Source organism: Megalops cyprinoides, chromosome 18 (assembly GCF_013368585.1).
Source record: "Megalops cyprinoides isolate fMegCyp1 chromosome 18, fMegCyp1.pri, whole genome shotgun sequence".
In the NCBI taxonomy this organism is placed as follows: domain Eukaryota; kingdom Metazoa; phylum Chordata; class Actinopteri; order Elopiformes; family Megalopidae; genus Megalops; species Megalops cyprinoides.
In genome coordinates, this window is record NC_050600.1 from 26,381,722 (window position 1) to 26,453,810 (window position 72,089).

Sequence of the window (72,089 nt, forward strand, 5' to 3'; positions counted from 1 at the left end):
CCAGAACAAATGAATAATGGGGAAAATAAGGGCCCATTGTTAATTGTAAACAATCCATTATTAATATTGATGAACTCCTGTGTGCTGATCTCATTCACCATGCACCACCTAATGGGCGGGCTTTACTGGAGCTATTTGCCACAAGGATCTTTAGGGGACCATTGGAATGAGGGTGGGGGGAAGTAAGAGCAGGTCCAGGAGACAAGGGGAGGCTATAATTGTGTTTGATGTGTCTCGTATAACTGTGTTAGGGCCACAGTGGCTCCTGTAAGTGTGTTGGGGCCAATGTTTCCTAAAGCTGTGTTATGGCCACTCTGCCCTATAGCTGTGTCAGAACTGCTATATCTACTTTCAGTGGGTAACCTGTTGAGAGACATTCCACTTTGTGGAGACTCTGCTGACTATCATAACCCTGTCCCACTGCCCAAAATACAAGTACACATATGCACATACACACACATACAGCAGTAATACCTGGCATGGACTCTAGTATTGGCTCTTCCCTCCCTGGTTTTTTCATTCCTTCTCACAAGCACACTGATCAGGGGTCAGTGTTTGAGGTCAATATTGTGACAGGGCCAGTCAGCAAGGTACTGCCAGAGCGTGAGGGCTCAGAACAGCTGAGGAGGAGGCGGGTGGGGTGCGTGCCCTGGGTCCTGACTTTCAGAGGGGTAAGCTGTGAACCAGTAACACTCACTTCACCCCACCAGAGCTGCAGTGTTCCTTAGGGAGTGTGTGAGGGGGCGGGGGCCTGGGAGTCAGGGTCAGGGGTGGTCTGGGGGTCTTAAACATAGGCTAAAAATGATCTCTCACAATAACAGCTCATTCCATGAGCAAGTTCACAGAGTACATATCAGCTGTAAAACAGAGGGTCTCACAGTGAGGTCGTGGTCGGGGTCAGGAGGAAAGATCCAGTGTAGTGTGCTGTCTTCATTGCCACTTGTCTATAGACAAAACTCTCATACCACGCTCTGCTTTAATGCAATCCCATTAAACAATCATGAAGTTAGCCACAGGGAAATTTTTTGCTGTTTTCCTTTTCGTGTTGTAAGAAGTGAGTGTACCTGGAAAGGGTGTAATTAAAGTCCGCTCGTGCACAGTAGCCGGCATACTCCTCTGCCGTACTCCGAACCCCGGCATAACAGAGGAATTAGTGAGCTGTTGCAGCCGTGATGGCTGAGAAGCTCAAAGGGGAGTCACTCCTGTTACCCCGGCCATTAGCTCTGGACTCCAGTCTGTCAATTACCCTGGCCAATGAGAGTCTGCGCTCACACAGATGTGGGAGAGGTTGGAGGACACTTCCTGCTGACTCACAGCCCCGAGCATTTGGCCAGGGAGTAGAACAATAATAAAAATATTATTATTTTCATTTAGCAGACTCTCTTATCCAGAAAAATATACATACAGTAGGTTACAATTTTATCTATGTATACAGCTGGATATTTACTATGGCAACTGTGGGTTAAGTACAGTGCCCAAGGGTTCAAGAGCAGGGCCTTATAGGGTGGAATTGAACCAGCAACCTTATGCTAATAAACTGTTCCTTACCACCATGCCACACTGCTGTCCACACTGTCCGATGCTGATGGAACTGATGCTGAATAGCTGTTACCAACTCTTATGAAAAAGTACAAATGTGATGTGTGGGTAGCCTACAGATGCTCCGCAACTTACAATGGGGTAACGTCCTGATAAAGCCATTGTAAGTTGAAAATATCATAAGTCGAAAATGCATCTACTAAATCTAACCTACCAAACATCATAGCTTAGCCTAGCCTACCTTAAACGTGCTCAGAACACTTACATTAGCCTACAGTTAGAGTTTGGACCGATCCGATCCAGTATCAGTATCGGGTGCCGATACTGACGTAATTCACTCATCGGATATCGGACTGACGTTACCGATCCAGATTCCATAGTCTGATGTTTTTATGAATTATAAATATGTAGCCTAATAATGCAATTTTAAGCCCACGGCCAAAATGTTGTAGCACAAATTAATTAATTAGTAATTAAACAGTTCTAGAAAGGTATCCAGTAGTCCGCGTATTGTTTTTTGTCTCCCAGAATTCTCTGACTTAGAGGTGGAGCGCTGGACCTTTAGTCTGCAACTGAGTGAGCTAGTAACGTTAACAGTTGGCTATCAACTCAACATGTCCTTAGTTTGGAGATATTTTAGTCCCGAAACACAGAAAAGCAAGACAGCAACTTGTAATGAGTGTAAAGCCAACATTCCGGAGAGGTGGAAGTTGTGCTGCATCGTAAAATAGGCTACTAGGGCTGTACCCGACTCAGAATTTTGTCAGTCCAATCGGATTTGGCTGTTCAATATGAAGATTCAACTATTCCTTCCTTGTTTTCATATAGACTATCTGGCAATCAGAAAATCCATTAGGCTACCATGAGTTTCAGTGATTATTTCGACCACATTAACACAGTCAAATGCAACAGAGTCATGGGAACATATTTTTGAGCATTTAATCCTTTTGCTTGTACGGTCACAACGTAGCCGTTTAGGGTGTAGGCCTATGCTAAAACGAGTGCAATTAGATAACTAGATTGGGAAAAATTCTAGCTAATTTAAGCTTTGAAGAAACAGTGATCTAACATTAAAAAATATAGCAAATGAAAACTATGAGAAGCTCAACAACGCTAATGAAAACATAAGAACCACGTAGCCTATCCTAAAACGCGCGCTAGCTCTACATAACATTAAGTTAGGCCTACGTGCGAAAGGGTTAAACTACAGTTAAAAATAAATTGCTTTTTAAATGTAATGCATTTTTGTAAATTTTTGGCTCTTTTAATAAGAAGTGCTGTGTGGTTTACAACAGCCTCATGTAACCTTACACCAGAGGTGGAGCCGATGGCTCATTGCAGAGGGGGCGAGGACCTGTAGTGGGCCCTTATACAGCCTATTATAAACTGTATGGAGATGCAAGACAGATCCAAGGCGAAACTTACGGAGACGGAAGGGCGGAACGGAGAGAAATGCGGGTTACCTCATTGCGTGAGACCATTTTTAAATACCGCGGCTCCGTCAGCAGTGATGGCGATGGCCTAGTTCCTACTTTGGGACTTGAACAGAGGGCGTCATTTTCTGTTTGTACACTTACACAAGGATACTGGACAGCGAATAAAGGTTTCTGTAACTCGACTGCGGAAAAAAATAAAAAGTCAGTCACTTTAATATTCAAAACAGATTCAATAATTTTTTTTTCTTTTTTTGGAAAAATAAAAAAGGTTTATCTGGGAGACGCGAAATGTACCCCCAATTCTAGAATGTAATATATATATATATATATATATATATATATATATATATATATATATGGTAGAGGTGTACAGAGACGTCATTATCTGTATCTGTTCAACCAACAAAATTATCTGTCTGTACGGATAGTAGACCGGAAGTGGGCGTGGTTTATACCGTAAGTCACGTTAAATCGGGCAAATGTATTTTATTTCTAGCCTAATTCTTTGGCAATGCAATTTTTGTGTCTTCAACGCACCAGATTGATTTAATATGGGCATATAATTAATTATGAAATATATTTCCACATCCTCATATTGTACTTTTCATCTCTCTCCCTCTTTTATTTTTAATTTTAACTAAATTAAGTGTTTAACTAACTGTCTGAAGCCCACCACCACCACCACCACCACCACCACCCCTTTAACTGGGGGACATCGAACAATCAGAAACTGAAAAAAAAAAAGTTTTATAAATCGAACGATTTTAATGTATATGTTGCGGGGGTCAGAAAGAAATCCAGCTGGCATGCACGCCAGGCTTTTGTCTCGCTAGCTCCTCCTCGATGCGAGAGTTTCCCTGAGTGATAGCCGGGAACGGTCAGCTCTCAGTCCGCTGCCTGCTTTGCGCTGCTTTTGTCTCGCTAGCTCCCGCACCTGACTCGGTGGGGGCAACTACAGAATATAGTGATCACTTTTCAGTAACGTGTAGTAACTGAAACCACTAGTTAGTGAAATCAAAGTCCTATGCTGCAAAGAGAATGGGCATTTTTATCTTGTGGCCATCCACAATAATATGAATCGATCTGAAGAAACATAATGGCTAATGCACAGATATGTGAATCGTGGCTTGACATGTCTGTGCGTTAAACAGATATTTCTTCTGCCCGAGCAACTTCGGGTAGAATAAATATCTGTTTCCATCGCATTATTTGTGCTTTCCCGAATAACGTATTCGGATTCGGGTATATCCCTAATATATACAGTCAACTCTAGAATTATTGGCATCCTTCGTGAAAATTAGCTAAATTAATATATAAAAAGAACCACACATGCAACGAGTGATATTTTTTGGAACAAAATAAAGTTTTCCGTTAGTAACACTTTCCTGAAAATGCAGATTCCAAAAATATTGGCACCCCAATTTTCAGTATTTAGTGGAGCCTCCCCTGGCGAGAATGACAGCACTCAGCCTCTTACTGTAGTGTTTAACAAGTTTGGAGAACATTTATGGAGGGATTTTGGACCACTCTTCCATGCAGAACAATTCCAACTCATTGAGATTCTTGAGGTTTTTCTTGAGAACTGCCCTCTTCAACTGAGACCTCAGATTTCAGGTTCAAGTGTGGAGACTGAGAGGGCCATTGCAAAATTGATTTTGTGTTGCTGCAACCATTTCTTTGTTGATTTTGATATGTGCTTCATGTCATTGTCTTGATATGTGCTTCATGTCATTGTCTTGTTGGAAGACCCAACCACGGCCCAGTTTCAGCCTTCTGGCAGAGGCAACCAGATTTTGGGCTAAAATGTCCTGGTATTGAATGGAATTCATTATCCCACTGACCTTAACAAGAGCCCCTGGACCACTGGCAGCAAAACAGCCCCAAAGTATCAAAGAGCCACCACCATATTTCACCGTGGGTATGAGGTGCCGTTCTTTGTATGCAGTCCCCTTTTTTCGCCAAACATGACAATGGTGTGCGTGGCCAAAAAGCTCAATTTTTGTCTCATCTGACCACAACACACGATTCTAGTTGTAACTCCAATGTTGCTTGGCAAAGTTCAGACGCTGGGATTTGCATCTTGTGTGTTCTCAGGAGGGGTTTCTTTCGTGGAACTTGTCCAAAAAGCTTCTGGTCATGGAGGTGGCGTCTCACTGTTGATTTTGAAACGGTGAAACCCCAAGATTCAACTAAACTTTGCAGGTGTGAAACTGTGATCTTTGAGCGCCTCCTTGTCTCTCTTAGCATCCTCCTCATTGTGCGTGGGGGCAATATGCGTGATGCGTCCCCTTCCTGGCAAATTTTCAACAGTTCCATGCTTTTCAAACTTCTTTACTATGGCCCTGATTGTGCTTACTGGTAATTTCAACTGAATACCTATTTTTTTGTAGCCGTTCCTCAATCTCTGCAGCTCAACAGCTTTTTTTTCTCATTTGAGTTGAGAGCTCTTTGGTTTTACCCATGTTGATGGATGACAAAAGGATTTTACATGTGTGTTACCTCATATTTATACTCCAATGAAACAGGAAATGGTCATAGACAACAATAAAGTTACTAGACACTAAAAGCAATATCAAGAGACATTTCTTCCCCGAAGACGCAAATTCCTTTGGTTTTATTTATAGTATTCTTCAAGGGTTCCAATAATTTTGCCATATATGTTTTTCACAGAATAAACTATTCTGAAAATAAAAAAACAACACTTTTGCAGGAATGATTTTTATTAAATGAATAGTTAGCAATTTCTCCAAACATTTGAAGAAAGTTAGAATCATTATGTATTATCTATATTATATTAATGTTTTTGCTCACTTTCTTGAGGGGTGCCAATATTTCTGGAATTGACTGTGTTTATATATATATATATATATATATATATATATATATATATATATATATATATATATAGAAAGAGAGAGAGAGAGAGTATTTGATGTGGATAAAGTGGTAACTTTTTCAAAGTACACAATGTGCTTATTGTCAAAATTCAAAGTGATTATTGTCTGTGCAGCAGACCACCATGCCTCTATAACCATCTCTCCACTCATCAGAGCAAAATGTCCAGAGCAGCATATCCTGATGGAAGGCAGAGGTGGCACAGTAAAGCATTCCAGTGCTATCAGCAGATCTGCAGAGAACTGACAGGAAACATCACCTGCTTCAGTTGAGCTGTTCCAAAAACACAACACTCATCAATGAAAATAATATCGCACAAACACTGTGCTCATGAAAAAAAAAAAAAAAAAACAGAAATTTTTTTTCTTTTTTTTTTTTAATTTCAGGAGGAAAATCATCTAGGTTGTGGTTTTGCTCCACATCAGAATGGATCTATAAATTACATAGTACTGCTCTATTTCTGCTGCAGATGTTCAGCTGTATAAATGGAAAACAAAAAAAAGTAAGCTATGTAAATCACTCTCAGTTAAAGCATCTATAATGCAGATACTACACTGTGACAGGCTGAAGCTTTGGCTACATTCCTCACAAATTAAGGGACTGCTCATTTCTTAGAGGGGGCGGAAATCGTAACCCCACAATGTGTAAACGGTGTTAGTGAATAGGGCCCTGGTATTGTTTATGGCCCCAAAAGCCATAAACAATGGCTCCCCTCCTCTGGTCTCGAGAGTGCGTCCTGAGGATGTTTTTATTCCGCAGTGCTGCTGCTGTTTCACATTGTTTTCCCGTTTCAAAGGGAAAGGGAAGCACCATCCCATGAAGATCGATGGCTTCTTTTTTTCACCAGTCTTTTTTTTCACTCTTTGAAAGATTGCCTCTCGCTACAAAATGGTGCCCTTATGCTGGGAAAACAAGATCGTTTAATAACCATACAGGAGAAGGCAGAGGGAGCAAATAGCCATCTAGATGTCAATTTCTCCAAAAAGAAATGCCCCCCTTGAAAATGAGGTAGCCATTGTGGAGCCTTGAAAATGGCAATTATTTTATTATGCTGGTACAGACAGGAAGTGGTACGTGGAGATAATTCAAAGCAGTAGATGTTAAAAGCAATGAAGGGGTATTAGCGTTTGAATGCTCATCGTGTTATGGTAAGAGCTAACAGGGGACGTATATACTCACCATGGGGATCATTCACAACGGACCCTGATGACATAAATGCAGTGATTCATGGTGGTAGGAAGAGGACATAAAGAAAGCATTATTGCTGTTTACCTCCCCAGCTCAAGGATGTCAGCTTTTGCAGTGGACAGCTAACCTTTCACACTAAAGACAGAGGTTGCTCTCAATCATTCAAAAAGCCCCAACGAGCAGAAAGAGATGAAGGAGGGAGGATGGTCTAAGAGCTCACAGTGTCACTCGGGCAGGGACTGAGACTGCAGTCACTGCCATGTAGTGACTGCAGACATGTACAGATTCACAAACACACTAACACACACATACAGAAATACTGGCACATACACAAATACACACAACACACAGTCACTCATACTCACACACATACAATGCAGACATACAAGTACACACTCTCTCCCTCACTTTTTCTTTCTCTCACACATACAAACAGGCATACACATACCCAGACATGCACTCACACGTATACAACACAAGCTCACACATATACTCACACACATATACAGCCACACATACACAGTAGGCATACATACTCTATAAACAAACACTCGCACACATGTACATACATGTACTACACACTTACACATACACTTATACATGCAGACTCTCACACACGCGCATGCACAAATACCTATGTATATATATTCTTTATTGGGTCAGAGTGCTAACCTCCTGCTGGTAGTCCTGGGGCAATGGCGACAGCAATGACCATAGTTTGAAATAGCACCTGGACTGACGTGGAGTATCCAGTGTTTCTGGTAGGTTTAACCATGGTGGGGTGGACATAGGGGGAACTGGTGCAGACAGATAGAGTTATGCATTACTGTTTTTAGGGTTAGGGTTAGAATTAGTCAGAGGGAAAACATGACGTCGGCACCTGAATGTCCAAAGACCATGAAACTTGGCATGCAAAAGCATCCCGGGAGGCCAAAGCGATCCCCTGAGTTTCAGGCGGCTGGCTGCCACAAGTGGCCCATAGCGCCCCCCTAGAAATGCTGGTTGTGCGCACATTTGGAAGGTCGCTGCACGAGCTAGGAAAGTTTGATCGGGCCGAAACTGTAGATTCTAAGTCACCCCCATGAGAGGTCCAACATAAGTGAGAGCCAGATGCATAGCTCCCTTGTGAAGCAAGTTATAAATTCTGACCACAGGGGGTGCTGTGCTCCAATATGCGGTAGCTCCAGCCGAGCCAAGTCCGGGGACATTTGTTCGGTGTTGGTCAGACACTTGGATCGACTGCAGCGAGCGTTTGAGCAAGTAAGTCTGAAAGTCTGTTTCGTAGTACTTTCCAAGCCCGTTTGGCCTACCGTGGCTGTACCGAGCAACAGAAGCATGCCGTTTTTGAAGAAGATGACTGTGGGGCCCGCCTGACCTAGGAAACGTCAAGGAAAATGCCACTCAGATGACATGGGGGAAGTTTTGACCTTTGCCTTTTCACAGAAAGAAAATGTCATTGTACTCTATGAGAAAATGCCATTGTACTCTATGAGTCTCTAATGTTTTCAGCCTGAAAAAGCCTTAAAGTTGATTGTGTTGAAGTGACATTAAAGGGTGTGGCAGGGCACTCTGAGGAGGATGATGTGGCCAGATTTCAGTCACCAGAGACATTCAGAGGGGAAATGAGGAACTTAAAATGTGCCTTCCTTTCGCTTAACATTGCCTACAATAAATATTTCAAAAATTTGTATAAATTCATGGGAGCAGAGCACAGTCCTGTATGGACCGTGCTCAGCACGGGCTGTACAACTGAATTGTAATCATCATTACCTGTTACATGAAAAAGGCAAAGCTTTCTGCAATAAATGAGAGGTTCAAGGCCTTTGGCCCACAGTGGTCTCCTGGTAAGGGAGAAGTGTCTAAGGTTGAGGATCTGGAGAGGAGGGTTGCTCAGTTTGAAAGGCGCCACCAGTCCCTGACCAGCAAGCAGCCTCCGCCAGGTCCCACCACGGACAAAGCCTCATCACTTCCATTTGCATTTGCATCTTAACCTCCATACTTACCTTGTGTTTTATGTTGCAGGTTTCCCCCCTTTGCTTTGCAGGATGTGCAGGAGCGCTGTACTGATCCTAATTATGAATGCCAAATTCCAATTTTTCATTCTTTCACAGAGGAAGTTCTTGAAGACTATACTCAATATTGCTGTGGGCTCAGCAGAGAGCCTAAAGCTTTGGATAATGCCTGCCAACAGATTGCCAGGGTTATTTTTCAAATACTTGAAACCTTGAAAATACATATTTTCAAATACTTTCATTTCAGGTAAAATACTATCCAGGGAGGACATGAGGACATTTGTGTCTGCTGCTAAAAAAATATCCCCAGGCTGTTGGGTAAGTGATTTGTGTAAGAAACAGATTGACACCATTTGTGGGATGCAACCTGATATGTTTCTTGTTTCAGTCAAGCTCAGAAGACATCCAAAAAACAGGGATGTCTTTGCTGACACGGTTGGGTTCTTGTTGGGGTATATGTACATGGTGACTGGCCATAGAAAAGGGGTGCTAATAAACATGACCACAAAAGACTTCAGTCAGTGCAAGTTGGACCCAACAGGAGTCTACTTGGTGCCCGTTGCTCAGCACAAAACATCAGCAAAATTTGGGCAGGCAAGCTTTTCCGCTCTGGAAAGATGAGTTAGAGTGGTTTTTAAAGTTTTCGGCTATCCGAAGCAGTCTGCCTGGTTACGGCAAAAAACCAAAAACGTTTTTCTTCAACTCCTCTGACCACCCCCTCAGCCATGTCGGGGAGTACATGGTGTAGGTATGGAGCTCGCTGCATCTGCCTGGAACGCCCACAGTGATGTTGATCAGAAGCAGTGTGGCAACATTGGTAAGTGTTTATCATTTTGAACCATACTTTAAAAAAGTGAATGCTAATGACAAACTGAGCTCGTACACTACTTTTGCTTAATATATAAACTGACCACCCTGAGAATGAACGTGAGCAGGTGGCCCGTGCCATGTGCCATGACATGTGGCCACCGCTGAGCGCTTTTATGTAGCTAAGCTGGACGCTCAGAAGAGACATGAGTCAGGAAATATCGTGGAGCAATGCCTGTGTGCAAGTATACCTACGCATGGCGCTCCTGAAGATTCTGATGTAAGTTTGATAAGCTTCTAATTAGGGTTAAGTTTAGGGTTAGGGGTTATGGTTAGAGTTAGGGTTTAGACATTTTATTGAATTATCTTCAAGGTATTGTATCTTTTTCACATTTCAAGGCAATACTGTGGTTAGTTTTGTGAGTAATAGTGCATGTTGGCTGTATTTGTAATGTAGAAGTGTACAAAATGATTTTGTTTACTGATTTAAACATCTTTTGGACTGTTTTTGACTGTACTACCATCAGTTTTTACAGTTTTAGCTGATTACAGGTTTTGAATGCAAACAACAGCTAGCTAGTCTTTCATTCTGGTCTTTTCAGGCAAAAAATAACAGAAACTTTCAGAAGCAGTTCTTTTCCTCTCAGAAATCAATCAGAGGATTACACAAATCATGGTAAGTACCATATTCATTTCTTAGAATAAATAAATTATGTATCTAATAGTATTTAATATTTAATAGTAAATCCCTTTCAGCAATTAAAAATGACTTTTTAAGTTTTAAAGTTTAACAAGAAATGTTGTATATCTTAAATGAACGTGTTTCCTTGGGTAGGGTTGATGTCAAGTTTAATCATATTTAACCCTTTCACGTAACCTTTTCACACCATGCAGGTCAACAAGGAGTTACCACTCTAGTCCATAGACCTTGTTATCTTCATTGTCTGTTTTACAGATACAAAGGACCATTGGACTTCCCTGTTGAGGGGTGTGACTAAAGAAATGTTAAAAAGCTGAAAATGCATTTGATAAACAAACACCATTTGCAGGTTCGTGTTTCACACATGCTACAAGCACATTAAACAAATGCAATGCAAATTCTAATCATGATTACGAGATGTGCAATCTATTATTGTTAGGACACAGAGGATTACATGAAGATAGCAAAGCTTGCTGCCATAAGGGAGAAGCTGAAGCAATTTGGTTCAAAGAAATCGCCTAAGAAAACAGAGACGTCTGACCTGGAGGACCTTGAAAGAAGAGTCACCTACCTTGAAAACTGCCTCCGGTACTTAACTATTGAGCAGGCTCTGCCAGGTCCTGCAATGGAAGAAGTCTCATCATCTCCGTCTGCATTTGGTAAGACAAAATATGAAATTGTGAAATAAACATTACTTACCTCCATCCTTACCTTATGTTTTATGTTGCAGGTTTCCCCCCTTTGTTTTGCAGGATGTGCAGGAGCGCTGGACTGGTTCTAATTATGAATACAAAATTCTAATTTTTCATTCTTTCCCAGACAACTATTTCAAGCCTATGGGCAGTGCTGCTGTGCATAATTAAATACTGGAAGTCGCTATATCTCCCCGGGACCCCAACCATCACCCTGAAAAGGAACAGCGTAGCAATATTTGTAAGTGTTTTTCATTTTTAACGCTTTCAAATAGTGTGAATGCTTATGACAAATTGAGGCCATTCACTACTTTTGCGCCCAGAGACAGAACAGCATCAAATAGCACGTTCTATGTGCCATGATGTAAGTACAGGTTTAACGTGGCTGAGCTGGACATGGACACGGAGCAAAGCCACGCATGCCGGAACATTGTTGAGCAATGCCTTTGTGAGCCTGAGGCACAGAGGGATGCTCCTGAAGATGAAATGTAAAGATGTCTGATGTAAGGTTAGGGTTAGGGTTAGGGTTAGGGTTAGATTTAGGGGTTATGGTTAGGGTTAGAGTTAGTGGTTAGGTTTAGGGGTACCAAAATCAAAATTAGGGTTATGGTTAGGGTTTAGGGTTTAGGGTTAGGGTTAGGATAAAGGATGAAAACCACCATGCTTATGCCAGATCTTAATAACTTTTTTTCTAAAGGTTGTAGAGACTTGGAACCAAGTCCTGGCGGGGGTGGGGGGGGGGGGGGGGGGGTTCAGGGATGCCCTTTCCAACGGTACCACTCCCGAGTCTCTACGACATTGAAAACTGCCTCAACTGCATTGGCGAGTATAACAAAGTGCCGAATGGTGCCGTAAAGGTGCCAGAGGTGTGAAACTTACACATGATCAGTGGAAGCCTCTCTTCAATCCAGAAGTGGTTGCAAGTCGCTAGGTTACTCCGTTCCCGAGATATGGCAGTCGACCTATAGGGTGCGCAGGAGCGTGTTTTGGGTCCACCTGAACCCAGGGAACATGTCTTTTGTTTTTGTATAGTGTGTTTGCTGTTTGTACCTGTGATTACCTACCAAAAACCATCCACCATTCAGTGTGGTATGGCCATAAAAAGCCAAACCAAGAGAGAAAGCAAGAGAGATAAACAGAAACAGAAAAAGTGAAACATAAACAGAGGAACTTGAGAGAGAAACTGTTTTGTTGTCTTTATTTGAGACCCACAATCCTGAGAGAGGTTCTGCAAGTGGCGGCTGCCAATACAAAGAGCCTCCTTTGTGCACGCCAGCCATACCCCACAGTAGAGGATTTTTTGGCTGCAGACATTATCATCACATGCTATTCCACCACTGTAGAGGATGGTCTTGGATTTTGCCAGCCATCTTCTGATCTTGATGGCTTAGTAATTGAGGTGGATGATTTGTTGGCCATCTGGGCCCCCATCTACTTCCTACACTTGCCCAAATTTGAAGGCAAGCATCTGAAGGCCAACTACAAGGTGTTCAAAAAGCACCTGCCTTTAACAGGACTTACCAATCAGCCTCTGGCTAACATGATGGCAGTACAGGGAGTCACAATTGACAACACAGATGGTGGCTACTTTGTCGATTTGACTGCCCTTCCTCGCCATCTGTCAAACCCTGATCCCCACATGTCAACATCATCCTTTGTCAGGGACAGGACCCTGGAGGTTCCCAACGACATGGCAAGTCTCTTCAAAAGGAAGCTCCATGAACTTCCTTATCAAGATCTGGCCCGCGACTCCATTCAGAAGACCGGCCCTGAGAATTTGAGCAACATGAACCTGCTTGTGCAGGATCAGGTATTTGTTCTGGGGCTTCTGAACTCCTGCCTGTTGGAGGTGGGCACGACATCTCACATCCACCTAATCTGCACCACGTGCAAGTTCAGCATGAAGACTCCGTCACGACGACTCCGAACTGAATCCAGTTGTACTGTGTAAGGAGAGTGTTCATGCAGCATGCCGAATAATGCCCAATGACCCAGGGGTTAATGTGTTGAGGTCCAGGGCCGGCCTCTAGGAGCTGTTGGGGTTTTCGGGGAAACATATACTGGCATAAGCATAACCTAAACCTAAACCCTAATCCCTAAACCTAAGCCACCCCCCAACCTTATTAAACAGAGAGTATGTACCTCAGATTTGATGGTATGCTGCCTTCAGTATACCAAACCTCTATGAAACCTTATCAGTCATGAAACACTTTTTCTAAAAATACTAAAATTTAGTATTTTAAGTATTGTCAACCTAACTGGAGAATGGTATACAATTTTTACATCCATTGTCATGTTGCTTGTACACAATCTGTTACTGCAAAGCTGCTTTAAAGAAAGATATAGCATTAAAAGAAACTCTTTGAGTGCTATAAAATATGAAAACAATGTTTGTTATTAAGGAGTAACTGGAAGAAATTGAGCAAATGCAGTAAGACAAAGTTCTAAAAGCAGGATGAAGTAAAAAAAAAATACAGGTACATTTGTAAATAAATAAATAAAGTCAGAAATGACATCAGACTCTGCTTCCCAAAAGTTAGTGGGAGTGCATGCCTCAAGTTGAATAATTAAATAGAACGTACATAATTCATTTGAAGTGTTTGCTCATTAGAGTCCCTCTGGGCACAGGATAGCGGGAAACTCGGCTACAGTCCATTGGAGAGAAGTTCCTCTCATTCTGTCTCTTACACACACCTACACTCACACTCTTTCTCTCTCTCTCTCTCTCACACACACACATACATGAACACACATAACCACACTCTTCTCTCTCACACATGTACACACACACATTCTCTCTGTCTTTCTGTCTCTCTCTCACGCACACACAAACACACACACATACACACAATCTCGCTCTTTCTCTGTATACGACACACACATACATACTCCTCTACTCTTTCTCTCTCTCACACACTTTCTCTCTTTCTCCTACACACAGACTCACTTACTGTACACCTACATATGGTCTTTCTCTCACATGCACACACTTACACATACACTCTCTTTCTGTTACACACACACACACACACACACACACAAGTACCTAACGCAGTGTGGGAAATGGAATGTCCTTCTTTGATTAATTGTTTTCCATTCCGTATTTCCCTTTTCTGTGTTTTTGGAATGGAATGTGTGGAATGTCACATGTGTAGGGGCTTGTATCACAAGTCCTTGAAAAACTCTTCTGCATGATCATTTACCTATGCATCCTCTGCCAAAGGAGACAATTAGGCAAATGTTTTACATCCTTAATAGATGTCTTACAGAATTCGAATAAGGATTATTCCAAAGGGTGATTCCAATGGCGACCAGTTATTGATTTCTGGATGACAGAGGACAGAAGGATGCAATTTAACATTTTCACTGAAACACTAGCATACATACATACACACTCTCTTGCACACAGACACAATAACAAACACACACAAACACGCACTTGCACTGATTAACACACACTTTCTCAAATTTCTTTTCCACTCATTTAATAATAACTCTCATAAGACCTCAGAATCAGGCAGACTCACTCACCTGAAACATCTGTTTCTACCTCACAAGTGGCTCAGATTCATGAATAAGGGTGTTTATGAAAGGAAAAAACATCAGTTCAACGTTCAGGTTCAAAGTTTATTGTCATATGCACAGTAAAGAAACAAGTTCCCTGTACGATGAAATTCTTCCTTTGCCTTCCACTTATGAATGCCGTTAGGAGTAAAACACAAGAAAACACAAGAATTTAAGACAGAAAATATATAAAAAAGGTCCGAGAGTGTAAGAAAAAATAAATAAAGGATATATACATTAAATGTGCAAAAAGGACATCAGTGCAGTATAGGATGTGCAATGTTGATGCAATGTCAGTTCCATTCCATTACACAGTTCGTTGCGGTGTGGGTGTGTATGTGTGAATGTATGCATGGGCTAGGCCGGGGCATCAGGCATCAAAAGTCTTATTTTTTCTGTTCACAGGAATACATTGAAAATGTTCTTTGAATTTTCTGTGAACTCATTCAACAAGAAGTACATTTCAGTGGATGTGACAAACCAGTAGGGCTTTTTCTGTACATGTGATGAAAGGGATGCTTTCACAATACTCTGTACTTACCATTTTGTATACTGCTGCACTGAACCCAAACTTGATAATTAGCTGAATAACATATGATCAACTATTTTCATGATATTTGAGGAGGCTTCTTCGATGTGCAGTCACTGAATTTCATCCACATTAAGAAGCCCACAGAAGATGCTATCAATTATCTCATTAATTAATTACACAGGCAGGTCTAATCAACATGGTAGTTAACCAATCAGGGCTGGACCAAACTAAACCCATCAATTCTGATGGCCCTCTTTAGCCAGAAACAAACAAAAAAGCTAACAAAAAAGAAAAGAAAATGGAATGCAAACCGACTCCTTCGGTTGTGCAAACTTCGTTTTCGCTGTCCGGGTTATCAGACCCCTCTCGCCCCATCTGCCGTCTGGCCGTGAAGAATCTGTTCCACTCAGCGAGCCAACCGGGCCTTTATTGGCCCTAATGGCGCTATCAGCCAAGCCGCCAAACCCAATTACCACTTAAGGAGGGAGGCCTCCCCCAGCTAATCATGGCTGCCTAACGTGATTTTACCGTGATGAAGAGATGGGATAAATAGCAGTTAATGGAAGGAGAATGATCTCACAAATACAAAAAACTCAATTCATTTCTCCTGGAGAGCAATCTGTCTGATTCAGCGCTAATGGAGTGGAGTTTCATTAGCCCTGGGGCCTAGGCACCAAGACATCCCCCTTACCCATCCCAAAGACAAAAACCCAAACTCAGAAACAAGCCCTGCTTTCGAAAATGCCCACAGCCCTTGGACCTCTCCACGCTTTCACAAGGTCAGACAGCTACCCACGTTTTGACTCGTCCTCCCTAAGAAGAGTCCTGAGGAGAAAGCAGTTTATTATCTGTGATTTTTTTTCTTGTGTTCTGCAGTTTGCTGTAAACAAGCACCATTTTCCCTGACAAATCTATTCTTCGCCAGTGGTGTCTGTCCCTATGAAAACGTTTTTTTGTTCTTACAAAATATGTCTAAATATGAACAAGGAGGAATGTAGTTTGAATGTGTTGTATTTTAAAACACCATTTACAGGAGCATACAGGATCAAAGTATCAGTTCTTGCCAATTTCCTGTAGTGGGGAGAACAAGCCATTCAGCTCTGCCAGGATCATCATTTTGCCTGTCATCAAGAGTGTATCTGGCACTGTATCAAGCCTGGTCTCTACTAAAGTATCCTGGTAAAACATCCCATCTCTGCTATCATCAATCTGAAAGTTACCGTAACCCATTTCCATGTAATTTTACTATGGGAATTCTGCATGTTAACATGAATGAGTGTTTTCTGAAATATTTACCACATATTTATTAAATTTGTATTAATTCAACTCTTTGTACATGAAATGGGATAACAAAACAAATATGCAATAAAAATAGTACAAACTATATGATTTTGTGTTTTACACAGTCATTTGGCGAACCCAAATGCATTATTTGTCTAATGAACAGAATATGTATTTTTCCCCACATACTGGTTCAGTGCTTTTATACTTTGACACTTTTTATGCATTGCTCAGTAGAATGCCACTCTGTGCTTATATATAGGTTAACATCAATGACAGTTCTTTTGTGTTGATGTGGAACAGAAACTATGGATGTGGTTGTCTGGATATCAGCCTGACTGCACGTGTGTGTGTGTGCGTGTTTGTATGAGTCGAGAGTGGGACATGTGTATGTGCTTCTGTGTGTTTGTCCATGTGTGCATATGTCTGTGCATGGCTGCTATGGCTCCTTCAGAAGACAACAGCCACAGCAGCTAGGTGGCTACAGTCTCCATGGAGACGTTCAGGCCACCTGGCCACACACACGGGCCCAGCCAGGGGACACTCTCACACTTTGCCTTCCCCCTCTTCTTCAGCTCACTGAACAGTATCTACAGATGACCCTTGTGTTCAGCGTAAGTGGCAAAGAGGGGTTGAGTCACAGTATCTGGGAGAGGGTCAGTGTAGGGGGGGGGCCGTCCTGTGGATATGATCCAGAGGCTGGGCAGTGGACAGGGCTCTGGGACCCAGCCAGAGTTTGCAGACGGACATCAGGCCAGCCCAGAGTTAAAATCCTATTAGTTTGAGTTGAGAATCGGATTATCCTCGTCGAGAATCGCCCGTCTGGCAACTAGGGTCTAATTTGCGCCAATCAACAGCAATTATTGAGGGGAAGGGAGCTCATATTAGGCAGCCTCATCCACTTAGACTAATGAATGGGTCAAATCCAATCTTGCCCATGGGGGGGTTCTGGGTGGAGCTGCATCTTTGTTCCACTGTGCAGCACAAGGGGGGTGGGGCCACATTGTTATTTATCAATCAAAGGGTGGGGGTGCGGGGGTATTTTTGTGTGTGTGTGTGTGTGTGTGTGTGTGTGTGTTGGGCGGGGGGGGGGGGGGGGGGGGGGGGTCAGGCACTGGTTGGGGGCGGCTGGGGAGGGTTGATTTCCTCTCTCCTCTTCTCTCAGGGTCAAAAAATTCCTGCTGTAGCCTTTAGGGTCTGGACCTGACCCATACCGATGTGGGTTGAACCGTTTGCATCATGATTTTCTTGGGCATTGTGTGCATGTGTTTTTTGAAGGGTTGTGTACAAATTTAAAAAAAAAGAGGGAGGGTCCAAGACATTGGCCCTCTGTCCCAGTAACTGACAATGCACTGGTGACTTCAGCTAAGATGATCTGACCAATTCAGCAGCAACCCTAACTCTCACACTAACCCTCACCCAAGGCCAGGGGAAGACAATCCAGTGGTCTGGGCAAAATATGTGCCACCCCCTACGTTCAAATTTTTAAGAGAAAAAAATCACATATTGACCCCTATTTTTGACTTGGTATTTTGATATTTTTGACACAACAATGGACATGATAAAGGAACCTGACAAAATTTCTTGAGCAGGGCATCTGGCCTCTACCGCTGTCATGCTATCGCTTTTGCTGACTGAATGGTCAACCAGTGCCTCCAGTGCCGCATGAACTTCTTCCAGGTGATATCGCAAAACTTTCACACTGTTAATATGAGACTCCCAACGAGTTTCTGAGAGGGGTTTGACAGTCAGACTGGTTACGTGGTCTTTGAGTATGGACCAGTGAAATGTTGAAGAGCTAAAAATGACAAAAATTTTCTGCAGCACTCCAAAAAATGTCACTGATTGCAACCAAGTTTAAGCTATGGCTACTACACGGCATGAAAAGTGCCGTTTTGTTCAAATGAAGCATTCGTTTTTGAACTCCCTGTTTCTTGCCTTTCAGATTACTCCCTTTGTCATAGCTTTGCCCTCTACAATCATTAATGTCTAAGCCCAACATCTCCAGATGGCGTAGGAAAGTATTACACAGTGCTTCACCTGTTGTAGACTCGACTGGGAGAAATCCAGTAAAGTGTTCTGTTATTGAAACATCAGATGTCTCGCAAACTATGCAGTATAACTGACATTTGTTCAACGTGAGAAACATCAAGCGTACAGTCCATGATCATGGAAAAATATTTTGCATCATGAACTTTTTTTGTTATGGCCTGAACAATCATCTGTCCAATCTGTTGAATTAGTTCATTCTGCATGTCCTTGCTTAAGTAGTGGCGTGTTATTTCATGTCTCTGAATTCTTCGCAAATGCTCATTCATCACTGGGTCACACTTAGCAAGCAACTCCACCTCACCCAAGAAATTACCATTGGAGGGGTCAAAGAGTTTATCGGACGTCCTGTGAAAGGCTAAGTTCCGTTCAGCTAAATGGCATATGATGCTGATGATTCTGGTTACTACTGCATGCCAGTGATTTCTCTCGATCTCGATCAGCTCCATGTTACGACAGTTCACAGTTGTCTTACCGGCAATTCCAAACTTGAGAGCATACCATGTCTCCATGTTGCAAATGTGTGCTTTTGACTGTTCATGTGATTTTAGAATATCACCAATATGTTTCCAATCATTACATCCATCCTTTGCTAGATTGACATAATATTTTCCACATAATGTGCAGCAAAAGCAGAAAATCCTATCCTGGGTTTCAGAGTATAATAACCATGACCATTTCACTTTTTCTCCATTTTTAAGGGTGATGTAATAGAAGTCTTTGCGAAATCTTTGTGGAACCGAGTCATTATTTTACAGGTCCATGCTTCCTCAACACAGCAGAGAGCTAGCGTATTTCCTACCTAGCCAGTATTTTAAAAATACTAGATGAACAAGACTAAGTAAGCTGTACACTAGTATCCCCAATTCCTTTGAAATCAATACTTTGTGCTAGTTTGCCAAGCACAAGGAATTACAAGGGGTAAATATTCATAATGAGACAGCAAATCATTAGCCTTAAACACTGTTATCTGCATAGCTGTGCTTATCTATTCATACCTCTGTAGGCAATAGGAGGAATATTTTTTTCTAGCATGCATGAGGGTGCTGCTCCAGACCAAGCTCTTATGAAGTTTTTACCCAAAGTCTACCCATGCTGATGCATCTTTCATGGCCTGTTTGTCATTATGGCAGGAGCATTAGTTTGAACACATGTGTCTTGAAACTATGGTGGAGTTTCCATCAGTCCTTTTTTGGTTCCGGTTATTATTGGGTAACTGTCATGTTTTGTTATATCTGTTTTAAAGCAAGGTGTGTCAATATGGGATACTTACTTATGGTGGGGCAAGTTTAAGAACAGTTCATATACAGTAAAAAGCTGTTTATGAAATGTTCAGAAGGGCTTGTTGTTAACATATTGAAAGATTAACGCCTGCCTCCAAATATAAAATCTCAGTTTTGTTTAATAACCATGAGTATACAAAGGATATTCCCATTCCTAGAATACTCCAGCGTTTGAAATGTGAAAAGTGTACCAATAGCACCATCTGGTGTTGAGTTAGAGAAGCCAGTTGAGCTTGTCTGTTCTTGTCCATAAGTTCAAAACAAGTACAACAACAATGCTTTCCAGTGGGTAGCTGCTCAGAGCAACAGCTTTTGTGAACTTCTTGCATAATAGCCAATCAGTTCAAATGGTTAGGTTACGAAGGACATTTGAAACACAAATAAAATGTACTGTTCAGTCTAAAAGTTTTATGCAGTCTCAATAGTGTCAAATAATCAATTTGTCAACATTACAAATATGTCAAAGACATACAGAATTATGTACAGAACTATCCAGCTGGAGTGACATTTTGTTATTACATCCCGTCAGATTTCAAGAAATATCAAAAGCTGACCAAAACAAGACACGGGCTCACACAAACCAGCTCTGGTTTCATCTGAATACATAATAAAAACTATTTTTTTTTGTAAATTAACATGAAATGCCTTTCAAAACAATACATGGATAGAAAGAGAGAAAACAATGCTGTCAATCTCAACCCCATTGACACAGAGGAAAAGAGAGCAAGAGGAAATGACTGACTGATGGTATCCCTGGGACAATGTGACTTACATTCACAAAAAAATCAAGTGGGGTTGGGTGACAAAGCCCTTACACTGTTTACACCTAACACAAAATTATGTAGCAGACTGGTGTTCTGAATCTGCAAATGTCAGAAGTGTGTAGTGTGATTAGAGGCTGAGTATGGTAAGCTGAGATGCTCTTCCCTGTCCCTCTGGCTCTGTCCATGTATAACTCCCCAACACCTTTAGACTGTTCCCCACCAATATTACTTTGGATCATTACTATTTTGTTAAATGAGTCTTGGTTGTCAATGGATAGCTGATTGATATTAAAAAGTGACATGATTGTTCTTTTTTTCTACAGTGTACTGCCTTAGCTTTCTCATTTAGTATATGTTCTCTGTTGACCTTTCTTGTATATCTGTTGAACATTGGGTATGAAGGTCAGTTTTGAATTTATGGTAGTGGCCAAATATTTGTATGTCCCACTGTTCACCACAGGAATAATTTGATACTGCCACATGCTTTTCCCATTGTTCAATAAATACAAATGCAATGCAAAGTAAACTGTGTCATTTGTAATTTATATAGATAGGACTCAAGTCTAATGGTTAAAATTTTAACTTCATGTTGACATATGCTGTTGGAAAGAATTTTAACTTTATGTTCCCACATGCTGTTCCCATTGTTCAATATGCACAGACTTATTTATACAAAGTAAATTGTGTCATTTGCAATTTACATGGGGAGGGCTCAAGTGTAATGGTAAAAAATAAATTACACATTGCATAACCTAATAATCTCTTCCTTCTTGCATCTTATCAATGTAAATTGATATTATTCCTGTTACCACTCTTTAAATGAGTCAGCCCACAGAATGGACATGGTTTGAATTGAGTACATGAAACTATGTAAGTACTGTTATGAACCGATATGCCATACCACATTCATGTATATGAAAACAAAAGGAACATTCATTTCTTTTCAGGCGGGCTGGCTGGTGGGGGGAGGGGAGCCCCAGAATCAAAATAGCAAAACTCTCCATTGACGCCCATTATAAGGAAAACCCTTCAGCTTAATTTTCCAAAAAGCGATCAACTAACAAAAAAGCAAAACTGAAAGGACAACGGTTAACGTAACGTCGGCCTAACTATCATATTCCTTGGATTTTAGTTTTGCTTTTGATAGGAGATGGTGTTTATGACATGTGAGATGTCAGACAATCATTAGACGCTATTTTGGAATATTAAGCCACGTTAACCCTGTACCTTATAGGCTAATGGGCGTCAGTGGAGTGGAAAACGCTTAATGTATGATAACGTCCATACTCATAGGATTTTGGTTTTGATTTTTTGACAGGTGGAAGTGTTTATGACAAGACATGTCCGAGAGAAATGTGGTGATCATTATTCTTTGTTTTGGAACATTAAGCTACGTTAAAAGCAGTGGAGGCGGGTGAGCTGGAAACAGGGGTAGCGGAAACATTACCTTTAAATCTATCATTGCTTTCAACCTGTTCCCCTTTATCCTCCTTGATTAACAATAAAACAAATAATTCACAGAATAATTGATACCAATTGTAAATAGACTAAATGATTATGTTCGCGAAACAGCGCAGATTGTCTGTGGTTTGTGTGCTTGCGAAAGCTACAACGTGAAATTGTTCAATTAACAAGGATGGCATTTATCGATGTATATTACGTTAAATGCTCATGACACATCACAGCTTTTGTGAGGTCTGTGTTCTAAACGTTATTGTTCATTGCACTCAACCTAACCTGAAAGTTTATTCTCAGTAATTTAAATCGATTGAGGCCTAACTAAATTTAGCTCCGTTTTGTAATTTGATTTTTTTTTAACATAAGAAAGCTATAATTTGAAACATTTAAGAGAAAGCTTTGGGATTACTTGCCACTTAATTATTCAAATTGCCATCCTTGTTATTTTGGGCATTTAAAGTAATTTAATTCGACAAATGCCGTCCTTGTTAATTATACAATCTCACGTTGTCGCTTTTCGCGGCAATCAACCTGAACGCGAGTTCTGCCACTAGAAGTCTTTCTGCAACTCAGTGGGTGTAACCCGCAGTGACCCCGCCTACTGGGACGTCACGTACATAACATACGATACATAGTTTCTGTAAACACATCACTTAATTAAGGATAACTCGCTGTCCTCTGCTGTAGGCTAATTCGTTGTTGTTTTGCACCATGACAGGCATGACATTCGCGGCTTGAAAACTGAAATGAAATCTGAAACTTTAAACTACTTGTGTCTGAACGCTCTCATACTGATACGAAGTTTATGACGAATGCATGAAGGTTTAGCAGCATTGTTAAATCTAAATCTCCCCTGCTTCGTTATGAGCAGTATTTGCATCACTTTAGGGATAAGGGACGACCTGTGCACTGTGCAGTTAACTATGGTATATCATTCTTTTAGGTTTGTTTCAGTAAACGTGTGTATTACCCTGCGCTCACGCCGGCAATATGTATGTCAAGTATATACTAATACATGTTATAAATATATATTATATTTTATATTTATTTATATGTTATATTTACATCATCTTTGCTATATTCATCGTGGAGTTGTATGTTTGTATTTTCTTAAAGGCAAGCCTATTAATATATCGTCCAATACATGCGTGAACCCACATATCAGGTGCATTCCCTGAAAAATATGTTTTGGAGGGAATTTATTTTCCTATAAATAGTGTGATCTTGCTTCGCCGCCGGAGATCCTTATGGGTGCAGAGGAACACATCTGCCCTCTGATTGGCCGTCATTCAACTCTGTCGCTGCTCATTTGCATAAAGTTGAACTTTGCTCAGTACTAATAAAGGTTTAATGGGGGATCCAGGTGGCCAAAGCTCTGAAACATTGGCGAAAATGTGCATCATACTAAAATGAATCAAAGTTACCATAGCTGAGTCAGGTTTTCCACAAGAATGAAAGAAAAGATGTAATGACTCCAGTGCAACTCCTGTCACTTCCAGTTAATTTAGTCATGTACAACAATTTGCACAATACCACACAATGTCTTTCATTACTATTGATTTGCTCCATCTTTGATTGCACAATTTTAAAACTATACTTGAGCTGAAAAAATCTGTTCTTGATATAAAAATTTGAAAATGAAACATACTTAATTCACTGTCCCCATTTAGCAATACCTCTATATGTTGACAAGAGAAGATGACACATGCTTTATAATGCTCAGTTAATGCATTAAGAATACTCTTTCATCATACAGCACACTCAGCACACATGAACTGGGACTGTGTGTATTGTGGCAAGTGATTTTAAGGCCAACAGCCCTGGCAGTATTAGTGGCAGATCTAGAGTGCACAGGGCACTGTAAAACAAGGTGCATACCTGCTGCTAAGGGTCAGTACAAGTATCTGCCATTCGTTACACATTTATGTTCAGCGTCCTCTCTGGGGTGCTCACAGGGTGGTCTTGTAATCCAGCTGGACAGTGACGTCCCTCCCAGACTGCCGCAGCTCCGCCAGCACAGAGATCAGCTCCCCCTTCAGGGCCCAGCTCACCTGGGCACCCAGGAGACTGAGGACACACAGAGCGCACGTTAGGGACATCGCCAGCTGCGTGTCGAGACAGATCCTGCACTGCCGCTTCTGTGCGTCTCCTGAGGCCTCACTCTCAGCACCAGCCCCTTACAGCGTAATCCAACAGCAATGTTACACATGTAGGGGATATGGACACATATCTACAACCAAAATCAAGTTATTTACAATGCTTACTCCTGGCATCTTCAGAACGTATATGGTCTTGGTCATCTGGTAAGCAGAGGATTGGGCTCTGCATGACCCCTCACCCTTATCAGGCCATAAACGAAGCCATTTATTGTTGGGCTTCATGACACTGCTCTTGGTTTAAAATAAACACAAACATCCTGGCACAGCCATGCATGCAATACCTCTGAGACACTTGACAGCTGAAATGTGAGCCCCTATGGGATCACACATAGTTCACTGGAGATTCTCAGGTCTTTGTACGTAGCATCTACATGGGCTCCTCTCATCCAATCAGATCGCGCGGCAATTAGAGGCGCAAGTTTTCTACCAGTGACTGAACTGTGTGCCCATGTCGACTATAGCATTTGAAGTGGCTCTATATAAGTGCGGCAAAAGCAGTGTCCCTTGTCTCCCTTGCTCCCCTTCTTTCCCTTGGCTCCCAGGCTCCCCTGTTGCTGATGGCATCACACCTCATCTAGCTCTGCTAGGGAACCCCTCCTTGCTCTGGGAGGGGTGGGGAAGTCCTTTCCCCCCCGAAACAGATGCACTTAATTTTTCTGAAATCAGCAAGCTCTGAAAGAGGAAGACTCCTCGATCACTGATGCCTCCTAAAATCAAACTGATGCATCCTGAGCTCACTGCCAATGCATCGTGAACTCATCCTCAGCTCTGGATGGCCAAGCTCTTTGCAGTACGACCTGTTATGAATCCACAACCAGCTCTGGAAGCAAGACCCTCGACAATGAACAACGCAACCTTAGAGACCGAAATGCCCTGATGCAAAGTTGGAGGCTGTCAGAAAAGACGGCTATCTCATTGAATGTGAAGACGACCGGATCTCTTCGTCATTCCTGTGTTGACGGCATTTGTATCTGGCAAGGACGCCAGAAGACCTAGCTGCGGGTAATATGTAGCGCTTCTTTTATATGTGTCTGGCAAGGAAAGTCAGAATAAGCGGACCTCCAGTGACGGACCTGGACATCACATTTGTTTCCCAACGATGGTCAGGCAATGTATCTCTCCAGCACGCGTCTTCGGTGACAAACCCAGAAGCCTCTGGTGGAAAACGGACTGCGGCCTTCCAGTAGGCCTGCCACAAATGAGCTTTCATCCCCTCAAATCTGATGGACTGGCCCTCATCAATAGCTCGAAGAGTATTATTATTATTTAATACTGGCATTGTGTATTGCTTAGCTGATTTGATCTTGTATGAGATGTGATTAGACATATCTGTGACTCGTACAATGATAATTTTTCCCCGTTACAATTACCATTACGAGACTGGTTAGATTGACTGAGGCCTACAAATAGTTGAGCTAAACTTGTCAAGTTAGGTAATGTGCATGGTTAGACACACATCTAATGTTTTCTAACGCGTGTCAAACTACAGTTATCACTTCATGAGCTCCTGTAGTTTGACTTAGCTGCTGATAACCACTCCGAAACACACAAATCCTTATCATCACATTTCCCCTTTCCATCTTGTCCAGTCTCACAGTAACCTTCTCCGATTGATTCATTTTTTTCATTTTCTGTTTTGTTTGTTTAGATAGTCTAGTTTATGTTGTTTCGTCAATGTTTGTCTGCGTTGTATTAATAAAGTTGTTTTATTAATTACATCATCGTCTCGTCTGAATTTTGTATTGACAAACTGGGGTCTAATAGGCTTAAAAGACCTCATTTTATTAATTATTACGTTCGTTGGGGAATGTTAACAATCCTCGCCAAATTGCCGGTGCCTCTGTAGGGATAGGCAAGTCCCCTACATAATTGGTACCCCGTGTGAGGAAGACTAACATTCCCCCTACACATGTGTGCATCCTTCCTTCATCCTTGCCTTTACTATAGCATCATGGAAGAGCACCTTTTTGCCAAAAGTAATGCAGTAAATCTTGTTTGTCTAAAATTCCTTTGTGGTTCTAGAACCACTTTAAGGCCATCAAATTCTCATACAAACCCCAAGCTGCATAATGCCACCTCTCTCCCTCTCTGTCTGGATTGACCCACCAGGCCAAAAACCACAGCCCATTAACACACTGTCAGATCAAGAGAGGCGTCTTGCTTGGTTAGGCAGTTTCTGAGGTTTTAGCCCAGTCATTTATCAATGCTAATGTCCTCCACAACTCATAGTGTAAGTTGTTTGTTTCAGAGATAGAGTAGCATGGTTTTATATGGCTTCAGAAAATATTTCCAATATTTTGGGCACGTGAGACAGAAGGGCTTCACTTCCTGGACATCAGCTCTTTGGCTCCTCCCACCTCTCAAGCTTTACTATATTCTGTATGTATCCTTCACATCAACACAACACAATAGCATAGGCTGATCTACTGTGTGTCCAGCACTAGCAGTAGAAACACTGGAAATCTATGACTCAAAGTAAACATGTATCGTATGACCCAACTCACATAATGTTGCAGAGTCGGCTGCCGGGCTTCTTCAGTGCTGAGATCAGCGACTCCACGGCCACATCCGTCATTTCGTTTCCTTGCAGGTTTAGCTCAGATAGCTCCAGGGGGGCCGAATGAATGGCAGAAGCCACACTCTCACAGCTCTTGGAAGTAAGCCCACAGCCCTTCAGTCTGCGTGTACAGCACAGAGTTAGTGCAGTCTGTATAGAGAGCACAGAGTCAGTGCAGTCCGTGTGTACAGCACAGAGTCAGTGCAGTCTGTCTGGAGAGCAGAGACGGTGCATCTGTATAGAGTGCACAGAGTGAATACAGTATGTGCGTACAGCACCACCTGCACGTACTTAATCTCATCAAGCTCTCTGCTTGAGCCAAGCACACGGCATGGTGAAGCTCCTGTTGGGAAACCACACTGGACCTCTTGGTTTGTTTTAATTGTGTGGAAAGAACCGGATTTTAGTAGCGCTGTATCAAATGCCATTTTTGTCATTCGAATTTTAGCCAACCTTTTTCAAACGAAGCTTCGAATGTCTGTGGCGTGATATCATCGTTTTGGGCTGTTGTTTCGGAATTTTGTAAGTGACCAAATGAATGTAACAAACAGTTCTGTCTACAAAAGTTCAACCAGCATTTGCTTTAGGAATTATTCCTGTGCGATTTCATGACACATAATTTATTCCGTAAACTGCTGACTCACGGAATGCATTGGACCAAAGCCCTTTCGTGCACATCATATCTTCAATAATATAGCCTATACTGATATAGCCTATACTGATAGGACATCAGTGTTTCGCAAAACACTGATGTCTACGAAAGTTCAAGAAGCATTTGCTTTCGTGGACGGAATGCCTTCTGTAACTGCGGAGACACAGAATATATTGTGCTAAATCCCTTTCGTGCACATCATATTTGCAGTAATATAGCAAAACAGTTAAGTCGACAAAATGAACATTCGATGGCACGGAATAATGATAGTATAGCGCTTTATGTACTTCGTGACGCAAAGCATAAATGCTGGCCTAGGACATCTATTACGTGGACAGAATTACTTTTGTCTACATTTTTTTGAAAATGAAAAGCACAACGGTCAATTCAGTGCATGACAGGAATCAACCGTTTTGTTTTTTCTGTGCATGAAAGTATGTGCTCTCTTCAGTATTTCGTGGACACAATGCCAACGTGTTTGTGTTTTTCGTGGACAAAACGCATTACGATTTTATACGTTTTCGTAATGAATTTATGCGTTTCGTAGCACAGAAGGCATTCTGTACGACTGCTTTAACATCTAAATTTCTTGTATTACAGTAGCAATAACCTTAAAACTGCACCTGAGCACCCATCCTAATATTCGAATGCTTAATTTCACAATCGAATACCAATTCAATGAACGAAGCTTCGAATTATCAGTACAGCCCCAATTTTTTGTGATGGTTTTTTGGCTTGACCTGAGCCTGGACAAAATCCTGAACTGGAATTCAGTAACCTGAACTGTAATGATAGTAAGATAGAGCAGCGTTTCCCAACCCTGCTCCTGAAGGCACACCGTCCTGCATATCTTCTATCTATCCCTGCTCTACCTACCTGACTGAACTCATCAGTGGCACTTTTGATTAGCTGAGCACACCTGATTTAGTCAAGCAGGAAGGATACATAGAAGATATGCAGGACAGTGTGCCTCCAGGAGCAGGGTTGGGAAACACGGAGTAGAGCCCTTCCACCTGTTTGTTCATCCTGGACAGCTGCCCACAAACCCAGGCTTAGAGAGGGACCTGCTGTGGACAGTTGAAGCTAGTCCCCAAAACTGAAATGGAGATTTGTATTCTTTTGTTTGGTTTTCTTGCTTTGGTGAAGTCACACAGAGTGTGTGTGCATGTGTGCCAGCTGATTGAATGGTGATATGTATGAATGTGGATCCGCCTAAAAGGTAGTGAAGATACGATAGCAATCAAGATGCCATGTTTGATACTCCGGAGCCATTGTAAAGAATTACATTAAGTCCTGCTCTGATTTGTAAACTTTACATTATTATCAAAGCTACCGTACTTCCAATATACACACCTCTGCATAATCTCCAATGTAGTGGATGCAAGACAGAATTCCTCCCAAGAAGATCTATTTGTTATTAAATAATAAATCAATGCCCCACAGTTACTTACATCAGTTTCTGTACTTTGCAATTTGGACTCTTCAGCCCAGCACACAACAGCGCCACTCCAGTGTCCTTCAGTGCATTTACCCCCAGATCCAGGAACCTCAGCCTGGAATGGCAGGCAGAAATAGTCGAGGCCAGAGTCTCACAGCTTTCTGAGGTGAGACTGCAGGCCTCAAGCCTGCAAGGAGCAGATCAGTGTATTCAGAGCATTTGCTTTGGTATGGCTGAGCTGAACCAGCATATTAAAAATAGAAAGCATTGGTTTGAACAATTCTTATTCGTCAACAATATGACTTTATGAAAGGCTATAAAGGTATGCACTTGAAAGCATAACATTTTGTAAGCAGATAAAATGATATTTTTCCTGTTGTTAGTTATTTCTAGTTTCCTATTTTGTCAGAGACATGAATAAATATGTCAAATAAAAGGGTTTGATACTTAAGTTAGTCTAAAATAAATAATTAGTCATGAAATATCTTAATGGGAAAGGATGTGGTGTCAGTTTCCAACACCTACTATCAACCTCTGCTATAAATTAGCCCCCTCGCCCTCTCCACCACTCGCTCGCCTCACCCCAGTTCCTCCAGTTTACAGTGTGGGCTCTGCAGACCAGGCCAGAGGGCGGTCAGCCCCGCATCTCCCAGGTAATTGATGCTCAGAGCGAGCATCTTTAGGCTTGACTGCTCCACAGAGAGAGCCGCAGCCAGGTCCTTGCAGCAAGCCGCAGTCAGTCCACAGCAGTGCAGCCTGCAGGGGGTGCCAAAGAGTACCAGGCAGTGAATGACAATTTCAAGATTACAACCGTGCACGTCTTCATGAACACATATTGGTTGATGCAAGCCAGTGATTGACAATGTAGAAAATGGTTCCACCCATTATGGAGTTCATCAGGCTTGACTCTTTCATCATTACCCAAAAGGAGGGACAGAAACCATTCCCTCAATCAGCTGACAAGTCATTGGCCTCACAAGCTAAACCTCCTGCCCTACTCTCTAGCAACATCATTTTACAAAAAATCTACTTTTGTCAATCTGGTGACTTTTTGCATTGATGGAAATCACTGGACTGGTACAAAACGAGTCAGGCGTCACCATGGCATTGCGGTCTCATCTTGACCGTGACGGCAACATCTCACCACAGTCTCTCCAGGTGACAATGAGGGCTCCTCAGCCCAGCAGAGAGCGACCTCACCCCCTTATCACCCAGCTGTTCATTTCGGCCCAGACAGAGATCCCTGAGGCCTGGCTGGGACTCACGGAGACAGGAGGCCAGGGCGGCACCACAGTCAGCGGTCAGGTGGCAGCTCATCAGCCTGGGAGATCACAAAGAGCGCAGACTCATCGGCCTTCAAGCCAACTAGAGGCCTGCTCATAATTACAGTCCTGTTTTCATTCATTTGTCAAAGGCATTTAGGGTGAACTTTGAGAGACTAAACATGTCACTCAACACAATGCTCATTTGTGGGCAAAACATCTGTGAATCACCTGAAGTAATGATGTGCAGGTTTTGAGGATTGCCCCATTATAATGATCTGATTTGTGTGCCACTTTTACTTTCCCTAAGAATTGTGACATGCTAACAACTGTCATATGGAAGACCAGTTCAAGCACAGAAACTTGCAATATGCAAAGGAAATAGTGACATACAATTCATGAGTGGAATTGTTGATATGCTCTGAAGAATAATGTAAAATTATTTATCAGCATAGATTGTTTTTCTTTTTCATTTTATTAAAATTATGATAACATAGTCTATATTCAAGGACTGAATAATCAGTAATTATTAATTCCCTGCTTCTGAAAACAATATGCAGCTGGTTGCAGTGATCTACACTCACTAAATCAATCATGTTGTTCTTTTGTCACTTTATATGAATATAATGTCATGTCTTCGATTTTTCTGTATAATTGATCCTATGAAAACTAAACATACTGTATGTCATAAGCCTATTTGTGAATATGAGCACACAAAAATAAATAACTATTCAATGGATAACTCAATAACCTAGGCACAGATACATAAATGTTAATGCATCTATTCTTGGTTCATTCATTTTTCAATTTATTGTCATTTACATTTATTTATGTATTTATTTCAAAATTTCTGTCTTGTTGATTTCTGTTGACATTTATTTACTCAACTAGACTGTGTACATATAGTTACAGATATATTCATTTATAAACTTTTAAATTTTGAGACTATTATTAATATTATTTATTAAATTTGATTGTTCCCTCCTTGTTCAACCTTCTCATTTTAGGTGTTGTAACCAAAGTCTGATGGGGGCACACCAATGGGTCTACAAAGGCATCCACTCTAGCAGTATTTTTCAAAAGAATAAGAGGAAGAATCATTACACTGTCAGGGCATGGGCACAGTTACTAGGATCTTTAACATGTTTGTTTAGGGGTCTCCAGTTTTTATTGATCAAACATTGGATGCCACTTAAAATAAAGCCACCTTTGTCATGTGACCTCAGAAAACCCAAGGAACAACCTTAATGTTGACTTTAATTAGTTTTTCATAGTTTTGCTGAAGTTTTGAGTTTGGCTTTGGCCAGTTTAAATTGGACAGGAATAGGGCCTATAGAAGCTAATCCACCTACCAAACAAGACTTATCCCAAAGGAAATGGATCAATGGCTTTTAGCTTTGCATGCAGGTCACCAGTGAGGATTGCCTGCATGATCCCCCCCCCCCCCCCCCCCCCCCCGGCCCTCTGCCCACTCACCACAACTTCTGTAGTTGGCAGCTGGGGTGGGTAAGGCCAACACACAGCAGCTTCAGGCCATGGTCTTGGATGGGGTTCCACGCCAGGTCTAACTCCCTCAGACTTGACGTTGTGGTCAACACCCCAGCCAGAACCTCACAGCTCACCTGTGTCAGACCACAGTGCCTCAGCCTGCTGGGGACAAGAAGAGCTGTGCTTAGTGGGCAGAGAGGCTCTTGGGACTTGAAGTCCAGAGCCTCCTAAGTTACAGGTGGTAGATCAAATTGGAGGTGGCCAGCTCACCCGTCATCTTTTTCATGCCATGTGCAGATTTTTGGTACCAAGGGAGAGCAACATTCAAGTGTGAGTTAATGGAGTGATGTAAGGGCTAGTCACTTCTGAAAATTTCTTATTTTCACCAAAAAAAGTCTATATATAAGGCATCAAACACACAGTGCTGTGTGTTTTTCTAAGGATACAGCAGAAATACAGTAGACTCATTGACATCTCTTTATGGCTTATTCAGTAAAAGTTTTTATTTTTCAGTCTAGCAGGAGTCAACTAATGACAGCCAGTTAGCTCACAATAAATAAAACTGACTAGTTTCCACACTATCTTTGAGGGCAGTGATGCATGTAAGTATGTGAAAACTATTAATTTCATTGAGGATATGGAGATTTTCTCTGTACTCGCCACAATTTCCTCAGCTTGCAAATGGGGTGGGTCAGACCAGAGCACAGGAGTTTGACCCCTGCATCCAGCAGGATGTTCCAGCTGAGGTCCAGCTCTGTGAGTCGGGAATGCTCAGAGATGAGGAGGCGAGAGAGGTCAGCACAACTTCGAGAGGTCAGACAGCACTGGTACAACCTGGAGGAAGAGACCAGCCAACATATATCCAACTGCCGCGTGTCCAACCATGACACGCCCAACCGCTGCACTTGTGCGGGTGGTATGCATGCTCATAATGTCTGGACTACTGCTGTATATTGCCTCTCAACAGCATGCTACATTTTTCATTAAAAGAAAATCCACATTATAAGCTATGCCTTTTTAGTTACTTTCCTGCAAGGTTACTTTCATTTATACACCCCTACTTTCTATCTAAACAGCTGGATAACTTCTACAGCAATTTCTTCTAGATACCCTGATCAACCTGGAACATTAAACCTTTGGATTATAAGATGACACAGTTGGGTTGTGATTGTCTTTGGTGATTCTGTTTAACTGTTACCTGTGAATTTGAATAAAGGACTTCTTTGTCAACTACATTACATTACATCTGAATTCATGAATCAGATGAATTCATGTTATTGGGCCCAAACATTGGGCCCAATAACATTGGGCCCAATAACAGCCCCCTACTCACGAAGTTAAACATTGGCTCACCTCACACTTCTGTAATACTTTGCAATCGGCAGCATTCGCAGGACACCATCCTCTCGTATTCGGAGCAAACGCAAGTTCAGATCGTCCACTTCTCCTTGGGACATCTGGAACATAAAGGCCAAGGCAGAGTATTGGCAGGGTTGGAGGACGTCCTTGGAGAGCCTTCCTGAGTCCAGAGCAGTTTTCAGCTCCTCCACCAGGCTGTGGTCGTTCAGCTCATTCAGACAGTGGAAAAGATTGATGCATCCCTCCGGGTGGATGTCCTTCTGAATCAGGCCCTTGATGTAGTGAGTGATCTGCTGGATCGTGTCCGAATAGTGCTCCGACTCGAGGAAGAGTCCACCTAGCAGATTCTGGTTGTGTTTGGTGCACAAGCCCAGCAGGAACCTGATAAACATGTCTAGGTGGCCATTTCTATTTTTGATGGACCTCTTCAGCCCAGAGGTCAAGACGTCGAGCAAGCTGGGTGGTGAGCCCAGATGCCCAAAGACACCTTTTCGCCTCTTCAGCACATTGCGGCGACTATTTCGCTGACAGGCAAAGACATACAAAGCTGCAAAATACTCCTGAAGTGTGAGATGGATGAAGGAGTACACGCTGCCGTGCAAAGACAGAGTGTCCTGCAGAAATATCTCCTTACACACCCCTGTGTAAAAAGAGGGGGAGTCAAAGCTGATGTGGTATCGCCTGAGGTCCCATTCATAAAAAACAACATCTCCCCTCTCCAGGTGTTCAAAGGCCAGCCTCCCCAAACTGAGAATAGCATCCCTGTTGGACTCCATCAGGCTAAACTGGCTCAGCCCCACCCCGTCCTGGTATTTCTGCCTCTGGGTGGTCAGCAGGATGAGGAGGTACTCGGTGTATATTTCAGTAAGCACCCTTGGAACATGAGTACTGCTGTCCCACTGTAGGGTATGCCCAAACACACTGGCCAGCACCCAGCAGAAGGAGGGCATGTTGCACATGTGATAGAGGCATCTGTGAGACTTGATGTGAGCGATGATCTTATCGGCTACAGCCTCGTCCTGGCACTTCTTCTGAAAGTACTCCTCCTTCCCCTGGTCATCAAAGCCTTGTATCTCAGTGATCCTGTCCATGAAGCCAACAGTGGTTTGGCAGGCTGCTGACCATCTGGAGGTGATCCAAACAGAGGCTCCTGGAAACAGGTCTCCCCTGATAATGTTTGTGAGCAGAACATCCACGGTTGTGGCTTTCCTCTCCTCTTGAAATGGCGGACACTTGAAGAAATCCAAAGTGTGCTTGCTTTCATCCAGTCCATCAAAGATGAAGAGGAAGTGTACTGAGTCTTCAGAAAGGAGGTTCTCACACCTCCTCAGGTGTGGGTAGTACTGCCACAGGAGCTCCTGGAAGCTGACCTCTTTCCTGACCAGGCTGAGTTCCCGTAATGGAAAGACGCAAACAAAGTCAAACTCCTGGCTGCTCACTCCAGATGCCCAGTCAAAAATGAACTTCTGCACAGACATGGTTTTCCCAATCCCAGCTATCCCTGTAGTCAGCACTGTCCTGATCCTCTTTTGTCTTGACCCCGCCTTGAAAATATCACCTCTTTGGACAGTGTGTACCCTCTCCAGGTCTTTTGGCACCTCTGCATTCGATGAATCGAGACTGCTGAAGGGCTCCTCCATCTCATCTTGTGTCATCAGAACCTCAGTGAACAGATCTTTCAGCAAACGTCGTTCACCGTTCCTGGCAACACATTCAGTGACGTGTTCAAACTTCCTTAGCAGCATGGATTTGTGATGGGATTTCACTTCCTTTAAAAGTGTATGGTCTGAAACACATAATTGTGTTTGAAGGTTTAGTTTAGTTTTAGTTTTAGGTTAAAATACATAGACTGATATCACTATATTTTACTTTCCTAAATATACAAGAGACAAGAGTCACTATGCCAGTGTTGGCATTATACTTCATTAATGTAGCACTATGGGAAGTATAGGGTTACATGTCCAGTCCTGGCTGGGACTGTTGTTGTGCCCTAAATGTGTAGGTTGAACTGAATTGCTTGTAATAGGTAAAAACATAACCAGGCCAGTCTAGATATGTGCTTTTAAAAATAATTATGGAAGGTAAAATAAAGAAGTTTTATCTAAAGACTTGAGGCAGAATACAGGTCAGAATTGTAAAAACAAAACCAATGCTAATAAAATGGATTTTACAACAAAATCAGATAGCTTACCTATTTTCAAGGCTCTCTCTTCACCTGAAACAAAAATGAAAGCAGAAAACCCAAATATATTGATTGTTAAATATATACAATGAACTATATCTGATACACTAGAATACAATGTTAATAAAATATATATGTCAAGAATGAGAAAAAGTACAATCTGATTAGAAGCAATAGCTGCTCTCTAAGAGAACCTACCAACATTCTGGTTCAGACTTCCTGAGATGTTGATTGTCAGGTTGGTGAGGGTGTTCCCTTGAATGATGGGTGATATGACACTGCCCCCTCTCTCAGCTTTAGCTGAGGCCTGCATCCCCATAGATGTCCTGAGTTTGTAGTCTGTAAGACAGAGAATTATGCTCTGTTTGTCTCTCATAAAGAAGATGAAGAGATACAAAACCAGCAACTACTGAAGTAACCTTTAAGGGAAATTTCATTACCTCATCATCTAAGCTGAGTGCCACTAAAATGGACTTATCTAGAGAACAGTTGCATAACATAGCAGATAACTGTGAAAATAATGATGATAAAAACAATTGTAAATATTGTTTTCAGCAGTGACTGGAAAATATAATAGCTCCTAGAAATTATGTGATCTTTTATCCATGTCTACAAAACCAGTTTTATTTGCCAGTTCAAAGATGCAATTCTTATTTTTTTATTTCTCTGATAAAATAACCCTTTCCCCAAACTCAATGGTTATTTAGAAATATATTGGACTCACCAGGGTCCATGGTGTAGTCTTCCAGAAAGTCCATTTTTGAAGACTGCAGCACTGTTAATTTCAACCACTGTATCAGTAATTACACAAATTAAGTCTTCTTCCAACTACCATAGCATTCTGCCTGCAAAAGAAATGTTGCCTTAGTTCTTATAGAAGTTGTATCAATCTGAGTGTTCCTTCATATATAATTCCCACCTACAAAAAGAGATACAACTCATTTGTTTCTTGTGCCTTTGTTCAATGAAATCTAGGAAGTGTCTGTTATAATTCAGATACTTCAGCAAATATGTTTCTCAACAAAGGATGACAATCTTTGCAAGCACACTTCCTCTAATAAATGAGGAAGTGCCCTTCCCCTTTCAAGAGGTTTGTTTTTAAGTTCTACTGCATCACTTAACTACCTGATATACACTATATGGACAAAAGTATTCGGACTCCTGACCATTACATTGTAATGACACTGTATTCAAATACATATACTTTAATATGGAGTTGGTCCCCCTTTCGCAGCTATAACAGCTTCCACTTTTCTTGGAAGGCTTTCCACAAGATTTTGGAGTGTTTCTGTGGGAATTTGTGCCCATTCATTCTGTAGAGCATTTATGAGGTCAGGCACTAATGTTGGACGACAAGGCCTGGCTCGCAATCTCCGTTCCAGTTCATCCCAAAGGTGCTCGATGGGGTTAAGGTCAGGGCTCTGTGCGGGCCAGTCAAGTTCTTCCACACCAAATCAAACCATGTCTTTATAGTCCTTGCTTTGTGCACTGGGGCACAGTCTTGTTGGAAGAGAAAAGGGCCTTCCCCAAACTGTTGCCACAAAGTTGGAAGCATAGCATTGTCCAAAATGTCTTGGTATGCTTAAGCATTAAGATTGCCCTTCACTGGAGATAAGGGGCCTAGCCTAAACCCTGAAAAACAGGTGTGGCCAAATACTTTTGCCCATATAGTGTATCTTCATGTAATTCCAACTTTTACATCTGACATTCACTGGTTACACCTTTAGTTACACCTAAAGTGACAAAAGGTGTTAAGATTTTATGCTTAAAATTGCAATCCATTTTACAGCTACCAGCTTTCACTAGAGTTAAAAGGGGGTGGATTCAGAGTTAAGAGAGCCCCGGTGAGTCTGTCCTAGAAAATGAGCAATGATCCCTTTCTTCTGACAGTTGTGAGGACCTCTATCCAGGTAGGGAAGGGAACATGAAGAGCAAGCCCTCCAGGAAGGGACTACTAAGCAGCCAGTGGTAGGAGAGCAAAGTGGTCTGGCAGGAGTGTAGGGTGTGACGACAGATTTTAAGTCTGAGGGTGCAGTTTTTTGCTGATTACTAGGCTAGAACCAGAGTTTTGGATTTTCTCCAAGCCACATTGGCCCCCAGCATAGGCAGATGTGGAGAAGCCTGATGATATTATAGGTCCCGCAGGTCCCGCTGCGATTGGGTGACAAATGAGCAGGAAGATTTAAAAGGAGGAAACCTCAGGATGGAGAGATGGCTTCCCCTCTGATAGAGCGATACCTGGTGATGCACGTTTGTGTGCATGCGCTCTCTGTTTTTGTGTGTATTTGTAAAATAATGTAATTACTTTGTGTTACCATTTTGTGGTTTAGCCAGCGGGTAGTAGGGGGTGGGTGCCATTTTCTGTTGTTGATTTTTTTTCTTTTTCTCCTGTGTTCGGATAGTTAGGGAGTCAGGGAAGAGATTGTATTTTGTTTTCTTATTTTCTTTGGTTAGGTCATTTATTCCCCTTCTCCTCAGCAAGTTGTGTTATGTTTGTTATTTTGGCCTTGCCCACCCCCGAAGTTTTGGTGTTAATAAAAGAACCCTGGCTTTATTTGCGGCGTCTGTGTTCTGGACTGGAGACAAGAAAGCGGGTGTCCACACGTTTTATTTTATGTTGCAGCTCACCCTAGACAGGGTCATAACAATCAGCTGGGGGGGTCTGATGGATATTGTGTAGAGGCCAGCCAGACAAGCATTGCAGTAATCTAGTCTGGAGAGTACCAAGGCTTGAATCAAGAACCGTGCCTCATTGCTTGTAAAAAATGGGTGGGTTTTACATACGACACGCAGCATGAATCTGCAGCATGGTGTCACTGCTGCTATATTGTTTGTGAAGGACGGGTTCGTATCCAGCACCATCCCCAGGTTCTTGGTATTCTGGAATGAAGGCACAGTCACATTGTTGAGGGAGAAGGAGAGGTCATGAAGTAGTGATGACTTTGCTGGCATGTAGAGAAGTTTGGTTTTGAAAACATTGAGTTTGACATATTTTGTGATCATCCAATGAGGTATCTAACTTCATCAGCAATATTCTTGTTTGTGAATAGAAATTACAGAAAGAGTTGAGTATTGTCCACATGGAAGGGGTACGTAAGCTAGCTCTGATGTGTAATGTGTCCTATTGTTAGCTAAGACTAGGTTAGTTAGGCTACCTCAGGCATTTGAGGTAAATTAATAAAACTGCTTATCTTTCACTCCATATGTTTTATTTTTTCATTAAAAAAATGTGAGATTTGTCCTTTACTTATATCATCTTCATGATAAACTCATGTTCTGAGAGGGAAAGGCATAATATTTCATCCATAGTGGATCTACCTGTCAGAACTGAGATAGATGAGTAGAATCTCACTGTTAATTGGATGAGTGTGTGGAGCTGATGTGAAGTTTCCTCTATGCGCTCTAGCATGGTCATCTAGTAACAACCGCCGTTCCTCCCATTCTTCCTTGGTCGACTGGTACAAATAGACACCTTTGGCTTAGTACAGACAAGCTTTGATGAACACAGCTAAAACAACAGACTGTAGCAAATGACGGCTGCTGATGACAGAGGGGGATTGTGGGAAATTGCACTGAACTGTCCCTAACATGTGCAGTGGGTCAATAAAGTGTTCTAATGTCAAAGAGCTTCTGGTGCATTTATTGAACCTTACCCTGTTACAAGGGCTTGCAGATTGCTAGCCAGGTGAAGACAACAAACAAAAACTGATTTCTAACCAAGTCTATACACAACCATGCTGGAAAAAACATGTGATCTCAAACCATGAAGATAACTAAACAGAATTTAAAATGCAAGCACGTTAATATTCGTATGCTATTGCCAAGAGAAACTTTTACTAAAACACCTGAAACACACTGCAGGTTCAAACAAGCACATGGTAGAGAGGAAAATACCCTAGAGCAGTGGTTCTCAACTGGTGTGCCGTGAGGCAAAGTGAACTGTGCCGTGGAATTTTGAGGAACCCGATGCGTTTTTATATAGGTGTGTGTGTATGCACTTATACTCTGTGAAAAGACTGATGTTTTATGTTGTGCTATTAACCCTTTCGTTAACCTATATCGATCCTATCACTATCAAATTTGGTATTTATCTACAGAAGGTTCTGACCAAAAGCTATTAAAGAATTTTGTTACGGCAAACGATATGGCCGCTGTCGTTCAATGAAATTCCATGGTGAAGACACCAAATCAGGAAGTGAGTCATATCTCAGCAGTGCACTTTGTTCACACTTTGTTGGAGTGATTCCAAACTTGGTACACTTTGTTAGTATTAGGAATACTGGGTATGCACCAAGTTTCATGAAATTTGGCCACTTAGAGGCGCTATACCATTAAAAAAAAAAAAAAAAAAATTTAAATGCCCATTACTCTGGCACAAAAGCAGATATTTCAACTAAATTTCTTGTGCTTCATCAAAGTTAATGATTCTATCTGGGAACTTATGAAACCTCTGCATCAGCCATTTTGTGTTTTATCCATCTTTGATTTGTCAAAATCACATTTAACCATCTCCTAGAGTTATGACACAATGACGTTTTGTGTATTACCTCTTTGGATCATTGCCTTTAAGAGTTGTTAAAGGATAGTTGGGAGGTTGAACAATATGGCCGCAGTGTACCCACAAATTCGCCCGTGAAGGAGCCATAAAGGAAGAGTGGCCATATCTCTGCAATGCTTTTGTGCATTGGCATAAACGTTGGTACACATGCTTACCATGAGGCCTGGGTGGCACACACCAGGTTTAGTGAAATCTGGCCACTTTGGGGTGCTATACTGAAAAACTAGTTTAAACACCCATGTGTCCATGTACTTAAATTTTAATGACATTTTGTTCCAATGGACATCACAAGGCAAAGACCACACAAAGAGATATGGTAGATAGCAGATATTGCCAACAATTTTTTGTAGACATTACATCATTATATGTCAGGTCCAGGCCGCTAAGATACAATCAGTTTGTAGCACTTAAAATAGGCACATCTCCTGCACCTTTTAATCTACTGCCACAACTAATACACTAAATAGTGTTGAAGAAACACTTGGACTTTCCATATTGGCCTCAATGTAAGACAGAGTTGTTTTTATCTACTTCAGAAATTACATCTGAGGGGTGAGGTTGTCTTACAAGGGAGGACTAGACTTTTTAATGTCATTATATATTAACAACAGCAGATTATCTGAGATTGTTCAGTGGTATTATAAATCCCAGTAGACTAGTTTATTTTTATTTTTTATTTAAATAACATATTCATTTGAAAATGTGATTACATTTTATTTTCATTTAAATGTGGCAATTTCATCTAAAAGATGTAGAAAATATTTCGCCCTGCCTTGTTTTATTCTGTGTGTTTTATTAAATTGATATCAAATGAAATGATTTCTTTAAAAAAAAAGATTTGATCTTCAAAACGTCTTACCAAAAAAAGGTGTTGCAAAATGGGGGGTCCTTTTCTAATCAGGGACATGTTATTATATTCAGCTAATATATGTTCTCTGCCATTTTTCCCATGATTTTGGATTTTTTCAAATACCAAAAAATTGCACTCCTCCAACAGGGTTGGCACTTCTTATTGCAATGTCCAAAGAAGGCACACTGCATTTTATGGCACTGTTTATGTTTAAGCTTGACATATATGTAGTGGGGGGCAGTACGGTGGTGCAAATGGGTAGCACTACTGCCTAACAATATGGAGGTGTCAAATTTGGGGTGCATCTGCATTCAGTTTGTACCCTATCCCTGTGTTCACGTGGCTTTCCTCTGGGTATTCTGGTTTTTCTACCACAGTCCAAACACATTCAGGTAATGTCAATTGGACATGCTATATTGCCCATAGGTGTGAGTGTAAGAGTGGGTGTCAATGTGTCTGTTCACCCTGTGATGGACTGGTGTCTTGTTCAGGGGTTGTTCTGATTACTTATGTGGTGGCCCTATGGTGCTTGGCCCCTTCATTGCTGCTTGCAGCTATATTCAGTTATATTTTATTTTATTTTAGTATGTTGCTGTTCATAATGTCCCACTATGTCGGACAAGTTCTTGCTCCGATGCACTTTAATGCATTTTTAATAAATTATACGACTGTCTGATTTAACTATCTGTTTGATAATTATTTGACAGTCTGCTGTAGTGCAATATGGGTCAAATCTTGCCAATGACATTATAGCCTATCATAATGTGTGTGACATTCTTCATAATCGATAACCAACTTTAAGTTGGTGTGCCTTGACGTTCTGGTTTGACCTTTGATGTGCCTTAGCCCCAAAAAGGTTGAAAACCTCTGCCCTAGAGAATGCTCAGTGATGTCTGCAAATCTGTAGAGGCAGGTAGGTTCCCTTACAGCTGGTTACAGTGTAAATGTAGCAGACTGCGTTGTGTGGTTGAATAGATGAACTTGGACGAAAGACAGAGATCTGTTGCTTTATTCTTGTAAAGAATGTATAAAACAAATACAGGCATCACATTCACGTCTCCCGCTCCTCACTGGCAACCATAATGCCTTCTCTCCCTTATTAAAACAAAATTATTCAGAATAACAGTTGAATCAATACCAAAATAAAATGTTCAAGATACAATTATTCTATGTGTAACATGTATATTGTATTTGCATTCACATCTCCACTAATGCCACACAGTAACATGACCTCATGTTTTTACTTTTTTTTTTAGAAAGGAAAAGAAAATAACTAATTGGCATACCTTATAAAGAACGTGTAAAACACAAACACAGGTGTCACGTTCACGTCTCCCACTCCTATCATAAACATAAAGCCACATTAAACATTGTACACCATAAAGTCTTCTGAAACATTTGTTAAAAAACTATGCTAAAATGTAAATTTGCACATTACTATCAAATTAAATCGGGAGTGTATCTATGTTCCCAGGGCCCAAAGTTCCCAGGGTCCTATGTTCCCTAGTTCAATATTCTGTTAACACACCAGCTAATGCTAACCTTGCAACAAATGCTAATGTTAATCGTAACCGAAATGCTAATGCTAACACTCACCCACATGCTAATGCTAACACAACCCTAAACCTAACCCTAACCTTAAACCTAACCCTAAACGGTAACCCTAACCCTAACCCGAACCCAAACCCGAAGTCTGACTCTCACCCAAATTTCAAGGCTAAATCTGACATTAATGCTAATGCTAACCGGAAAGCTAAAGCTAACCCTAACCAGAACCTAACCAGGCCCTTGGAAGCATTATCCATGTCATATTGCGTGAATACAGAGCTGGGGAACATCTTTTTCAGGTTTCCATTATGTGCTATATAGAGCTGGGGAACATAGGACCCTGGGAACATAGGAATGACCCCATTAAATCAACTGGTACGCATATTAACAGCATTATTACTATGTGCTTTTACATTCTCAATACTTCAATATGGCTAAACTGCATTTTAGTCATATAAATGAAATACATCAAATCAAAACTTATAAAAAATATATGGAGTTGAGAGTGAATGATACGCATCTTTCCTCATTGGCAACCACAATGCTTTTAACCTTACCAACCTTTTAACCTTTATCTTTAAGCACTACCAATGCATGTGATCCCTTGAGGTGCATCACTAATTACACCCCCACAACAACAACAATAGCAGGAGTGTAAGGCCAAAGTGAATGTAGCTCTGTAGCTTTCAGATGCACATGCTGTCACAATAACTTGCTGAGTAATCACTTTAAATCCATAAATTGAGTTACTGTTAAGGGAGCAGCACAGAATAGAAAAATAAACAGCCAAAACGAAGGAGGCTTTGGCCCTTAGATTTAGTCTAGCCTCAGACTGCCACTGTATTTTATATTTCTTTAACTTTATTTAGCCTATTAGCAATACCTCAGTTCAATCAAATGTTGTAAAGTAGGTTTTTGTATATATTGCTTTGTATGTTATACTATTATTATTAACTATTATTAACCATTCTAGTTAGTTCAGAGTAGCTATGCTGCTTGCACAAAGTCAGGAAAAGACAGTTGGTGGATAGGCCTCTCAGTGGCAACACATCACTCCCAACAAAAGAGAAACTGTGTTTAAGGTAAACTTTTTAAGGTCTTTGATCTTTTGTATACATTACTTACTATTAATGTACAGCAACTTTGTCTTTGTCTTTATCTTTCTGCTCTTTCTTATTGGTTACTTAATTGTTCACTCTCTCTCTACATCATGAGGCAGAGTGCTGGGGCATAACTGGGCCTTGCTTTTCCTCCTCCCCACCAGCTCTTTTTACTACTCCCCTCTTTCTTGAGTGAGTCATGCACACAAACACAGGCACATTACTCAAACTCTAACCCTGCCCATCACCATGGTGATGCCTCTCCAGTTTGGAACAGGTTGCAAACAGGGCTTTTACAGTATATGATGGTTGACATAATAGTGGGAGGAGAGACAGAGAGAATTTTTTTGTTGATTTTATTTATATCCTTAAGCAAATTTCTTGGTTTGGTTAATTGTAGTAGTCAGTTCTTGCGATGTTTGTGCTAATCCTGACATTAATGCATGCCGTAGCTTTTGATGCATACCAACAGACACCTTCAGAGTTCAAGACCCGGAATAACACAGTGCTGAATATGTTCTAGACTATAACCAAGCCAGTCTGCATGACTTGGTCTTAAGGTTAAACATTAGTTGGTTATGAACATTGATTGTGTTTTTTTTTTTACTGACACTAGCCCTGCCCAGTCATGTGATCAGTGCTGTCGCTGCTGCCATCTCCACCACTACCAGATGAACAGCAGCAGGCCGAATGCAGCAGGACTGACTTTGGACTGAATTTAGGTTTTGAAATAGAAAGGAGCGGCACTGGAGGAAAACGACTGGCAACACAAACTTTGGAATGGACTGGAACATGCCTTTGGATCTGATAGCTTGATTACTGAAGCTGGACTTTTCTTGTCTGGTTTTGGTTCCTCTTTCCCCAAATAAACAACAGCACATTGGCCTTGATATCATGGCGGTTTCTGTGTGGATTCATTTCTCTTTGCCTCTCACCCCCTCTAATTCATTACACCAGTTAATTTTGACAGAATTGAGAATTTTCTCTCATATAATTATGAAACCTTTGGCATGCTAAAGCATAATTATTGTTGATACAACAATAAAATGATATTAAAATCTCAGAGTGAATGTATTCCACCATGGATGCTGTGCAAATACTCCATGAACAGTAAATATGTTCTTTGTCACATAGATCAAAATCAGACTAGAAGTGCAGTACTGTAGTTAATACACGTAGGCACTTTTAAAAACACCCAGGCCTAAGGTGAAATTCAGAAAAGATCATGTACTGTGCATTATATATTTGAAAATATAAATATACTACCAGAAATGCAGAAGAAATACAAATATATGAATTGTATATTTTAATAACTGTATAAATTGTCATTGTAATATTTGATGGTGCAAAGTGAAGCAGATGCAGTGTGGATGCCAGCAGGTGTACACTCAAGAGTAAAACAGGACGTTTTACAGTGTCACCATACTGTTTACAATCACCTGATCACCATTACATAATCTACAGTAAAATGCATATTAGTAAACGTAGGAGGAAAGGCACTACAATGGAAACAGTGCCTCTTAGTGGCGGAAGGTGATACATAGGATAACACGGACAGAGGTCACACCTGAAAATTTGTAACAAAATGCTTTGGGAAAGCGTGCTTTTGTATTTGTAAAATACACAAAACAAAAGACGAAAATGCCCTTGTTCGCTCGCTAATCTGCAGGAATGAGGAAAACACGCTAGCAGTGGTGTAGTAAAGGCAAACTGGACAGTTAATTCCCTGTGTCTAGGAACATCTATATTTATGTAAACGCATGCTTGGTAGCCAGTTATAGCGTTAAATATTTATTTGATAAACTATTTCATTTTGCAAATTACGACAGGAGTTATTACCTGGCTAGATACGTCCTGTCGCAAAGCGGCAAAATTGTTATATTACATTGAAACTATATTAACCGAATATTTGCCTACATAACAACCAGAAAAAAATCAAACCCTTCTTTTTAAATTACATAATTAACCGTAAGGTTCCAGTTTGGCCTCTTCATTTGCAATAACCTCCGTGTGAACTGAGAAAAAAAAATTCAGAATTCAGAAAATTAGAATGAAGGTTTGTCGTATTCCTATCTTTTGATAAAACGTGCAGTCGGCTGAAGTCAATCAGATGTATGTATTTATTATGCATTTTATTAGTAGTAGTAGTAGTAGAAGTAGTCGTTGTTGGTATGCGATCGACCCTACTTCCATCCACAATCAATCCTACGGAACCCGGAAACTGACCTCAAGTTATTATTATTATTATTATTTTAACTAATTGTACGCACGATATGATTAATTCGTGCACTAAGAACCATATAGTAGGGGCCTAATTTGTGCTTACTTTACTAGCCTACATTTCGCGTGCTCGGTTGAATTTCCACGAATTAATAAAACCGTACTTACGGTTTATTAAAACGTAAAATATGAGTCCACTATGAGTCAGCTGTTACTTCCTATATATTATGACAGAGCAAGAGCGATTTAGTATGATCTTACATCTTTAAATTATTTTAAGTAACTTCCTTTACTGGAAATAAATGTAATATTGCTTTCCTGAGAATAACAATGCAGTAGGCTATAATTATTTGTCACTGTTTTGTTTGACAACGTTAAGTTACACTGAAAAGAATCTAATGTAAAACAATATTTTTATTCATGATATATTTATTTAAAGAAAGCAAATTTGATTGTGGCTACAGCATCTGGTTTGTCTGAAAAACGCATTACGCTTAAAGGAAACCAGCGCAAAAGCACTGTTGTGCAAGTTCAGACTTCACAAAAGCTAGCTCAAAGTTCAGTCCACACAGATTAAAATGAACAAGTTCACGTTGATAGTGCACAATTTTGAATTTTAACAAGTTCATAATCCCAGTTAATTTCTTCCATTTTATAAATGAGCTGCTCCAGGGACTATTTTATGTGTACGTCTACATGTGCAGTGATTGTTACGCGGGATATGTGAAGTTGGTTGCGAGCTGTCGACATGTCCATGTAATGAGTTGCACTAATAAAAACGTCTCAAGTATGGGATAACGCCGTCCATGTTTATTCATCAAGCAGTAACTTTAACAAGCCCGAATCTCGCACAAACCTGAACGAGCTCAAGCTCACGTTCTTTAGTTGCAAACGGATACGTTCAAGTTCACCGTTCACCAAAAAAAATGAGCACTTTCAATGAACGCGCTCTTTTAACGCGTTCATGCACAACCCTGTGCAAAAGTGTTATGTGTTACTTGTCGTTAGTCCATCTAGGGACTTTTCCACAAATGTGTACGTATTCGGACAAATACATCATCAACTATATTTTGACATCAGAATTGTGTAGTTCATTTTCTTACATTTGTTAGGGGGTAACAGATATTTTGTAACAAAATATATGTTGGTGTATTTTTTCAGACCCCTTTCTAAAAGGATGTGCTATCACGCTTTCATTTGTGATAAATATGTATACTAACGGTGCTTTCACTTCGCATTGTCTATTGACCTTATCTGTGGAAAATGAGGGTTTCGTTCTGTATTTCGCTATCTGAAAGAACTAGGCTGTTAGTCATTTATTAATAGTACATCAAATAACACTTTTTGTCTCCTTTTGTGTCTGTGCAGAGCTCCGCCAGGGATTTTCTTTTTAGTATTAAACATTACGTAGGCCTACATTTTCATCTGTGTCTGTCTTTCCATTTTCTATCACTGTTTTTGGTTTCGTACGCCGTTTGTGTCAACGCAAATTAATTTTTTCAGTGTAGGAACAACTCGTATTTGTTGCAGTAGCTTAAGTGCCCGTAGCTGAAGTAGCTATACGCTTCCCAACTCAAAGGCAAAGGCCTTTCACTACAGCGCAACCTACATTATAGGAGCTGGGAAAATAAATGCACTTGTGGTCCTGCTCGAAGCCAAAGATGTTGTGGACGTGTTTCTCTCTGAATTCACTGAAAACCACTGTCTCGGAAAAATTCAACCTTTTGGGCGGAAACGTTGTTTTTTGCGTAAACAGTGGATTAGTTACTGAAATGAACATTCATTGATCTATTGAAGTAGTTATTGACCATTTCAACACGTTTTTATTTTGTCAGTTAAGCTGTTTGAAATGCAGCGCTCTATGCGCGCTGACCTCCACATATACAGTATATAGTTCTTCAGCGTAGGCAGGGCCGTGGGAAGAGGCTGTAAATTGGGGGTGCTGTAGTGGGAGGTGCATTTGGGCGGGGGGACGTGGTTTAAGATTAGCATTCGCGATGAATAGGCTATAGGCTACTTCATACACATAAATTAATTTTTATTTAACGAGTTTGAGTGAAAGCTTTTTTGGTGAAAATTCCATTCATAACGTCACATTCTAATATAACATACGCTACTATAATATGAATCAAACGTATGCCAGTCTTGCAACTACCAGACCCCGTTGCACGCAGCAGACAAGAACATACAAATAGCCAAGACATAGTTAAGTTGTTGTGGGCTTTTTGTAATATTTCGAAATAACAGTATTAAAATAGTATTAGTAAAAAATAGTAAAAGTTAAAATTTTTGATTTTTTTTTTTTTCTTCCCACATTTGGGGCGCCCCTAGCATTCGCCTATACTGCCTATGCCAAGGGCTGGCTCTGACCCTATGGAAGACTTCCTTTTTTGTGCTGAAATCAACAGAGCCTGTAATACATTGATATGGAAGGGTAAGACCACTGCACAAAATATGTGCAGTATGCAGTATGTGCAGACATTCTAGGATACATTTTATAATTACCATGTTGTTAATTACTCCTGTCTATCAAACTCAAAGGTCTTAAAGTACATTGTACAACTTTAAATATTCTCTGTAATGCTATCTGCCCAGTGCCGGCCAGAAGCAGATGGGCTCCCCCTCTGAGCCAGGTTCTGCTCAAGGTTTCTGTCTGTTATTTAGGGAGTTTTTCCTTGCCACTGTTGCCTTAGGCTTGCTCTCAAAGGGTCTCAGGCCTGGGAACAATGTAAAGCTGCTTTGTGACAACTTGTGTTGTAAAAAGCGCTATACAAATAAAATTGAATTGAATTGAAAAGTATGTAGCTTCAGAGATAATTTCTCTCATTCATATGCATACTTTGCCAGTTTGCAAGCATGCTCACTGGAACACCCACATGGAAGAATACACACAGTACATAAAATGCGTACCACTTCATGTAATTTGCCAAGGCCAGGGATGTTCTGTGTCCAGGATACGACCCATGCACAATGCTTGCTCGGGTGGAACGAGGCTGTTGTAATCTGACACCATGGCCTTCAAAGTGGTCTTCTGTTGCCTTATTCTTTGGTGGATTCTGTGTCGACCTTTTGCTGTCTGAGAAACAAACAAAAACAAAAAACCCACACTACATTTTTTAATACACAATGTCTATGACCCTATTGAAATTACAGCCATCACAACAGAATGACAATACTTTTGGCCAAACAGGTGTATCATAACAGGTTCACTAATAATATGAACGCTCATTTTATTGTGATTGTGGAGAATCCACTTGGGGGAAGTACAACACATGAAACACTACTTTTTAGAACTGTATGGACATTGTAATTGTAAAGTGAATATGGAAATGTTTTGGACTGTGATTTGAATAGGCCTAAAATGTTAACATACCATTTTTTTGGTAGAGGCATTGAAATCTTGTCTTAATACTGGTTGTGCGGGCCTCAACCTTCTGACACAAAACCTGTGGCGTGCCTTGATGGTCAGTTTCTCCTGACAAAAAGTGATTAACACAGCGTCAATTTCATAAAAAAGACAAAAATGTTTCTTCATGTCAGATAATGTTTAGCATTTTCTTACCATCTGCCCATTCTTTCACTTGCACAAATTCCTCCACGGTGTTTTCTTTCAGTTGAAGCTGGGCTTTCAGGGTTTCCAGTTCCCCCCACCCGATTTTCAGAGCTTTAGAAGTCTGAAATGACAAGCAAAATCCTACAATCCATTAGAATGCATATAGTGTCAGCATGTCATTGCGTCCTGCAAGTACACAGAGATGAGTTCTGCAAAAATTCCCTTGTAATTATAGTAATGTCATTCATTCTACATACAAAGATACAGTTATATAGCACCTGCTTTTGACATGTGCTTAGAGATGACTGCTATCCTGGAGAGAAAAGCATTACACTGCTCCACTTCCTCCCCTAGTGTGGAACCAGCACCATCATGATTTGCTCCGCTCCATTTCACCTGGACAGAGGGACACAAACCTGATCATCAAGGGTATTCAGTACAGCAAATACGTCCAGCAAGCCCCAACAGTCCCCTTTAATTCAACTAAAGCCTAATCAAAATTCAAACTGCCACAATATTTAATAGGTTCCTCCCTGGCCCGTACCCCACCCTTCCACCAAGTTCTGTGTAAATTAGTGTGAAACCTTACAAGTAATCCTGCTTACAAACAAATACACACACAGACAGATAAACACAGGTGAAAACACAACCCCCTTGACAGAAGTAGATACAGTATATCAGTTACTCTGGTATATGATAGTTAAAGATCATTTATAGGATTGCACATCATTTGATAACAATGTATTGCACTACACCAACCTCACATTTGAAGTCATGGGCTTTAGCATGTACAACCAACAGGAGGGGCCTCTGAAGGGGCTGGAGCTCTGGACAGTCAGTACAAACTCTTTGTAGGTACGGCCAGTATTTGCAGGTAACATCCATACAAAAGAAGTTGATATCATGCTTGGATGCCAGCTGGTGCTGTAAAAACATGGGGGACGCAAATATTTCGCCCCTAAACATATTAAGGGCAGCCAGCACGACACCATGCCTGCAGACTGCCAGCTCCAGTCCCTCCTAATCCACCTTACTGCTGGATCTGTGGGAAGTCTCTCTGGCTGCCGACCACTCCCCACCACACATGCCGCTTCCAGTGACCTACATTGTAGAAAATCATAATTGACAAATGATCTCGTCAGCAGTCATTACAGGGAACAATTCTAAATGACTTTTTGAGGACAAGGAACAGATTAGCATTAGTAGATTTTTTGAACAATTAAGCATACAGGTAGATATTACAATACATGGCAGTATTGACAGACTATGAATTATAATATTATTTACTTTAGATATTCAGATAGAAGTGCAAGTCTGCAGTTACATGTTTGGTTTTGCTGTGTATGTGATCCATTAATCTGGATCTAATGGCCTGCTCCTCAGATCTAAAAAAACAACAACAACAAAAAAAAGAGTTAACAGTTTAAGATGTCGTACAGTGAAAGGTTACTTGGTGTACAATACATAATTGTCTATTTTGCCATTCATTGATATAAACAGTGTGAAAGGGTACATTCTTGAATAAAGTGTACATTACCTTGAAATGGTAATGCTTACGGTTTCTGTCAACCAAGACCGCAAGCATTGCCAGGGTGCAGGCAGGGCAGCTAAATTGCTCCTCCTTGCAGATGGAATCGACTTCATATTGAACAGCAGCCCATTCAAAAAAGCTTTTTTGAAAGCTGTCTGACGTGATCTTCCCAGTCTATTAAAAAAAAACAGCACAAAACAATTTTTTTAACAAAGAACTTTTCATATCAAAACACCAACAAATTTACGATGCTGCAGAATGAAGAAAGAAATACTGACGTGACCAAAGCGAACAGTCCGCTTCTCAAGCATTCGTAGAAATGCCTGACAGGACATCCCTGGTGATGCCATCTTCATGTCCTCAAAAGTATAAAATAAGTCTGCCTCATAAATTGTTGCAAAGTTGAGGGTGGCAGACCAGTAGCCACTTCGTATAAGGTCATCCACTTCTGCATTCCAAGTAGCCTGGCATCCCTCACAGGTCAGCTCTGGCATGTTGAGATAATACTCTCCTACAAAGTAACATTTACATCCACTGTAATGTTATGACTGCTAAGGTTAGAATGCTATGTAGAATGTGCCATATATATCTCAGTGGTTCAGTAAAGCCCGCTGACTTGGTGAGCACTACCATGAATCAGTCATTTGTAAATGGTATGAATAAATAAGTACCAACTGTCCATTCCCCCCCCAAAAAAGTTTGCATGACAACCCTGATGTGCTCATTTCTTTGAGATATTAAGTTCTTGTGGTAGTTGTTGAATAGGGATACATCTTTTTTGAAACTGGACAAAGGAAATCTTTCACATAATTACCATTGATTGTGACCAAAACAACTGCCTTCCCTTGGATGACCCTCAATGCCTCTGGTGGACAGCCACAGATTTGGACAGGCATCTCGACAGGCAAAAGTTGCACTGAAAGACTTTTCACATGTGAGTTAGGATAATTCATCATTAGCAACACATATACATATACAGTGGTCCCCCCTTATCCGTGGTTTCGTTTTCCGCAGTTTCAGTCACCTGCAGTCAACTGGGGTCGAAAATATTAAATGGAAAATTCCAGAAATAAACAAATCATAAGTTTTAAATTGCGCACCATTCTCAGCAGCGTGATGAAATCTCGCACCGTCCCACCCAGGACGTGAGTAATCCCTTTGTCCAGGTAATCCACGCTGTATACGCTACCCGCCTGTTAGTCACTTATGTATAGGAAAAAACATAGTATATATAGGGTTCGGTACTATCCGTGATTTCAGGCATCCGCTTGGGGTCTTATATCCCCCGCAGATAAGGGGCGTGTACTGTACACACTCACATAAAGCAGTCCATAACTTACTACAGTGTGCAAGAGCCTTCTCCACAACACAACTGGTTGGAGGCAATGGCTGGAAGACACCAGCACACATGGCCTCCCGGTTGTGGAGGACATAGGTTTTGTTGTGCCTGCTGATGTCACATTCAGCACAGAATAATGGACACGGGAGGCAGTCTCGACATCTGACAGCCGCCCAGTTGTTCCCACACTGGCTGCAGATGTTTGTTGCCACGTTCCCCTGTGCCAGCACACTATTAACAAGGCAAGGTCTCACTGCCCTCCATCTCTCAGGAAAGAGAGCATTACGAGTGCTCCAATCCGAAGAAGCCAGACGAGCTCTTTGGTCTGCTGCTGCTTCTTCTAGCTCATCATCAGAGCCACTGAAGGAGTGCTGCAGATATTGCAGAAGACATTCTATTGCAATTGTAAAAGAGTGGCTATAAGAGGCCCAAGAATTTTTTTGCACACTGTTTGATCATTTGCATACAAATTAGCCAAAAACATGGAATTTACAATGTAACACAGTGTTAGATAACATTGTGAATTATGCTTGGCAATTGCTGAACAGCAGCTTCAAAACCTCATATCTCAGAAAAAAAAACAAATGAAGAGACACAAAAAATTAATGATTAATTCAGGGAGAAACATATCCTCATAAAGCTTGTTTTGGAGACTTTTTTTAGTCCAAGAGTTAATTTTGCAGATACTAGGTACAATAAATTATACACAGTACATACATAATGAATTACATACCAGCAGATACTGTCTCTGAAGCAGTCTCTGAAGCAAAGGTCGCCTCCAAATTAGGGTGAGAGGGGGGGATCATTCTTACAACAGTGTTCGGCTGTAATGCAAATTTCAAAATACCTGTATGCAATCTACATTCATAGATGATGTTTTGGGTCAGACTGATGACTGACTGACTGGCTAATATTTGTTGTAAATTAGAAAAACTAATTGTAATTCTATTTGTCTTTTTTTGGATCTTCAACATCAAATGTATGCTTCAGTTTTTGAAGAGGTTCCTACACCAAGACCACTATATCAAAACATTTATCATGCTACTTATGTCAGCCAAATCACTCTAGGACCAAAAAAGCATTTCCTTATTTTTCAGGATTTGAGATCACAAAGATGCTATCAAAGATGAGTACACATTGGTCTGACCTGGTGTAATTAAGCTTAAAATGTTGAAAAATATTGAACACACATTGTGTGATTTATAACACAATGTACCAAAATTATTATAATTTACATATTTATGGGCAAATTACATTACTGTGGTCAGTCTGAACCCAAACCTGTGGGGACTATGCAGACTTTTTAACAGAACAGAATGGTTAATTTGTTTAAAACCCCATAGAACTGTAGTACATTTACAGTGATGTATGTAATCCCTGGCAATGGCCTGCACTAACATTAAGGACTGAAACAATTTAAACATTTAAAATATCTAGAATATAAAACATTAACCATGGCTGGATTGATTCTGTGTGACTCTTGGCCTCTGGCACAGCACGTTGCCATCCCCATCCCTCTTTCTCCATCTCACCTTCAGTGGTCGTACAGGTGCTGCTGCCTCTGTCCAAACCCCCCAAAAAGGTCATCAAATTCTTGGTGGTCAACAACCTCATCCAAGCTTTTGAGGATTTCTTCGTCATGGCCACTTATACTCACGAATAGGGGCGTAACGAGCCAACACCAGGCCCCAATGCAGGATGGTCAAGGCGGGCCCCCAGCCCATCTCACTTAACCAGAACGCGTGGTGACATAATGTCAGTAGCAAAGAGGAGAAGTATTTTGAAGCACGCAGCTTTAAAATGACCAGCAACAGTGAAATGCACTGCACAGTTGATGCCACAATTATATTATTAGGCCACTAGTAATAGGCAACAGACTACCGTACATTATAGGAAAGGAGAGAAAATAGCAAGGCCTGTGCATGGGCCTAATATATATTATCGATGGCAGATGGAATGCATTATCATTTCCCAAGTCAAATCAAGATAGTGATGTGCTACTTGACAAAATCTGGTGTCGGCGCACCACAACAGATGAAAAACATAATTGATGACAGCGCACCACAACAGATGAAAAACATTGTTGATGGCGGCGCACCATGACACAGATATACAGCATTGCTATGGCTGCGCACACATAGGTCTAGGCCTAATAAACACAAAACAAAAGTGTGATGGTTGATTAGTCAAATAAATAAATAGAAAGAAGCTCTACTTACATCATAGGTGCATTTTCTGGGCTTTTCGCTATGCGAAATCATCGATCAAATCCTTAAGGTCCAGCTGGCGCGCACAGGCATTCTCGACAGATAGTATGGCAAGTCCAGAGAGACGACTCTGTCCCACTGAGCTCCTCAGATAACTTTTAATTATCAATATTACCTGTAAATACTTCCAAAGCATAGACGTAGATTTGGGTAGGACGTGTCCCTACCAACTTTCAGGAAAGCTGAAATATCCCTACCAACATTTAGACCTGTAATTGTAATAAAACAGAGACATTTTTTATCCATTCCATTGGGCGCTGTCGCGCGCTTCATACTCAGCCAGAGAGGGTTAATGGTCCGTACAATCTGGCTCAGCGCACTCTGTAGAGTAGGCTTACTGCGCATGAACAGAGTCTCTCAAGACCACCTCGTCAGTCAGTGTGCTAGCTATTGAAGGCGTTAGAAGGTTAGAAAAAAACAACACATAACAGACTACTTTTCCTCGCGTTCTCATCCAGAGTAAGCTATAGGCATGTCTATATGGGCATAAGCTTGCTATCTAGGTGGCTAGTTTATTTAGCAAACTTGGCCATGAGTTTTTTTTTTTTTTTAACTTTAATCCCGATTCGATGGTCTCCCTTAAATGAACCAATTTCATGCTTGTTTGTATCGTTGTATTGTATAATGTTATACACTGACTTAGAGAAACTTTTTGTAAATAGCTGACACTACCTAGCTAAATGGAAAATGTTTTTGTCAGTCATGTTCTGTTCAGGATGTGCAGGGGATAACGTCAAAATAGCTAGCTAACGTTAATTCGCCAGCCTATTTTTGTGAGCAAATATGAAAAAGTAGGCAAAGGTTGTTTGATAAAACAGAGGAATGTAAAGTTAATGTACTTCCCTGAGAATAATTTCTTGTGTCCGTGTGTGTATGTGTGTTTATCAGTCAGGTCTGAACTTTGACTAAATACGAGAAAAATGGACATCACATGTTTTTTCACCAAACGCCAGTCTGTGAGTAGGAGATTCCCAGCTATATAGTAATGTTATTAAAGATGATTAGCTAATAAAAATATACTTTAGATAGCCTAATTAATGAAGGTCCAGTGAAGGTTTTATATAATTTTATCATTAGGCCACAAGCATGGAACACAGTCCACTGAGGGTGGCAGCAACAGGACGGGAGGAAACGTGTTTGGGTCTTTTTCAAAGAGTGGATGAATAGGCTTGTGTGACAGCGAGATTTTACTGCCATTATTTCATGCATGTGATACGGGAGGTGCAGTAAAGTCAACTAGAACCAATTTAGAGCTCATGTAATGTAAAATTCTTCTGTATAATCATACCAGTGGCTATTGGATATTTTCTATTTTGTTTTGGCCAAGTACCGGTAATACCCTATGTCTGTTTATTATCTGCATTTTCTTTATTTCATTAGAAACTTTCTGTCACAGAGTAATGGTATAGTCTGAGTTTGAGTGGGAGAATGGTTTTGATGTTTACATGTGTGGATTCAGTTGCTCATGCAGTTGCACCACACCAACATGTTAACTTCCACGTTTAGACATGTTTTTTTTATCTTAAAGCTATTTAATTTTAATTTATTTAAGTTATTATTATTATTATTATTGTTGTTGTTGTTATTGCATTCCCCCTGCATCACACAGGGGGACACAGGGCGAGGCGCATGCAATCCTGACACACGCACACGCCTACAGCAGCTATTTCTCATACTGCAAGTCCCACACTACAACAGGAGACAAACGTCATCAGATTATATCAAAAAGCTTAATATTTAAGTAGTACTAATAATTTCAGTTATAATCTATTCTGCATCAGCAACAGCTATCCCAGACAATGGATGAAAAAAATGAGATACAAACCTGTTATAATATATCCACATTTTTTTTTTAATTTCTGAACAAAATAAATATAAAAATGTCTGAGCAAAGCTATGTACTGTATTTTTATTACAACATGGAGTCACATAGGTTGTCCCTTTTTGTCACTTTTGTTCTATCATGAATCACCATGCTGGAATGACAAGAAAACGTGTCCCAAATGCACTCCCAAATGATATGCTTTCCCTCTGTCCTCGTGTGACTTTACATGAAGCATGGGCTTGTTCCCTCACAATTCCCTCACTCACTTAGTTTGGGAAGCCGCCTACCGCTGCACCACAATCCACCCCTCTCCTCCCAATGTCCTCCACTGGAAGCCACCTCAACACTACATCCTTCTGACCCCAGAGTGAGCTAGTGAGTCAGCCAAGACTATAAGGAGGAAGAAAGTCAAAAGATTTAAAAAATGTTCACAAATGTACACCTTCCAGACAAGACAAGGCTGACCTACCCACTCCTGTATCTCCAGTGGAAGCAGGCTGATTTGTTTCATCACTGTGGACTCCCTGTCATCACCAGCTGACCGATGACTAAAAGCTCTTTTACTTGTTGAGCCACATTGAATGTTTTAATTAGGATGGAAAGCACTGACCCATGTCCTGCGGTGTGCATTTACACAGACGAGTGTCTGCCACATTTTAGTTTGGAAACATTTAAGATGCTGACCACAGATCAATGGTTTGAGCTGTCTACACCTATACCACGAGTTATCAACTATACTGCAAAGCTGGTGATTGCACAGACTTGCTTGGATGTGGCAGATCTGCTTCTTACATAAGAACATATTATGATGAGAACAGGCCATTTGGCCCAACTAAGCTCGCCATTACAAGTAAAGAGGATCCAAAACTGCATGAAATCTGGACTTGAACACAGCAAGGGTCTCTGCGTCAACTACATGACCTGGCAACTTATTCCATGTATTGATAACTCTTTGCGTAAAATGTATTTCCTGCGGAACTTACTCTTCACTAGTTTCCATTTATGTTCCCTTGTTCTACAGACCGAACTCACCCTAAAAAATCTATTATAGTTAACCTTATTAAGACCTTTTATAAATTTCTGTTACATCACCCCTAAGTCTCCTCTTGCTAAATCTAAATAGGTTAAGTAACTTTTCTCGTAGCTTTTATATTTCATGCCAGGAACTAATTTAGTTGCCCATCTTTGAACTTTTTCAAGAGCCTCAAAATCTTTCTTATAGTGCAGTGCCCAGAACTGCACACAATATTCCAAGTGAGGTCTGACTAAAGCATTGTATAATTTCAATATAACCTCTTTAGATTTATAATCAATACTTTTGGCTATATATCCCAACATCCTGTTGGCCTTTTTTTTACTGCTACAGCACACTGCCTAGATCCTGTTAAGCTTGGGTCAACTATTACTCCCAAGTCTTTTTCAAATTGAGCACATTCTAGTTTTCTCCCCCCATGAAGTAGTCTTGTCTAAGGTTCTTATTTCCCACATGCAACACTTTACATTTATCTAAACTGAATGTCATCTGCCAGGTATCTGCCCACTTTTGGATGCTGTTTAGGTCTTCCTGTATTACCTTAGTGGATTCTATACTGTTGTCTAGACCCCCTAGGTTTTTATCATCTGCAAATTTTACTGCTTTACTACTAACCTCTGTATCCAGATCATTTATGTATATAAGGAATAGCAAAGGCCCCAACACCGATCCCTGCAGGACTTCACTTTGTACAGGACTCTGCTCTGATACAATACATCCCACAGTTATAGTCTACTTTCTATTAGACAACCAACTTTGAACCCACTCAGTGATAGCTTCTGTAATTCTTAGAGATTTCATTTTCACTATGAGCCTCTCATGTGGTGCTTTGTTAAATGCCTTTTGAAAGTCCAAATAGATAATATCAAAAGCTTGGTTTGAGTCTAAACACACTCTAGCTTCCTCAAAAAAAGTCCAGAAGGTTTGTTAAGCATGACCTCGCTCTGCCCTAATGATGGATTCCAGTAATTTACATGCGATACAGGTTAAGCTGACGGGCCTATAATTTCCTGGATCAGTCCAGTAACCTTTCTTGTAGATAAGTACTACACTGCCATGTTTCCAGTCATCTGGTATTTCTCCAGTTTTGAGAGATTGTTTAAAAAAAACTGTCAGAGGCTTGTAAACCACTTCTGCTAGTTCCCTGAGAACCTTTGGATATATTCCATCAGGGCCCGCTGCCTTATTTGTTTTAAGTTTTTGGAGTTTATCTAGTACTTCTGCATCATTTAAATCAATTTCCTCCATAAGACTCTGAGAACTGAATGCACCTGGAGGCATATGTGAAAACACTTCACTAGTGAAACTCTCCACAAAGGAACTATTTAGGGTATCAACAATAGCTTTGTTATCATAAACCATAAACTTATTAACTCCATCCTTATTTTTTATACCTCTTATCTCATCCTTAGCTATCCTTTTATGACTGTAGTATTGAAAAAAGCGTTTAGAGTTGCTCTTTGCATCTAGTGCAATCTGTCTGCAATGATCTAATGCAAACGCCTTTTAGCTTCCCTTATTTTTTTCTTAACTTGAGCTCGCATATTACTGTATTCAATCTTATTACTCTCTGAGCTGTCCAACTTATATTTGTCCCGTAACAATTTATTCATCCACTGTGGATGCTTCTTTGTCAGCTTCCCTTTTCTCACTTACGGAATCAATTTATGCTGTACATCCAGAATAATAGTTTTAAATATGCACCACATTTCTTTTACAGTTTTTCCATCTAGAAAAGATACCCAGTTTATATTCCTTGTATAATCATGCATCTTAATAAAGTCAGCTCGTCTAAAGTTGAAAACTCTAGCATTGGAGAATGCAGACTTAACTTGCCAAAAAACTCCAAATGTAATTGCATTATGGTCACTTGTTACGAGTGGCTCCCCTACCTCAGTACTGCAAATTCTATCATGATTATTACACAGAACCAGGTCGAGAATTGTGTTCTCTCTTGTAGGTTGAAAGATGTGTGGGTGACAAGTGTAAGACAAGCGTGCATGCCCAGAAAAGGGTTTTATAATTGCTCACAGTGATCAAGTCATTCAGATTAACAAATGCAAAACATGATCAGCAACGCTTTATTATATCACTTGACATGACATTGCAAACCCTACTCCATATACATTCTGTTACAGTCTATATTACAGTTACAAAAATGTAAAGTGTAGGCATCACTAGGTGGTCTAATGGGAGAACATTGTTTAATAAATTATATACTCAACCTGCAGGGTATCAGTGCCTTGGGGTCTCTGCACCAAAAAAATCAATGAGTGCATTGTGTAGTCACTTCCAGTAGATTATTTTTCTTTAAAATAACTTGCTCTATGAGTGCATAAATTCCAGGGAAAGCATTTGACTGTACCTGTTGATTCGACATAAATGAGCCTCAGAAGGCTCAGTGGCCTGGTGTGTGATGGTATGGCCAACTAAGTACTTTCCCAAGGATACACTTTCACATACGCTTTTATCTTTAGAAGAAACTGTCAGTTATTTAAAAATTCAACTGCACGCTAAATGATAAATCCACCTATTCATCTTTTTCCCCAAAATAATGGCCCTGGGTGCACTATACAACTGATGACAGCAACAGAACAGTTTGGCATCTCAGGTTTTACAGGAACAGACACACTGGCGTACTGTTCATTCTCATATAGCCTCACAGAGCAAACACTGCAAGCTAGTGCAACTGCAAGGCAGTAGGTGCACTCATAAGGAGGTGTAAAATGTAAAGTGAATGACTGAGGCTCCAGTAGATCTGCCTGCCACTGGTAAATGGAATGACCAAAACGGCATCAGAACAGGAGTTCCATCTGTCACCACTGGGCTATTTTCCCAGAACAGACAGTGTTCATGGGAACTGATGCCAGGTCAGTGTGGCTCTCCTGATTCACTGCAGCACTGTCCGTTTCACCACCCGACCCTCTTTGTCTATGGCAAAGTTGTAGTTCTTGGGATTGTCCAGGGCCTCCTCAATGCGCTGCTCCAAATTCTCCAGGGTGATAAATGTCTTTGCTTCCTCCTGTGGAAGATCGAGAGGCACCCATTAAACCTGTTTTTGCAAACAGTCTGGCTGTGACAATCAGAAGCAAGAAACAACGAGAGGTCTAATTCATGCCTTACAATTTGCATTTGATGTTAATTTCATTGAATATCCTTTCCTTGGTGTTAAATGAAGTTATGAGCAAATCCAGTTTGGTAAGTGTATGTTCTATGTACGCAGTACATTGGCTGCTACATTTTTCTAACAAAAAAGTAAAGGTACTAGACAGCAAATTACACAGAAAAGCCAAAAACTATTCTTTGGAAAATAATTTAATATTTGAATTCTAATGCTAAAGGGAGCATTTGGGATCCTTACCCTTATCCCAAAGTGATATTAATAGAGTTCACATCTCTTCTGAATGGTCTGCTTTGAACAGCCATATTGACTATGTCATGCAAAAGAGGACCTAGTAAATTCCAAAACATTAGAGTCTTCTGGATAAACACCATCAAATCCTTATTCATTTAACCTAATGCCTTTTTGGAGTTCATGGAGAAAATCTGGAGTTTGGTATGATGTTGCACTATTCTCTGAAGAGACTCCTTATAGAAGGAGCTAATTCTCTTGTTGATTCATTTAGGGGATGATAGGTCGTCTCCAATTTCAGATGTAATAGTTACTATACCTGCATGTCAGAATATGACTAGGTCAATAACCATGGAAGTAATGGCTGATTCTAGTTGTATGGCTAGCAATTTCAGCTCTTTCTGTTAAAAACAGGTTTAGTTCTATCTTCAGTTTAGGTAATCTAAAGTAATGGCTACCTGATCTGAAAACTGCAAATCATCTTCAATTGTGACTAATTCAGGCCCTATGCATAAGATATTACTTATACATCAGATGATTCATTTTTGTAAAACCTGTTACAGTATCCCAAAGAATCTGAGCATCATCAACTGAATATTTATTGATCTGCATGGATTCAGCAAATTCCTATTCAGATTACACACAGAATGTAGAATTTTGTAACAGAGATAGGATAAATCGCCATCTAATGGCTCATTTAGGCAACTCATATTTGCAGTTTTGGTTTACAGTGAATGAGCCTGTAGGGAGTAATAGGCTGCCTTTCCAATGCAGTTACTTAGTTAGGGATATGTCGGCAGGTCCCAATGAAACCCATTAGTGGTTGAGCAGCTTAATCTAACCTGCTTCTGGTCATGTTCAGTTATGTAAATAAGTTTGTAATGTTTGTGTAAATGAGAGTGTAAAATGAACAATGTGTATTGGCAGCTGCCCTAGACGCTCACAGATAATGCAACGTAAAGCTCGGTATGTGAGAAGATGAGTGGACTGCAGAGGACATGTGTCTTCTGTCTCCTACCAGTAGCTGCAAAATCTCCTCTTTCTTCTCCTTCACATGGCTCTCCATCTTCTTCTCTCTCAAAATGGCAGCCTCCACTTTCTTCAAATCATGCTCCTCTGCCTCCTTCTGAATGCGGAGTTCACTGCACATTTCATGGAAAACAACAGCAGAAAGGTTTTATTGTTTTCCTCCACTTTACACATAAAAACAAAAGCCACCACCACAGCACAGTGAGAAATTCTGAGCATATTTTTCTTACCATGACAACCTCTGTGGGCATGCAGGAAAATCAACCAACACACACAGCCGAAGGCGATTTTAGAACTACAAATCTGACAATGGGGGAAGCAACAGAGGGATAGGCACTATTCTACTGATATCATCCAAGTAGACACACACACACACACACACACACCACCTTTTATACAGAGTAAAGGGCTTGACACTTGATGTCCACACATGTCTTTAGAATGTATCACTGTCTGGTGTGTGCATTCTGTTTCAGTGGCCTTGCGAGTGGAATATCTGACCTGACCCTTGTAAGTTGTGGGTTTCATTCCCAACCGCATCAAACCCGCTGCCACTGCTCTGCACGCACCATTAGAGATGGATTGTGGGTAAAGGCAGCAGAGATGAAAAGGAGCTTTCCCCTGCTGGTGGAGAGCTCCCAGCCAGCCCGTGGCATCGGGAGGATTCTCACCGCTGCCTTCGCAGCCGCTGGTTCTCCGCGGTGTTCCAGGCCATGAGGGCGTGGTGCTCCTCCGCCTCCTGCTTGGCCCGCTCCTCCGCCAGGGAGCCCACCTCCTGCTCATACCGGCGCCGCAGCAGCTCCTCCTTAAACAGGAACCTGTGCAGAGAAGCAGGGGTCTGACGCATCACACCCTCTTACCCACACCAAGAGAGATATATCTGCAACTACCTCCCACTACATATCCTGTGGTTTATGAAAACAGAAATAATACTGGATAGCCCAAGCTGTTTAATTTACAAATTATCAGACATATTGAAGTAAAATGCTTTTTTACTCCTAATGTTGTATTTTCTGACAAATTGTGTGTCCAAGTTCCAGGTGAAGTTCCGGGTGAACGGTACTTGAGAGACAAAGTCGAAAATCCCACGTAGCTGGACTGCTACCACTGGGCCCCCAAAAACGTAGTAAAAGGGGATCATATGCTTCAGCTAAGCAGCTGAAGTTGACCACCTAAATACAACACATGTCGCTTGCTAATGATCCACGTTTTAGTCTTGCCGCGGCCCGTGTTAAGTTACAGTTTAAGTAAACTGTAATTCCAGCACAACTAATTGAAGCTGAAAACCTTCTCATATTATTATAACTGGTCATTTATAACGTATCTGACTTGACTTTAATCAGTCTCATGGACAGCTATTTTAAAAAGCTAACTTACCGTAAGGAACGCAAGATCATGTTATAATGCGTGAATCTCTCCTTGAGGACGACCATTTCCACCGGATCAACCGGAGGCGGGACCTTCAGTCTCCCCATTTTCGACTTGGCCTTCGGGTCGGTGCGGGATTTCCTTCCCCGAACCACCTCTACCAGCACACTTGGCCGGGGGGAAAGGACACGGACAAGTGGGTTTTGAATCCTTGTAGCCACATGAAACATACTGACGTTAATATGTTTTTAAACAACTAACTTGTCAGAGAATGTCACATGTGGTGTATCTCTACCACCGCTTTAATCCCAGTTCACTTCCGGGGCGGAAGTGACGTTTACGTTGATACGTGTGATGTAAAAGGAGGGATTTTTTAAAATATACATAATATTTATTTTATTTTTATATTTACATATCTAAAATATAGAAATCTCACCCCCTATTTAAACACATATCTATGTATTTAAAACATTTATATAGCTCTATATACAAACGTCCGTTGTAGCCGTGAAAACAGAGTCGGCTGCCACGCTGACAAACCACCGAGGTTGCCAGGCTTTCTAGCCAATTCCCCATATTGAGCTGTTTTGCCTGTATTGTACACCATAGCTCATGCTAATACCTTTTGGGAAACTTGTGTGATCTAGTTTAATTTATCCTTTCCTTAGTCACCCTGTATGTAGTTTGGTTTCTTTGCTGTCACCACTTTCCCAGGGCTTTGCATAACATTACTGTGAAATGGGCAGAGCTGCCAGTGTTAAGGGAAAAGGGATTGTCATGATTTTATTTAAATGTGGTGTATGTAGTTTTAATTGCTGTCAAAGTGTGTGAATTCACTGCATGGAAGCTTGCGGCGAAACCTCTTGACTTGCTATAATTATGTGTTGACTTTGGTTTTCTTAATGGTGTTTCCCTGTCTATTAACTAGTGTGAATCTCCAGTTATTAGTCTACTGTAACGTTTGCCAAGAACATCATTGTGGGTAAAATGACTTTCTTTTTTTTATATTTGCATGGCTTTTTGAATGAAGTTGCCCATGCAAAGAAAGCACTATGTCCATGTACGTTCATGCCGAGAACTGTCAGAGGATAATACAGCATATACGTCTTGCCTAAATACTGTAAATAAAAAACACTCAGTATGAATGAGAGGTATGCTTTGGAGGCCCCCAAAGATTATACTGCAGGTGAAATGAAATAACATCTGCGTAAATAACATCTGAGTAGGTATACTCAGATTTAGCATTCATATGATGAAAAAGTGGTTCCTGCTTACTGGATGACCCTTGAGATCAATAATGCTGCAGCCATGAGGCATTCTAGTTAGCTAGCTGGCTAATGCATTATGAAAAAATACATTTCTAGTTCTCTCCATTTTGTTTGGTGTATTTCTGTTTGGATGCAAGTTTTTTTGCTTCTACATCTGCCAAAGCCAAACAAAAGTTTGATGACCATTGCTTTGTGATAGCTGTCTGTTTTTTACTTCACTCTGTGAGCTAGCTTCCAGTCTTTGGCTTTGGTCAGATCTATTTGATTGTAGAATGCTAATTGGTTGGTACAAATGTCAGTCTTTGGCAAAGGGAATGGTTGTAAAATTTAATTTGTGAATGCCACGCTTCTTTATCAGTAAGGGAATTTAATTAAGGACATATTGGTAATGTAAACTCAGTAAGTCACTCTGGTAAATGAGTCTCATCACTGTGTATCCACACACTTACCACTTCTCACTGGCAGAAAGACATACTAGAATATTTTCATTTTTAACAGCTTGTTAATTTCTCTAAATTTTTATTTTAAAATGAAAAATTTTTAATTTTTTTAAAAGATTTCTCCATTAATCCCTATAAATGTAGGATTTCACTCCAACCTGGCTTCAGTTTCTTCCTCTTTTGTTCAGAGAAATTAATGGGTAGGATAATTTGGTGATAAGGCACCATACTGCCACCTACAGTACTGAAGTGTGAATTAGGGCACTGCAGTGTCAAATAAACACAAATCCAACTCCAGAAGTGTCAGAGCCTCATAAAAAACAACAGAAAGTGTCTTGTCAGTGTTATCTATTTCAGAGAAGGATTTACAAAATACTAACTGCCGGGCTGTAAATAAATGTAATAGTGGTGTTTTATGGGACCCATAAGCAGCTGTCCACCAGTCATTAGTATGGTTCCTTGAACCGTCAACATAAGACATATGTATCTGGATCAAGCACTGAACAGAACTTGGTCTGTGTAGATGGTGTACTGGTCCCTGCATTCACCTCAACATCCTTCAGGTTGGTTATGGGTGCCTGACTCTGTCTCTGAGTCGTGCTTGGAGCTACTTGTTCCAAAAAGCCAGACTGATGCCTCTGGCCCTAATGCCCCTGCGCCTTTGTCAGGAGCCCAGGGGGAGTATATACTCTTGTGAATGATGCCAAAGTTGCCAAACCAAAGCAGATGTTAAACTGCAAGGGCTGGCCATCTTAATCCTTCAATGCTATCCAGGCAAAGGGACAGTCCTGCATTAGCAGCTGATTTAGCACATAAAATATAATCCCCAGGTCACATGGTTACTCTGTGGTCCCGGGGGAGTCCCGCATTGTACAGAGTCATAAAAGTACAAATGCTAGTCCTTTGAGGGACTAAGGATACACAAAGGTGTCCTGTTGTGCAGAGCTCAAAGCTCTTTTTAGATCACTCTGTCTTATCCCTGAGGCCTGAGTGTCCTTTCAAGAACTGCAGCAAGGCCTTCGTTGTCTGTATGTATGGAGGAAGGTAAGAACAGCTACAAGTCCCAGCACCTGACACAACTCTCTGTGGTCCGTTGAGGCTAACTGAGCACCGTTTCGTTGTGCCCTTCCCCATGTCATGCAAGCCATTAGATGCAGTGTACCCCACAAAACTGAGTCCTGCCCAATCTGTCCTCAGCCACAGAACACATGAGCCCCCCTTTACTTTGATAGCAGTCTTGACCAGTCTCAGTAAGTTACTGTAGCTGTCACGATGGTTCATCACAGGATGTCATCCAGGTTCCGAATAACAACCCCACCCCAGTTTGACTATGGCACTAGCAAAGCAAACTGGGGTGAAAAATAGTAGGGAGCTTGGGAGCCCCCAGGCTGCATGTAAGCAGTTTGTCAGTGAGTCAGTGTTGCCAGAGGATTTATCATGATTTAATTTATAATAAGCATTTGTATTTATTATCATTATTGTTATGTCTTTTATTAGCCGTCTCATTCTTTTTGGGCATTGCCGTTTGATCTGCGGTATCTTATGTTGGTAAAAGTATGAGCCAGCTTTTACCAGCATAAGTCAGGTGGACCCAGAGTTTTACTTCTGTATTCTTCCCTAATAGTTTTCAGGAAGCAGAAGTAGCATAGTTTGGCTGTGTATGCACATGCTGCCTGGGGAATTTTTGTGTATGTGCAAAATTCTACAGGGAAACATTCAATTTAATTGAATGGATCATTAACATCACCACCACACAGAGAAAGGGTCTGGAAAACACCATCAAATATCTTTAATTAAATATTTGAATAATAATAAATACATGATTATCATTTCTGTGCATGACAAAATACCAAACGTGTGCACTTGGCAAGAACAGCCCCCTGTCTTTATTGGAGGGTCAAAGTTGTATGTTTTTCTGTTTTACAGTGTGGCGTACTCAGTGTTTTTTCCTTCAAAGGTTCTGAGGTGATGACAATCAGGCCAGGGTATCTAGTGGCCTCCACCAGGGCGTTGTCTCCAGGAGCACAGGGGTATCCAGCTCCCTGCTCTTACTCACTGTCATAGCTGTTCATGCGGAGACACAGAGGGGTGAGCGTTTGCCTCTGTGCTAATGTCATCTACACTCCTGTCTGTTATGGAACTGAGATCCCCATACAGCAGAAAAGAGCCAAGGACATGGAGGGTGTTTCAGATGAGGGATTATGGATACTTTTCTCTTTGTAATATTAAAAGTTTAATCAAATATCAATAGACATCTGCATCTGTGCAGATCAAATTTTGTAACTTATTCACATGCTGAGGCTTGGTTGGAAGTTTCCAAACAAAATGGATTGCTATAGATCCATCAAATGTGGGGTAAAAAATTAAGAGAACGATCGATGTGGTGACGTGAAAGAATATACAGTTTGATATGGAAAAGCCAGGTCTCTAGGCTGCATGTACTGTTGCGACAGCAATCCTTCCTCACAAATCAACAACATCTTAACAGCAATAAGGTATCAAATAAAATAGTTTGTCACCACATACAGCAAGCAGATATGTAGTCTACACAGCTTAATCTATGGATGACCAAAGAAGACAATCCATGCCTCAGCACCTACTTTTACGGTAACTTCCTACTGACAGCATTTTGTTGGACCACGTACTCATAATTCAGAACTGCCTTGCCCAATCCCAACCGCACTCATTTCCACAAGATGGCGCACAAACCCCACACTGGCGTTCAGCCAGCCTGAATCTCACCCGGTACATTACGACTATTACATCTGAAGAAATTCTGTAATATAGCGGAATAGAGAAGGGGGTGTCGCAGCCAGACGCTGCCTCTAAGTGCTGATCTAGCATTAGATTCTCAAAATGCAGTTTTATTCTTAACTACCACTAAACACCATAACTGATCATAGATCAACAATAAAGGGTCAGTTACTGCCTGGTGTGGGAGAGGATTGGATAGCAATCACTGAGGAACGTTAGTAATTCAGTGTCAGCTGTTTAGTTAAATGAAGCAAAGCTATGTCTGAAAATACATTTTAGTAGGTTTAATGTATTTCTCGTATTGTTCTGTTGTGTACACACATTCCAAGAATAGCATCGCTTAAGGCGCTGTAGCTCACGTGGTTATTTCCCAGACATTAAGTGCCGATAGTGATTGCGCAATGTGCAACTGCCATTGGAAAAAAAAAAACCCCACACCCCTATATTGTGGTCAGTTCTCTGAAGTGTTATCTTGTTGGGAACTTTTCTTTCTCTCCAGAGTCCTCTGCATTATGATTGGTGAAATAGATGTTTTTTAGATTTTTGTCTTTTGCAGTTTTACACCACTACTAGAATATATCAAGCGTTATTCTGAGCTTTCATTATCGTTAGGTCTGTGACTTTGTGGGTGTGTAAGTACTATGAAAATTATGTTAGGTATACGTAAATATGTTAAATATATATAAAGGAGGAGCCATGTGCCTAACCTTGAAATTCACTGCTTTTTATGTTTCATTGGTAATGTGCTTTGATTGTATTTTTTAAATGCATTTACAGGAGCCTGTATCAACTTCCATGTACAATCTTAACCAATATGTTCCATCAACACATTTATGCGTGTGTGTGTGTGTGTGTGTGTGTGTGTGTGTGTGTGTGTGTGTGTGTGTGTGTGTGTGTTTGAAGCCTACCTTTGGACTACAAGCCACACCTGGTTTAATTAACATTACTTTATAACGTGTGGGGCTGAGGGCATGTGTAGAAATGCAGAATGGTAATGCAGCCCAAGAACACGACAGAGCTGCAAAACTCAGACAACTAACAAATTGGAGCCAAAAGATGTAGCAATTGTTCAGTTACTGTCTTAAATTATAATGAAAGCCTACTCTGAACATCTGCAGTGAAATGCACAATAAATATATCCCTTTTTTCAAATCCTTATTATAAGTTGAGACATTTCCAAAAATGATTTACAATGTTTAGTACACATGTAAGAGATATCTTATATGCATAAAGTGAGATCTCCAGTTTCTGTCCAACCCTGATTGCACCCAGCACTTCCTGGCTGTTACAGAAAGCAGTGGCAAGTGCCACAGCAATGACAACACAACAGCAAGGAGAAAAGATTCCACTGTATTGAACTGAAGCCAGTGAGAAAGCATGCAAGTTTTTAATCCATGGATCAATGCATATACATCAAAAACCAGATCTTTCTATTGAGCTGAACAATTAATACCAGTCAATCTGGTTGAATGCTTTCTCAACTTCTGTTGAAATGGGATAAGTGATGTCAAAGCAGTACAGATTTTAGATTATTAGAACAAGTGTCTAATAGGGCCCTCTGAAAGGGTAAAATGTATTTTTATATAAAGTTGATCTTATCTAGAAAATGTATTGAGGGTAAAATGCAAGTAATTTCATAACTTGGGATCTTTTTAGTCTCTATTCAAAAGGTTAATAGATCCATGTGAGCCATGTTGTGTTAGAATGGATTTATTTTCTTGTAAATATAAACTAACACAAAAACCTGGGTTTGAAAACTGAAACTGTAAATGTGTAAAAATTAAAGGGCTTGGTTTAATAATTGGTGCTGGCTGTATTTTACTTTCTTGTAAATGTGTCTGAACACAAACACCTGGGTTTGAAAACTTACATTGTAAATGTGTAAAAATGGAAGAGCTTTATTTAATAATTGGTGTTGGATGTGTATACAAGTAGCTTTGCCAGGCATTACCTCAGTTAGGCCTCAACACAAAATGCCTGTGACATGTCTGAACATGCCCTTGGAGGGAGCTCAAAAAACAGGAAGTTAGATTTTTGGTTTGGGGGGGGGGAGGGGTGTACTTCAAAGTGCCCATTAGAGAAATTTCATGATTTAAGAAACAACAGTAAGTTCTTTTAAAGGAAGGAAACAGGCAGAGTTTGTCTCCTGCCATAGCCTCAGAGACAATAAGCAATCACTCAGCCATGACTATTATCTATTTAATCAGTTATCATTTTTGAAATTTTATGTTATTTTTATGCCTGTATAAATGTGTGGTTTAAGTGTATGGTAGTATTTTAATGTTTATAGAATGTATTTCTTGTTGACAAAGCATACTGTATTGAATTGAACTGAGGAATAGACTTGAGTTCAATGCAGACAAGCTAGAATCCTGGATCCGGGCGTGTACGAGATGGAAGGACGCCCACAACAAGCTGAGGGTTTATTTAAAATATGACAAGTAATAAGTCCTCTGAATTTTTACCACAGAGCACTCATATAGGTACATAATAGAATGAGATATTTGGTAACTTTTAGAACGAATGTCGAGAGAGAAAGAGCTTGTAAAAGTATTTGGTTGCTGCGGATCATGCGTGAAATGCTTCCCCATTTTCCGTCCGTTCGTCGGAAAAATACTTTTACTTTCTACTCCATGAAAACAGAAGGAAAACAAGAGTCTTTAGATGTAAATGGTTAACTTTTATAACAAACATATATAATGAATGTCAAAGTGATGTGTAGTCTATCTTAGCGGTTCAGTACATATACATGAACATATACTCGTACATGATGTGGGGGGAAAAAAAGGCTGGGTGCGTCATTTCACCGCCGTCCCTGTCACTGACAGCTACTCCCCTGGGGTAAAGCCATTCTAGGATATTTGAAAAAAAAATCAATCAATGAAAACGTAATTGCATTCTGACCGTTGCCTTGCAGTAAAGTCAGTACTGTAGTATCGCTTCTGACTTGAAACACCCTGGCTGCATACGGAGCGATCACTATTAGGGTACTAGATTGCTGATTGTAGGTACCGGTAGCTGAGAAATGAGCAAGATTGAAAAAAGACATGTCTCTCTCTCTCTGTTTGTGTACGCGTGTGCGTTACTGTTGTTTCTAGTGTTCAAATATGCTCCAGTTTTCAAAAGTCTTCCGTTTCTTCCACCCACCTTAGGATAGCAAAGAATTTCTAATCATGAGTGTCCGACACTCTGATGTAGAAATAAAAGCAGATGGAATTTTCTGCCTTGCCAAAAGTTTACCTACCACGCCGCTGCCAACACAGTCTGAAAGGGGACAAATCGAACCTACAAAAGAGGATAGCATTTATTTGTTTGTTTAAATTAAGTACCATTAAAAGGCCGTTAAAAAGTAGGAAGCGACAAGACGTACAAGCAATGGATTCAGGCCATGTGCTTTTCTAAACAAAATATATGGTTGAAAAATCGTGTTTATTAGCCTTGCAGTGCTTCAATTTTTATGATTTTATAATATTTTTACGGATGTAGGCCTACTGCACTGAATGAGAAAATGTCAAAATTTCCAATTTCAAATAATTTCAATACCTTGCGCATAATGCGAAGGCGTATGTGTCTTTGGGATTTCCTTCCTTGCTGCTGAAGGCCTCTGGCATTGTTGTGATTATCCTAATCATGGGGTTTTAATGCAACCCCAACAGGTAACCAGATTCTAGGTGCGATTTCTCGATTGCAACACACAACGAAGTCTGTCTGCTTTATTTCTTATTATTCTTTTTAGTGCATTTAGTTTTGACTTCATTTGGTCGAGTAGTACTTGGCTATACAGTGGCGTAGTATTGTGAGAATAGGAAGAAATATATCATATGTTAGTAGTTACTATTTGTTAGTTAGTTAAAGCTTCGTATTTGGCTTTTTTACTGCATTTTACTTGAATGCTTCTCAGACAGTTCAATCGATTATTATCAAATCTATTCAATAACGTATTCGATAATAACCAATTGGATCAATCGCTATCAGGAAACGACGCCTAGGACAATCGGTAAAAGAATTATTTCTAGGGCTGTACTGAAAAATTCGAAGCTTCGAAGCTTCGTTCATTGAAGTGGCATTCAATTGTAAAATTAAGCATTCGATTATTAGGATGGGTGCTCAGTTGCAGTTTTAAGGTTATTGCTACTGTAATACAAGAAATTTAGATGTTAAAGCGGCCTACTTTTTATTGTCATTTAACATAAACAATTTTGCCAATAAACTGTGGGGCGCCAAGTGTAACAGACCTTTTTCCCGTAGACAGAATGCCTTCTGTGCTACGAAACACATAAATTCATTACGAAAACGTGTAACACCGTAATGCGTTTTGTCCACAAAACGCGTTAGCGTTGTGTCCACGATATACTGAAGAGAGCACATACTTTCGTACACAGAAAACAAAACGGATTATTCCTGTCATGCACTGAATTGACCGTTGTGCTTTTCATTTTGTGGACAAAAAAAAATCATTTTGTAGACAAAAGTAATTCTGTCCACGTAATAGATGTCCTAGGCCAGCATTTATGCTTTGCGGCACGAAATACAAAAAGCGCTGTACTATCATTATTCCGTGCCATATAATGTTCATTTTGTCGACTTAACTGTTTTGCTATATTACTGAAAGTATGACGTGCACGAAAGGGATTTAGCACAATATACTCCGTGACTCCGCAGTAACAGAAGCAAAAGCTACTTGAACATTCGTAGACATCAGTGTTTTGCTTAAATACAAAATGTTATGTTCATAGGCTATATTACTGAAGGTATGG

The 72,089-nt window shown here is 40.7% G+C and overlaps 2 protein-coding genes across 2 annotated transcripts; both read right to left on the reverse strand.

The window, feature by feature from the left end:
* Positions 1-24,024: 24,024 nt before the first annotated feature.
* Positions 24,025-51,929, reverse strand: LOC118793040 (NACHT, LRR and PYD domains-containing protein 12-like). Its single transcript, XM_036550986.1, has 20 exons — positions 51,472-51,929; positions 50,936-51,168; positions 50,664-50,831; positions 50,414-50,511; positions 49,886-50,227; positions 49,405-49,522; positions 49,136-49,247; positions 48,947-49,048; positions 48,484-48,649; positions 36,022-36,142; positions 35,496-35,636; positions 35,307-35,330; positions 33,110-34,901; positions 32,417-32,590; positions 31,745-31,915; positions 30,151-30,327; positions 29,589-29,762; positions 29,020-29,208; positions 26,864-27,037; positions 24,025-24,267 (listed from the first exon to the last, which is right to left on the reverse strand). Exons 10-20 carry the CDS (start codon positions 36,053-36,055, stop codon positions 24,150-24,152), a joined length of 3,168 nt encoding a protein of 1,055 aa, XP_036406879.1. The 5' UTR covers positions 36,056-36,142; positions 48,484-48,649; positions 48,947-49,048; positions 49,136-49,247; positions 49,405-49,522; positions 49,886-50,227; positions 50,414-50,511; positions 50,664-50,831; positions 50,936-51,168; positions 51,472-51,929; the 3' UTR covers positions 24,025-24,149.
* A 7,283-nt stretch (positions 51,930-59,212) lies between these two features.
* On the reverse strand, positions 59,213-63,192 carry mrps26 (mitochondrial ribosomal protein S26). Its single transcript, XM_036551565.1, has 4 exons — positions 62,880-63,192; positions 62,174-62,320; positions 61,492-61,615; positions 59,213-60,143 (listed from the first exon to the last, which is right to left on the reverse strand). The coding sequence occupies exons 1-4, from the start codon at positions 63,098-63,100 to the stop codon at positions 60,012-60,014; spliced, it is 624 nt and encodes a 207-aa protein (XP_036407458.1). The 5' UTR covers positions 63,101-63,192; the 3' UTR covers positions 59,213-60,011.
* Between the last annotated feature and the right edge of the window lie 8,897 nt (positions 63,193-72,089).

Coding starts and splice junctions, on each gene's coding strand:
- LOC118793040 (XM_036550986.1), bottom strand. CDS start 36,055: ATGGACTTTCTGGAAGACTACACCATGGACCCTG. Junction 29,763..30,150: donor TGTCACCTGGAGAGACTGTG/GTGAGATGTTGC, acceptor CACCCCCTGCAG/GCTGCACTGCTGTGGACTGA. Junction 24,268..26,863: donor AGCCGACTCTGCAACATTAT/GTGAGTTGGGTC, acceptor GTGTGTCCTCAG/TCTCCTGGGTGCCCAGGTGA.
- mrps26 (XM_036551565.1), bottom strand. CDS start 63,100: ATGTTTCATGTGGCTACAAGGATTCAAAACCCACTTGTCCGTGTCCTT. Junction 62,321..62,879: donor ATGATCTTGCGTTCCTTACG/GTAAGTTAGCTT, acceptor TTCTCTGCACAG/GTTCCTGTTTAAGGAGGAGC. Junction 60,144..61,491: donor AGGAGATTTTGCAGCTACTG/GTAGGAGACAGA, acceptor GATCTTCCACAG/GAGGAAGCAAAGACATTTAT.